Source organism: Cydia strobilella, chromosome 21, assembly GCF_947568885.1.
Source record: "Cydia strobilella chromosome 21, ilCydStro3.1, whole genome shotgun sequence".
NCBI lineage: Eukaryota > Metazoa > Arthropoda > Insecta > Lepidoptera > Tortricidae > Cydia > Cydia strobilella.
Window position 1 is genome coordinate 9,652,458 of NC_086061.1, and position 67,701 is coordinate 9,720,158.

Below are 67,701 nucleotides of genomic sequence, written 5' to 3' on the forward strand. Positions count from 1 at the left end.
GGGTCGTATGACAAATCGGATGACAAATTGGATAATTAAAGCCGAGGGCTCTTTCGCGAGTGTGGTGCAGACGTGTTGGTGGCCAGGCTGCGGGCATCCTAGGACATTTAGGTGACCTTAGTTGATACCTAGGTACATATTTTCCGATTGTTATTTGGCTGCACGAGATGACTACATGCATTTAATAATGCCTGGGTTCAAGAAAGAGTAGAAATTAAATTACCTAAATGAAACTATACCATCACGAACTTCGAATCATTGTGGCAGCATTGTGGCAGTCTTTATTTGTAGGGTTCCGTACCCAAAGGGTAAAAACGGGACCCTATAACTAAGACTCCTCTTTCCGTCTGTCTGTCACTAGGCTGTGTCTCATTGCCGCTATAACAGCAAATACTAAAAAGTACGAAACCCTCGGTGGGCGAGTTCGACTCGCACTTGTCCGTTTATTATTATTATTGTGGTATTGTGGGCCTTTTGAGTGTACCTAAGCTAAGAAAAAAAGGGAAACAAACAATTGTTTAACTGGTAGCCTGAAGGAAGTAGGTACCGTAAAACGAGGTGACTTTGAAATGCCGGGGCGACTTTGATATTTCAGCTTTTAAGTTATAATATATTCTTATGCGGGATTTTACAGTAGGTGAATATCAATATTAAATAATCTAACTAGTTCAGTTTCAGTAAATTTTTAAACTATCAAAGTAACCCCAAATTTTCCTAAAGCCACCCCGTTTTACCGTATCACAAATTACAGTAGCGTAAAGCTGTCCCATTGGTATGTTTCCAGCAGAAACAAATTTGAATCTGTCCTGCCATAATCCCATCGTGTGGTCACATTCGATTTTAAATTAACCCGTCACGTGACACACCACACACGACGTGACGTGACAACTGGACTTCAGTTTTAATTGGCCTGTTCGACAAGTTCGTCAAGCGATTTCGGGATAAATGCAGCATGTTTGCAGTCTGAGGGCCTAGCACGAACATCGTGACAAAGTGATGGTGGAATTGAATTCTAAGAGGAGGTTAACGCAAAATTGCACATTTCATATAAAAAAAATAAGCAAAAAGAAAATCATAGAAACATTTAATTTATTTTTAACCGACTTCAATTTTATAGAAGCAGGAGGTTCTGTATTCGGTTGTGGCTATTTTTTTAATGTATGTTCACCGATTACTACGACACCCGTGGTCCGATTTGAGTAATTCTTTTTTGTTTGAAAGGAGTTAACTCCAAGGTGGTCCCATATTAATTTGGTTCTGATCTGATGATGGGATCCCTGAGGAATTGAGGGAACTCCTCAATTTTTAAAGGCACATGTATGGTGATTTGGGTGTTTTCTCAAGCAACTCGAGCATTTTCTCTCGAAAACTACCAATTTGATGAAGTGGAGCTGATTATGACGATTGTTTTGATGATTTCAGCGATTACTCCGGCACCCATGATCCGATTTGAGTAATTATTTTCTGTTTGAAAGAAGTTCCCTCTAAGGTGTTTTCGTAATATTTTTGGTTTTGATTTGATGATGGAATCCAAGAGGAATTGAGGGAACTCCTCAATTTTTAAAGGCACGTGTATGGTGATTTGGGTGCTTTCTTAAGCAACTCGAGCATTTTCTCTCGAAAACTACCAATTTGATGAAGTTGAGCTGATTATGACGATTGTTTTGATGATTTCAGCGATTACTCCGGCACCCATGATCCGATTTGAGTAATTCTTTTTCTGTTTGAAAGAAGTTACCTCTAAGGTGTTTTCGTAATATTTTTGGTTATTTTATTTATTTTATTTTATTTAAATATGAAACAAACGGTCATACATAAAATATTGTTACAGTTTCTTCTCTTAGTCTAGACCTATAGTTTCCATTTTTATTAAACATATCTTTATATATAGCACGAAAAAGTACCTATCTTGGCTTAAGTTCAGCAGATTAGTAAAAGGTTACACAGAATTTGCGAATAGGTATCGACAAACATGACATAATAGGTATATTAACACTTTTAGATATTGACAGATCGCGGCTAGATTTACATACTAGTCCTGAATAAAAATTTTATTGAGCCTATGGTACAATTAAATATGTCTACATTTTTTACAATGTTATTATCATTATAAAGTGCACATGCTCGCTTAATAAACATATTTTTAGAATAGTTAGTTCTACTACATGGGATGGAGAATAAGTGCTTGTATCCGAGACGACATCGGCGTTCTTTATTACCTGGGACTCTTATACATATGTCTTTTAACAAGCTAGGGGCATCAATGTGACTATTTATTATTTTATATAATAGAACAGAATCAACGCAGTCTCTCCGACACTCAAGCGACTGCATTTTATGACGGTTTAAGGATTCGACATAGTCTTTGTATTCAATACCACATTTAAAATCAAGGGCTTTTAGGAACTTTTTTTGCAATCTCTCTATCCTGTCAATATGAATGTAATGGGGTTTCCAGACCGCACATGCAAACTCAAGTCGACTTCGTACATAACTGTTATAAAGAATTTTGAGTGTTAAGGTATTCCTGAAAGGTTTTCCAACTCGCAGGATCATTCCTAATTGTTTAAAAGACTTAGCTAAAATGGAATCGATATGAGGTATAAACGATAATTTGTCGTCCATGAGTACTCCAAGATCACGAATCTCCTTTACTCTTACCAGGTCCTGGTTACATAATTTGTAATTAAAGTAAGACAATGTTTTTTTCCTAGAAAAACTAATTGTATTACATTTGTCAATGTTTAAAAACAAGTTATTCTCTCTACAAAAGCTCTCGAAACTACAAAGATCATTTTGTAACAGTTCGGAATCAGAAGAATTACGAATAACTTTATAATTTTTTGCATCATCTGCATAAAGAAGAACGTAAGAGTGGGAGATACATTTTACAATATCGTTTATATATAACGTAAATAATAGAGGCCCCAAATGGGAGCCTTGGGGAACGCCTGAGCTGTTATGATTTGATGATGGAATCTACGAGGAATTGAGGGAACTCCTCAATTTTTAAAGGCACATGTATGGTGATTTGGGTGTTTTTATAAGCAACTCGAGCATTTACTCGATTCGATTAATTATTGTATAAATTATACAACGCATGAAAGAAGTTACCTGCAAGGTTACCTCCAAATTAACATTTCAAATAAGACACGCTAGCCCTATAAGTATAGTACCGAGCTACTAACAATGGCGATGTATGCAGCTCGGGTGCGCGCGGGCCCCTCTCCGCTCGCACCCCGCACGATTGCCCTGTCTAGACGGCTTCGTCGAATGACTGTATTGTTTTATATACTGTTATAGTGCTATTACTTATTGTGTGACGGGTGGTTTTACGGAACTATCTAAGTACATACGTGGTACTTTCTATAAAAAGGGACCTTATTGTCGATGGCGCTTACGCCATTATTAACGATGCTCCGATATAAATACAATGCCACGCGACGCTGTGGTCCTTTTCATAGATAATGCTCCAATTATCTACCTACATCTTATCCAGGTTAGTGTTGAACACTGCACCGTCCTCGATATGCCAGAAAGGGGATATGTCACGTTATAATATGTTATGCGTATGTCATAGTGTCGTACTAAGCAACTCTGCATGGCAGTTACATAGTAGCCAAATGTCACCATAAATCTTAAAATTGGGTAGTTAACAATTTTTTAATGGTATCAGTCGATCAGGTTTGTTATGAGGATCAAATGACTGTATTGTCTCTGTTGTTTTTAAGCAATACAAAAGTCACAAATGATGGTCAAAGTCTGGCACCCGCATACCGCACTTTACTGACGAAACGCTCTAATAAAATGGCAACACAATACATCGTGACGTCACTGTGTCACTTTGCTTAGAAGCCCTTTCGGTATGGATAACAAGGAAATTGCGATTTTGTCGGTGAAATGTTGCGTTTATGTATATTGTTGCTATACATTTTTTTTAAATAAAATGTAAGGAATTGAATGGTACCATTATTGTTTTTACTATTTGAAAGTTTAAAAAAGTTTTTTTTCGAAACTGAGGTCTTGAATTTTTTATTATTCCCATGTATTTTTTAAATTTTATTGTATTTTTATTGCTCATCTTTTTAACTAGATTTAGTTATAAAATTCAACGTGTCAACTACCCAATTCTAATATTACACCCCCCACATCGTTCTGTCAGAAACAGTGCAAAGTTAGCTTAGCCGGACTGTATCTTCATAGAAATCTGACGTTTATATAGTTTATAAGACGGTGACACTGACACACGTTGTCAATGCAAAGTGCAGTTAGCTTGTCCGCTACGCAGATTGTATTAGAAAATACACAAAAGAAAAGGCAAATAAAGATTTTCGAACATTCGTTTATTTCACATGTTAGGTGAACAGGTCAGAGATATTAATAGGTACAATGGTACTAGATTTACTTAGATCTACTTTTAGGCCCACACTATATGAGCTTACAGGCTGAGGTCACATAAAAGTGTTCAGCTATAGCTTTAAGAGTCCCTGGTAAGCTCGGCCGAATTGCACCTTCCCATACTAGCGTAGTTCCGCTCTCATTTGAAAACTACCTGTTGAATTGTAATATTTGTAATGAAACTTTGCACATACAATGACATAAGGTGTATCTAGGTCTGAAATTCGTTTATAATATAGCTCCAGTTTATAAAACAAACGAAATAGAGCAAAAATCGAGTTTTGTATGATAAACTTAATTCGCGCTGTATTTTTTTAACAATGGTATCTGAAGCTACAAAAACTAATTATAGACATAGATATACCTTATCCTATTGTAAGTACAGATTAGAAAGATAAGCATTAACTTTGGTTTACACATTCGCCGCTGCGCTACGGTCGTAGCGCTACTTCGTAGGCGACTAACATGGGTTTCCCGGTGTGTAGCGGAAATGCTTCGTAGAGGCAAAACGGCAGCGCGTGAGCGCTGACTGAGTTAAGAAACAAATTAGTGTAGGCCTACAAGTAGTTAATGATAAAGGTTATTTCCATTTGTTCTACAGGAACACACATTCTGTTCCATTGTGTCAATTGTCAAAGTTCCATAAAACACATGGAAATGATCGTTTAAAGCATCCACTGAAAACGGGCTGCCATTTCATGGAATATAACAAAGTACGATTAGAAGGCCCTAGCCAAGTCAATTTAATATTTAAAACTTACGCGTTTTCAACACATATTAACTCACATTTATAGACGGGTCTATAACACACATAGGTTAAAAGTTTGCTGGGACATCAGTTAGCCGCGACCACACCCAGTTAAACCTGTGTCGAAACGTCGGTAAATAAAGGTAATAAAATGAATTCGCGATAGACCCTAAGTCTATAGTCTCTAAATGTGAGTTAATAAGTCTATTACAGTTTATAATAAGAGTCAATTTTATAAAATACGCCAGTTGAAACTTAAATAATGTATGGAAATCACGTGACTATTCTTTCGCATCTGTTATTCCCATAGTTATTTTTTTGTTTTCATTTGTCAACTTGGCTACGCCCCCTGAGAACACAAATTCCATTTTGTTCCATCATTTCTACAATGCCTTCATATTCTCTAGAAAGTATGGAACAGTCAAAACGACAGTACCAAGCCTATTTTATTGTGAATAGCTTTAAAGTTCAAATTCATTACATTTATTAAATTCGAATTTTTACATCCATTCTTAACTATACATTAATATTAATATTGCACATATTTTAAGGAATTATTTACTTATCAATAGTCCAGTCAACAAGGTATGGAAACAGACAAAAAATCTGCCGTTTAATTTTTAAGTAGGTGGCAAGTTAGCTTTGTCTCAATTATATTTATTAAGTAACTTTAAAGTTCTGTACATAAACAATCGTGGTATTATGACATAAATTATTTTACACTTTCAATATTTTAAAGTGAGTGTGTATAATGACATTATAGTGAGATTTAGTGCAGGAATATCTACTTAAACTATTACATTGTGTAGTGATATATGTACATTGTACAACGGTAACAAAAACATACATTATGGCACTCAACCTAATTAAAATTAAATATTTAATCACAATTAACATTCTTTGGTTAAAAATATAAAATAAATATTATTTTTAATTATTTGCAGATAAATTCATACAAAACAATTCAACAACAAAAAACCAACTGAATATAGTAATACCTATACCTATACCTAATTCAAATATTCATTTTTCACTATAAAAAAAAACGTAAAGTAGGAAAATTAAAATAAGCTTTAGAAAAAATAACAGTAAATTTATCTTAACCCGTATTTACAAATACATTAGAGATACCTTCTTATGTACATTACACCATTTCAATTATACCTAATATATTTTGAAATTTTTAATTCGAAAAAATGTTTTAATTAAAATACCAAATTTGTATTATATTAAAAAGTTTACTATTCAAGGTTTGTGTCATGAAAAATGTCAAAAAAAAACTGCCCTAACTAAACAATACCGTCGGAATGATGCGATACATCAACAATTAATGATCAGCGTCTAGTATGTATATCAATGAAATCTCTTATGAAAATATAACTGTTAAAAGCAAAATGTTTCCTTAGATCAATAAAAGAACTCAAGAACCGTATACTTCAATTTATTTCCTACCTTTTCTCGGCATTTTGACCTCCTTATTAAGGCGTCATTTCTTTCCAATGCTCGATATAATTCCCTGTGCAGTAGACAACGTTGCAAGCGCGATCCTATCATTACTTGTGGAAGTTAGGCTCCTATCCTGATTCGTATGGAGTCGCTCGGCAGAGTTAAGGGTTGTTAGGGATAGTCGGTTGTCCGGGGTCGGGGCCCGTGTGGGCTTGGGCAGGCTGGGCAGAGTGGGCAAAGTGGGTAGAGTAGGCATGTTGGGGAGCGTGGGCTGCGTGGCTGGTGGTGAGGTGCGGAGTGCGGTGGGCTTTTGGTCGCGGCCGGCGCAAACCTGAAAAGAAACAAATTGATTTAATTATGTTTTAAAGATGCAATATCATTGAGTATTTTAGTGTATTTATTCGGTATTTGTGGCAGTTGTATAAATTACTCCCAACAAACTTTCTTGAGGCTTCGCAGGATACCACATCCGACTCAAGAGTGATTTCTCTAATTCCATCTTTCTCAGAAATAATTTGGTGTCACTTCAAAAATTTTTGTGATTACTACTGAAGCTCCTATGACTTTATACTTTGTGATGGATCTTCCAGTCGTTGACAATAACATTTTTGGATAGTACTTTGCGAGCCATATACGAGCGAACGGAGAGAGAGAGAGAATACTTCTCCTGCACAATTTTATCTAGTATTTATTGGGTATTGTGGGTATTTTATAGGTCTGGATAAATCGAGCCTGCCTGGGTAAATTGAGTCTGATGATGGCTCTCGCAATCCCTAAGGATAAGCCCCACAGTAACGAACTTAATTGCAACCCGAAGTCTCTTGCGCTTTGTAATAGTACCGAAGAAATTATCGATTTAAGCAAGTACTTGATGATTGTAGCCGCCGTGCAGGTCTCGACGACAAATAAAAAGACTTCGATTTGAAGTAAACGTGTAATCATATAGGTGCTGGTTGATTTACAAGGTACAGTTGACGTTAACGGTTAAAGGTGTAGAAGTGGTGGTAACAGTATGGTGGCTGATGCGAAAGTGCTTAAGCTAATTTTGAATGTTAAAATGGTAGTCTAAATTTAGGTGCCTCTAATTGGCCGCAATACAGGTTATGTGGAGCGCTCCTATTGTTGCATTTAAATAAGCCTCCGCATAGTAAGCGAGCCCGACGGCTGCGTTTTGCTACTGCATTATACACATAAAAGGTTGCGTTCGCAACAATGATGGCTCTCCCAGTCCTTATGCTGGCAAAAGGTCCAGCAGTATAATTAACAATGAACATGTCTTCTACGGGATTTTGACGTTGGCCAGTACATGTTGCGACATCCAAGTATAATTGACGACAGGACAGAAGAGAGATGAAAAAGAGAGACAGAGAAAGGAGATAAGGTAATATGAGCAAGTACCTGATGATGGCTCTCCCAGTCCTTATGCTGGCAGAAGGCGCCGCAGTACCGCGCTGAGTTGCACCCTGAGCAGGTCTCTTGCGCTTTGCGACCGCAGTTCCAGCAGCACTGGAACACATTGAGAGATATATTTAGGTGTATTTGTAGTTCTTTAACTTATCAGTTGAACTGCCCCACCAAGGATAACAAGACCAAGGCTCATTCAATTAAGTGGATTAAATTTTCGTCAAAATGTCCTTGCCTTCGCCCGTAGTCTGATACTGGTCGTTGGTAATAAAGTTTATTTAGAAATTTGGGACAAAAACGCTCAGATATTGACCCGTGCACATATGTGTCGTATTCAAGCAAAAGGTACCACATTGTCGCTTGCCATAAGGACGCGCTCACACGTTATTCGTATAAAGATACAAGCAAATTTCGTTCTTATGGTAAGCGACAATGCGCCTTTTACTTGAAAACGTCACATATACATATATAGACACAACACACAGGTCCTCACAACAAACCGGATTGATAGATATGGCGGCGGCCGATCGTAACTTCAGGCAGATCGTAATGTTCCTGTGTAATGTTTTGACGGTAGTCACATTAAACCAATAGATAGGTAGGAAAGGTTCGTTAGGTTGCTTCAGATGCCCGAAATAGGAGCCCCGCGTACTTAAAACTAGCATAGGTTATATCTTAGAAACTAAAACACACATTATGTCTGCTATGCATTTTGCAACCCCGCTGTGTCAAACCTTTAAGGACCACCCGACACTAGCGTCTCCCGAGCGTCGGCGTCTAGTCAACAGCTGCTCGACACAACTTTGGCCGTGTGCCGTCGCTCAAAAGACGTGTGGGGTGTCCTTTAAACACAATGGGAACTTACGTTCTGCTGTGGAGGGCTGGGCGCGGGCGCGGGGCTGCGGCGCTCCTTGCGCTCATTGGCCACCAGCTCCAGAGCGCGCGCCTCGGCCGCTCCCACCGCTCTTTGGAGCTCCACTAACGCTTGCCGCTTCACCTGACAACACAATCATTTATACATTTAATATACGCAGTTAAAATAGAGGTCCCACACTAGCGTTTTTTTGAGCGTCGGCGTCTAGGCAACTCTATGGCTGCTGCACGACGCAACGTTGGCGCAACTGCGCAGCGACGCCATTTTCCATAGCGCTGACTAGACGACGACGCTCAAAATAAGTATTACACCGCTTACTTGGTTCACAGCATCCTCTGCCCGTCGCCGTACCTCCGCCACCCTCTCCTCTGTCTGTCTGACTGCTTGTGCCATGATCTCGCTGGCAGCTCGTTTGATATCATTGCTTTCTGTGGGCTCTACTCCTGTCATAGAAAAATTACTGTTAGAGTAGTCCACTAAAAGCAAAAAATTCTTAAAGACGGCAATGTGTGTGTGACACCCCTAGCTGTCATTATTTTAGCAATGCACATGTGACACCCCTGTAATTATTAAGCAATGTGCTAGTGACACACCTCATTCTTAAAGTCAGCAATGCATAGGGGACAACCCTGTCATTCTTAAAGTTGGCAACGCATATGTGACACCCCTGGTATTTTTAAAGATCTAAACGCACTTATTTGTCCATTGTGGGCGCAAATATTCGATCTCTCATATACATGTAGTACTTTTCACATAGCTCGATGGGCACGGTGACAGCTGTCATCTATCAATACAAATTTGCGTTATAGAAAGTATGAATTTCGCGCATCTTTTTTCTATGGAACCAATTGGTTCTACACAACTAACCCCGTTGCTGCAGTATAGCCAGAGCCCGCTTCGTTTTCTCGACCATGCTGAGTATGCAGTTGAGCATCGTGTTTATGTTCTTCCACTCGTCATCAGACTTCAGCAGCGACGGGTTGAGTCGCTCGGGGAACGACGCGTTCATTGAGGACACGTCGCGGACGCTGATGCCGCCTGTGAACATTCACAGGGTTAGATTTTTATAGTTCGGGATCTTAGGGACACCCCACACTAGAGTCACAGGGCGGACACGCTATACATCAAAAATCACTTGCGTTTCTATGTGTGAACGGCACGTCTGTACACGCGTCATGGCATCATAGTGTGAGTAAGTTGCTTAAAAATAGTACTGAAAGTACGCCAGAAGTCCGCCAGATTTCTGTTGCGGGGCGAGGTAATTCGAATTGGAGCGGGGCGGTGCGTGGCCGTTCTGTATGATAATACTATTACTTATTCTGCGCTAGAGTTGCGCCAACGTTGCGTCGAGCAGCAGCCATAGAGTTGACTAGACGCCGATGCTCGGGAGACGCTAGTGTGGGATCTCTCTTAAGCCCAGTTCGAACTACGTTAGTAATTTAGTCAAGTGGCGAGTATTTGTGACTTTGCATGCCTAAAGGGTCCTTATGCTCCAAGTACAGCATAGACCCTTTAGGCATGCAAAGTCACAAATACTCGTTACTCGATTATATTACTATTAACGTAGTCCGAACTGAGCTTTAGTCGAATTCTATTGCATCTTTCTAGCCGTAGATTATATTTTACTTGAAAAAAAATAAAAGCGAAATTTCATCTCATATACAAAAAACTTCGTCACACATTTTGAGGACAAAAAACAACCCAAACAATATTCGGACACTTTCGCTAAATCCAACAATTAGCTCCATGCATGAATTTATTTGTATTTTTGGATTCATAATTTATATCGTTGGAACACCGGAAATGATAAAAATACTTTTATAAACCTTAACATTATTTTATTAAAAAATATTTAAAATGTTGAAATTTTTTGAGCGGTTGAAACGCTCATAATTTTTGGCGCGAATTCGACAGAGCGTGATGACGTCACACGTTGGGCGGCCCAACTGACGTTTGCTACTAATGACACTAATCTGTCGAACGCGTGACGTCACGTGGCGTTTCGAGCGTTTTGCTCACTAGCTTTTCGCGGGCAAATTTTTGTACTTTTTATTTATAATTTTAAGTAATTAAATGGTAATTTAAAAACGGAAATGCATTTGTAACATGATATAACGGTAACAAACATCCGAATAAAACATTTTTCGTTCAAATATAAACTTCATGCATGAGGCTAATTATTAAAGAGGGGACTTTACTCACCATCTCTCCTCTCAAAACCACCTTCTTGCCCTCCATGGTACCCATGGTAATGTCCGTAGTCGAACAGGCTGGCGTTGCTAGGGAGGGGATATAAGAAGGGGGAGGGATTGAGGAACAGGCTGGAGGGGGGAGGGCGCTTCGCGTGCGGGGGGAAGTCTTCGGAGCCGTTGGTTTGTTCGTAGAACCTGGAACAATCATCATCAGTCAATATTTACGTTTAACGCCGGGCATTTTCACCGGACTAGCGCAGCGTAATTACTACTAAGTAGGCGAACAACACGCGAACGCGATGCGGCGCGGGGTGAATCAGTCCTTTGATACCTATAGAAGTGTTCGCGAGTTGTTCGCCTACGTAAGACGCAGCGTATGGTATGTGGAAAGGTTAATGATTTTAGCAATTTGGAGGACAATTGTCCACACAACTTTTTAACCCTTAAAACGCGTGTGCGGCGCGTCATCGTGAATCTTGTCGCAATGCACAAAGGTTGATATTGCGCTGTGTCCGTGCGCGACAGTTGATGTTTTCGGCGGTCAAAGGTTTAGGATAATTTTGTTTCATTTCTACTCAGAAACTGAGACTCGGAACTCAATCTTTTCAAACTATTTTTTTTATTCCGTTACCATTTTTCGTAGACTGGGTGACGGTAAAAATTGTGATTTTAGTTTTTTACGAAAGGTTTTTTTTCTCCCAACGATGTCATCTTGACGCCGTCGACTATAGCATTTTTACATTGGTACGATGACAGCTGTGTGAAATATTAAACGATTTAGCATGCACAGGACAAAACCGTAAACAAAGTAATAATTAAAAAAAATGAAACACTAATGTTGTTCAACAAATCTATAAACTACATAATATAAATCAAAGTCGCTTCCTGCTGTCTGGATGGATGTCTGTCCCTATGTATGTTTAGATCTTTAAAACTACGCAACGGATTTTGATGCAGTTTACCTGCCATACGTAAATAACTATTACACTTCACAAAACATAACCCTTTCTTTCACAGTCGGCTAACAAAAGCATTCTCACAAAAGCCCTCAAAGTTTCTCCTACAATCGTTTGTTTTAATGCATTTGTTATGCTTTTTCCGAAACAACTGCCAAACGCCTATTAAAACTTCCAAAACCCTTTATCATGAAACTTTTTCCAAACAATAGGTAAAGCTAAGTTCTTATTCCATTGACTTAGAGTTCACAATCGGTTGATTTGTGGACGGTTTTGAATGAGAAAAGCAGAATAAATCGAACCGAAGACAATGCGGGAATAAGAGCGAATTACGCGCAAACAAAGATTTATGGACGTGTTACAAGCTAGATGAGACAGCGGAATGAAATGAGATTAAAATTAGTTTTTGGTAAAAATTTCACATTTGGTAGGTAGTGTAGGTACTAGCTTTTATCGCCGACTGTACTTTTCTTTCCACAGGCAACTAATACTTATCTAGACAATTCTAATTAGTATGCGTTGATTTATCGCAGAGTTTTCATGGCCACCTCCTGTCTCCATCATCAGATCAGATCCATGTCAACATAATATTGCATTGTCATCCGATTTACACATATATGCAAAATTTCAGCTCAATCGGGGAGCTCAAGTGGGTCAAATTTAGCTTCCAAGATTTGACCCACACTAACTAACAGGACAATTTAAATACTAGTAATAGCTTGTAATTCGGGCTTTTTACCTACCTACGAAAAGGATTATGATTTTAAATTTTATAGTTTGGCAAACGAATTTTTCAAATAAAAATAAAACTACTAATCCCTGTTTTTGGTTTAGATACATATAATACTAGCATAATATGATTTTCTCTGCACATGGTGCATATGCTGATAAGCGATTTACATTGAAAACTAAGTACTTACGTACCGTAAAACGAGGTGACTTTAGGAAAATTTGGTGTTACTTTGATAGTTTTAAATCGGCCATAAAATTACCATTATTCATTAGTTAGATTACTATATACTATTGATATTAACCTACTGTAAAAAATCTGGCATAAAAATATATTATGGCCTAAAGACTAACATTTCAAAGTCGCCCCTGCATTTGAAAGCCACCCCGTTTTACGGTAGGTACGTTATATAAAAACGCTTATCGCTTTCCTCTTAAAACTTGTTCACCTAATACATCCTGTATGTAATGGCAAATGATAAATCATCTAAACACGTCATAGGCGCCTGTCTGAGTCTACTGCAAATACTGAATGGTCGCTGGTCAAACAGCCAAGCCCAAAACGGTTGAGCTCATTATTTATAGTATTGTCTTCAGTTACCGCGATAGCTACTCATGAAATAAAACTATTAAAACGGATTATATGTATATATATATTTTTTTTATTTTCATTAATTGTATAAAACAAAATTAAGACTACTTATAAAATAAAACGATTAAAACTAAACCTACCTAAATATGTATATTATTTATAGTTGGTAGAAAAGCTGTACAACGCTGTTTAAAGGGGCCCACTGATTACCAGTCCGCCTGCAGTCTCTGGCCTGTCAGTTGTTCGACGCTGTCAACTTTTTGTTCTAACCGACAGGCCGATATCGTCCGGCGGATAGTAACACTCCTGAAGTTGCAGGTATCCATAGCCTACTAGCCGCTTACCATCAGACGGGCCAGCACCAGCTGATCGGTGCGTTTTCTTGAATTTATCGTATTTATTTTTCTTTTAATAAATATGCTCTACTAACTGTGTTTCGCTGTCATTAAGGTAAGTATAATGTATACAAATTATTGTAAGTATCACAATATTGTGAATATATTTAATTCCTGAACAGAATGACCTACAATTTTAAATTATAAACATTCCGTTAAGTTTTTCGTGCAGTGATGTCAAAAAATTGAACACTTGAATAATTGAATCTTGAGCTTACATTAATAATAAAAAATATTAATAAACTCTGATACACAAGATACAATAATCAAAATTTACTTTTTTAATAATTAACTTTCCAAATATTTTAAATTTCTTTCACAATCTGCGTCTAGTTTGAAGTAACCAACCAAGCGTCAAAATGCCACGATAAAAATGTCATATTTTCATAGAATTCTGATGTTTACAGTGATATTTACACACTTTGTCATTGCAAAGTCTGTAAAGTTAGCTTGGTCCTCTATTACCTACATCATTACTGTTATCGCTCCCGCTGCCGCTCATGACTCGAACCCCAACGTTCAGAGTTCGGAGCGCAATCGGTAAGCGATAAATCATGATCGGTCACACCTCCCGAGCGATTGTATGGTCAGCTCAAAACAGCGTTTAATTCACAGGCGATTTCCCTTATTGTTTTTGTTTATTTAACCGACTTCACAAGAAGTAGGTCATCCTCAGAATCCTTTTTTAGGGTTCCGTACCTAAAGGCTAAAAACGGGACCCTATTACTAAGACTCCGCTGTCCGTCTGTCTGTCACCAGGCTGTATCTCATGAACCGTGAAACAGTTGACAGACAGCTAGACAGTTGAAATTTTCACAGATGATGTATTTTTGTTGCCGCTGTAAAAACAAATACTAAAAACAGAATAAAATAAATATTTTAATGGGGCTCCTATACAACAAACGTTTTTTGCGTAATGGTACGGAACCCTTCGTGCGCGAGTCCGACTCGCACTTGGCCGGTTTTTTCGATAGAAAACGGGGTGCCTAGCCAAGATGCCAATATTTTGCATCTAGAGACGCTATCTGTCGCTCTATCGCAATATGTAAGAGTGATAGAGACAAAAAGCGTTTCATTGCCGTAGCTCAAACGATTGGCATCTTGGCTAGGCCCTCTGGAGTTTGTTTTATTCAGACCAGTAACTTAAATACGGTAAACTAAATCATACCTACTCATAATTTATCACCGTCGCGCTAACACCATATATTATATTATGTACTAGCCTAAATAAATAAAACAGACACAGCTGCACTATATAGAAGCTTAAACATACACAATAATAATATGTATATAAACATTTACATCCTATCCTTTAATCAAAGACCACCTCCTATAGACGGCACATTTTCAAGCGTAGTAAGAGTATGTCTAAGCTAAATCGCTTCACACCACTTAGTATCTGACGACAGGGACGCAGAAATACGTAGAAGTGAGATGTAGATATTTCTACGGTGTCTAACGTTGCGTCCCTGCCGGAAGTTACTAAATTCAGGAAGGTGTAACAGACTCTTAACTGGCGAGGCAAGCTAGCAGTAAGCCTATAAAAAGTGCTTTAAAAACGTTTAAAGTGGCCCTGCCAAAATTCGTCGCTCAGTCGCTCAGTTGCTCAGTCGGCGCAGAATCAGCTTAAGTGATTACTAATATTCACAATCAAACAAGAGCTTTTTGAGGGTTCCGTAGCCACAGAGCCAAAACCTGTCTGCCGCCCATTCGAAATTTATTAGTCATTTTACTTGGAAACTGTAATAAGATAAGATACATGTTTATTGATAAAATTGTACTAATTTTACACGTCAATTCAGCCATACTATAATATACAATGTCCACCATATAATTATAATAAATTTATAGTACATTACAATATATAATTTGTGTTCGTAGTTCTATTGATAAAGTTCATTATTACAATTATTATATCTTTATCTCAGTTTTTTATCTAATGTCAGGGCTTATTACACTTCCTTAAAATAAATTAATTCACACTGTAGCAACACAGGTCAAGCAACATTTTTTTAAATCTTATTGTAAAATATTTTATCGCTCGCCGTATAATATACATTAATATACATTAATGAAATTTATATCATATATATGTATAGTTTGTAAGCAGCTACTATGTTAAAACAAAATCTCAAGTAAGTAAGTAAGTAAGTATTATAATAGTGATTACAATAGTATGAACTGAATTTATATTTAATGTATTTTTAAACTTTACTTCGAGGTGGGAGTCACATTTGCCACTAAGATTTAAAAATTGCTTTATATCGATATTGATAGCACTTGAGTCGACATTTAATAATATATTATTTCCGTAATCCTTCCTGATTGTATGCGGCCCGTGTGTATGCTCATTCTAGTAGGAGCGATCTGTGCCTAATAAATCACTGGTTTTACAAATCGCCGGCACATGGTCCCGCGGCCAGCGCCTGCCCGTTTAGTCCGAGCAAACTTCTGATTGTTTGATAATTGCCACCAGATTTGCGGCAGGCGCTACTCGTAGCCTTAGATTTCTTGCTTACATTTTGTAAACGTTTAATTTTGGTTTAAATTATTTATTGAAATACGTAAAACAGAAATATTTGAAAAGCTTAGAATAAAAAAATTAATATATTATAATTTAAGCCTAACCAACAGCTGTTTTAGATTTTCAGAGAAAAACAATTACACCAGTTTTCGGTAAAATGGGTGAAACGAAATATTGTCGAGACATTTTTCGGCGAAATGAAAGGACGAAAAATTTCTAAGAAAGCTAGAAACTAAACGACAAAAATAAAGCGACTAATAATTCAGTTCTTACAAATTAAAATTAACATGAAAGAGCTTAAATATTATAACGTGACCTTTTTAAAGTATGTCTTTGTTTTTAAGGTCAATCAATTTTGTATTATTAGCCCATTGTCAGTCTGTACTGAATCATATCTTTAGGTATCTATTAATGCAGCTTATTTGAAATACGACCACGGCCGCTTGGCACATGCTTTTATGCAATTTCCTCCCCATCGAACGAACATGTGCGCGATAACGAGGGGGTAAATCGTGAAAACATCCCCGCCCGCGTGCCAAGCCGTGGTCAATAGTTCTTTATTGACTACTCTTTACAGACTATGGGCAGTATTCATTATTTGTAAGTGACATATGTCAAATAGTACATTAATTTGGGCCAATGAAAGTTCATTTACTATACATGCAATGCACTTATTCAAACAGCCAATATAGGTAGGTAGGCAATGTAGTTACTGGCTCTGTATTTCGCACAAACCTGATGATTAGTTAGCCTCGCAAGCGAATATATTATATGTATTGACGTTGAATTCTGTATCAATATTCAGTTAGCCAGACTTTACCAAACGCGCCGGTGATCGACATAAAAAATGTGTTAAACTTAAATATCTGATATTCAAGGCCTAGTTTTATTTTATTCCTACATTAAACCACTCAATCTAGTAATACAGGTTTCCCCTTTAAAACATTATTTAAATGACTCAAATTACGACCATTACAACAATTTTAAAGGCGTTTAGCGTAACGATTCGAAGCGCCTGCTAGTTTAGTATAAGCAATTAGCGAGATCGGAACTTTGCTATGATGTTCGCAGCAGGCGCTCGGTTTATAGGTCTGACAGATGGCGCCGATCGGTTAAGTTGGAACTATTTTTGATGTGAATCATTTGTAAATACGGCTAAGTTTGGAGTTAATATACAGTACAATTGTGATATTTTGTATTCCAGATTGGTGCTCATCGAGTCATCGCTTCGTCGCTCAGTCAATTACTTACGCATGTACACAACTACACATAGCTGCAAAAGTCCAAACCCACTTTATGAACGGAATTCATTAATCATGTGGGAATGCACTTTTGCAGCTCGCTGTACAATTCCTTCAGCTGTAGAATTTGTGACTACAATAATTGGTAGTAGTTTGTGACTACAATAATTTGTAGTAGTTTGTGACTACAATAATTTGTAGTAGTTTGTGACTACAATAATTGGTAGTAGTTTGTGACTACAATAATTTGTAGTAGTTTGTGACTACAATAATTGGTAGTAGTTTGTGACTACAATAATTTGTAGTAGTTTGTGACTACAATAATTGGTAGTAGTTTGTGACTACAATAATTGGTAGTAGTTTGTGACTACAATAATTGGTAGTAGTTTGTGACTACAATAATTGGTAGTAGTTTGTGACTACAATAATTGGTAGTAGTTTGTGACTACAATAATTGGTAGTAGTTTGTGACTACAATAATTTGTAGTAGTTTGTGACTACAATAATTTGTAGCTTTAAAGTGGCACCGATTCCATAATAAATGCAGGAAAGCCAATTGCGTTGGTATGGACATGTCATGCGCCGGGACAACGACCACCCTGTTAAAATCGCATTAAATATTGACATAAGTAAACAACCTAAAGGAAGCCCAAAAGCAACCTGGTGGAGAAACCTTCAAAGACTGTCAGAGAAAATCCCAGCTGACCCGTGTGACAGAGACGAATGGCGGAAAAATATTCAGAGGGTCGACCTCAAATGAAATTGTAAAAAGCACGGAGAAAGAGGAATAATTTGTAGTAGCAGTTTAGTAGAAGTAATCACTTTATTGTACACAACACACACAGGTTCACATAAACCGAATTTAAACTGTTGTGAGACATACTATCATTAAATAAAAAACACAAAACAACAACAAAACAAAAACAAAATAAACAAAACAACACAAAACAAGTGAGTCTGAATCTAAACGGTGAAATTATTTAATGTTAACGTTCACATAAAATAGAGGTACAAAGGCGAACTTATCCCTATACGGGATATAGAATAGTGGTAGTAATAGTATTTAGACCTTAGCATTCGAATTTCTTTGCCTTTGAAGTTTGTTTGAGTTTAGTCAGCCTAAGGGTGCTGACAGACAGGTTGCCTGCCGCCGACAGTCACCTGCACGGATTATTAATGGCGAGGAGTCGCTGACCCTCTATACTAATACGATGATACGAAGTTAAGCCTACTATTCTCACTAAAAGAAAAGAAAAAGTGGAAAGAGTGCAGCGCATTAGGTACCAGAACCCTTTTGTTTTGCAACACACAGCAAACTTAATACCTACCTTTTATTGATTCTTTTTGTTTTTTATTAGGGTTCCGTACCCAAAGGGTAAAAACGGGACCCTATTACTAAGACAGCGCAGTCCGTCTGTCTGTCTGTCACCAGGCTGTATCTCATTAACCGTGATAGTTAGACAGTTGAAATTTTCAAAGATGATGAATACAAAGATATTTCTGATGCCGTTATAACAACAAATACTAAAAAGTAAGCCCACCCTCGGTGGGCGAGTCCGACTCGCACTTGTCCGGTTTTTTATTTGATTTTTATTTTGGTGTTGCTCTTGTTTCTATTTTTGTTTGTTTATAAATGTGTATAATGTGGCAAACGAATAAATAGTTTATCTATCTATCTTTAAAGGGGATAATCTTAGAAACAAAGCTAGAAAAAAATGGGTGACCAAATGGTACAAATTTCAGATGTGACGAGCACGTCGTCTGTTGTGTCTACGCAGAAACCCGTCACTTAGGCATCTGAACCCCTAGTCACAGAATATATAATAGTACTAGGTACAGAAGATTCACTCCCTAACAAAACGCGACTACTACGCGCAAGGCGGCGCAAGCGCGTGCAGGCGTCCGTTCCATAGCGGTGTGCGGCAATTACTATGGCAAATCCTCAAAATTATGTTCTAAATAAAGTAAAAAAAAAAAAAAATGAGGCGGCCGCAGGTACTTGTAGCGACGCGACGAAATCGCGGAGTGAGACACGCCTGCCCTAGTGTACTTACATTTCATTCGATAACGTGTCGTGACGTACGAGTTTGCGTTAATTATGTCTCATTTTGTATAGGATTTAGAACAGCGTGCCAAGCGGGACGTTTCGGAAACATAAAATCCCATACAAAATGACACTTAACGCAAACGATAACGAAACGATATACAATTGTATACAATACTTTTTGTACGAGTCATCTAAAATAATACTTTTTCTACTATAAAACCTTAAACGATTAATGAAAATTAGGTAAGTATAAGTATCTCAGTAGTACAAAAGACATCAACGCGTGCATAATATATAAACAGGTATTACTCATGAAATAGTCGCGCGTTGGTGTCTTTTCCAATGGACCGCGGCGCGACGTGATTGGTCAAATCCATTTTAGTTGACTAAACCGTTTTAAAATGAATATTATAGTTGAGTTGGGAGCCCATACATGAAAAGTACCCAATTACAGTTTGTTATACGAAATTTTAATGCAACCATTACAGTCGACGAGTAAAAAAAAATTAATTTCCGTAGCATTTCGTACCTTGTCACAGTGAGTAGCAAGTCGCTAGAGAGTAGAGAACTCATACTATTGTCACTGTGACAAGGTACGAATTTGAATTGAAAATAAATTCCTTAACCGTACATGTGTATCCCTAGTATATTATTATTATTATAGATTTACTCACGGATCGCTGGCGCGTCTTTTCAGCGAGTCGCCGGGCTGAGCAAAGATGTCGCCACCGTCGCCGCCCGACTCTAGGATTAGGTGTTCGTGTGCGCGCACGTATTGCAGTGGAGTCTGGTAGAGAATAAACAGAATCATTAGTAAATGGACATCAACATAATATAAAACAAGTACTTAAGAAATACCACTAGGGTGACTCTTATAGTTATTGGCCACTCTTAACAATAAGACTTCTATTGCCTTGTTTCTTTCTGATTTGTTAAGTGGCCAATTACTATGGAGGGGCCAATAACTATAGCAGTCACCCTAGGTATATTATTGCAGGCGTCCGTAGGCTACGATGACTGCTTACCATCAGGCGGTTAAGCTCAGAACTAGCTTGAAGGGTACTCAGTTCGCGCATTTTTTAGAAGAATGTATGTGTACAAGTCTCTGTAAGCAGGGCAGGACATACGGCCCGAAAATAAGAACCCAAGAAGAACAGTCAACATGGAGTAATAGGCCGATAAAATCAGGCCGATCGTAATGTAATGTTTTGACGGTAGCCACGTTAAACCAATAGATAGGTAGGATAGGTTCGTTAGGTTGCTTTAAATGCCCGAAGGGCAAACTGTCCAGAAATAGGAGCCTATTATCGGGGCTCCGTCGACTCAGGGAACGAGACAATTAATTTCACGATTCACGATATGCCTAAGAATTTCATGGTCTGGCTAAGTTTACGATCGGCCGCCGACATATATGTACCTGTTTAGCCCTCCTGGCCCTGGCGTGCAGGTCTCTCTGAGCTGCTGGTAATAGGGCTCGCAGGAAACCTGGAACGGAAGCCCGGAGGGGGTAGTTGGTGCACTCTTGCACGCCTGTTTGAAACTCCTCGATCGTGATCGTTCCTGACTGCAAAAATAAACGAAGATAGGTTATGCTTATTATGATCACAGTAGGTACCTAACTAAAGACATATTAGACTTAGAAAAATAACAGGTAAACTGTCTTGTGGAGATTTTACATGTATTCATCAAGAAATAAGCTTTATCAAACACGGAGTAACGCCGGCGCTTGCGCTTCCGTAGAGGGATAATACTAGCTGAAGCTTTGAAGGTTAAAAGAGATCTCTTATCGGGATAAGTTCGCCTTTGTACTTCCCTTACTGTTATTTATTTTTTTAAACCTGTGTTGTTGTGTACAATAAAGTGATTACTATAGGTACTAATACTACTAGTAATAACCGCGAGGTTGTATATGAGGTGTTTGACACGCTCGGCGGTGTCAGCGGTCTCGGCGCCGACGTCGCTGGCGAACTGCAGCAACGCCGATAGGAAGCGCCGTAGACGGAGTAAAGCCGGCGCTCGCGCTTCGCCCAGCGGTGGGGAGAGGGATAATACTGACCGCGAGGTTGTATATGAGGTGTTTGACGCGCTCGGCGGTGTCGGCGCCGACATCGCTGGCGAACTGCAGCAACGCCGATAGGAAGCGCCGTAGACGGAGTAAAGTCGGCGCTCGCGCTTCGCCCAGCGGTGGGGAGAGGGATAATACTGACCGCGAGGTTGTATATGAGGTGTTTGACACGCTCGGCGGTGTCAGCGCCGACGTCGCTGGCGAACTGCAGCAACGCCGATAGGAAGCGCCGTAGACGGAGTAAAGCCGGCGCTCGCGCTTCGCCCAGCGGTGGGGAGAGGGATTCCGTGGAGGATAGAGCTAGGAACAAACAAAGCTATTAAAAGTTTTGACAAATACTCCCTATTAATGGACGCCTCCTTATCGTTAAGCCATTCACCGCTCAGCCTCGCATGTTAAGGAGTTTTTATCGAGTTGTTTTATAAGCATCTTATAAAAATTCTAGAACCTAAAACAGATGACGGGGTAAGTGCAACTTTATACAGTATGTAAATCCAAATGACAATAAATTAAACCATATATAGAATTTATCCGTGTCATAAATAATTAATTAAGAAGGTTTTTTAAGTTACACTGAATTATGACCCCGCAAATAATTTTTGAAAAGTTACCGAGCAGCAATGTATGCACTGCAAACATTACGAGACATACATGACATGATACGAGATTGTTATAGTAACTGTCAACAACTCAAGCTCAAGCGTTGACAGTTACCTTAAAAAGCTCGTAACTTGTGTGTTGCTTTACATTGCGGGCTGAATTTTCAATGTACTTCTAAGCAAAAATTATTTCAATATACCTCTTAGGTCCTATGCTAACCACCGTTTAAATACATACATACATACATACATATTATCACGCCTATTTCCCGGAGGGGTAGGCAGAGACCACGGATTTCCACTTGCTACGATCGTGACATACCTCTTTCGCTTCATTCACTTTCATAACATTCCTCATACACGCTCGCCGGTTTAGGGTGCTCCTGACCTGACCTTTCTTCAGGATTTCCCCGATCTGATCAGAGAAAGTCCGCCGAGGTCTGCCCCTTCCAACTCCCGTTTCTACCTCTCCCTTATACACTCTCTTTGTTAGCCTTCTTTCACTCATTCTGTCCACGTGTCCAAACCATCTCAACATACCTTTCTCAATTTTTGTCACTACATCTTCGCTCAGTCCACACTTTTCCCTTTTCACCGTTTAAATATTCGCCCATATTAGATTTCATCATCGTCCATTGCAGAAGATTTATGGTTTAACACCGGAGAGACACCGTTTTTGATGGCTTTACACACTATATAAAAAGAAAATACTCACAGATAACGTTGTAATGTTAATGGTTCGTAAAGCCTGACCAGTAATATATGATCATCAATGATCGTAAACTGCGAGCGAAATCCATTGAAGTACTAGGGTTGTAGTCAAGTCAAAGTACGTAATTTCAATGGATTTCGCTCGCAGTTTACGATGCCTGATGATCATTGTCAAAAGGGCGCTGTTATTCTCATGTACAGATAGGGTGACAGTTCAGTGTAGTATGAAAAAATTAGTTCCAGTGAAATTCCGCAACATGGCGCGTGATCATATATTCCTGGTCAGCCTTTAAAATGCTAAGTACCTGCTGTGCCGTTGTTTTGAGGACTGGGGGGCCCCGGGGTGGGGGATGAACGACTTTCCTCCTGTTCTGGTGAGCGGTGCTCCTTGCCTGCCGGCGCTGAAACAAGTAACAAAACATGATTTTTCTGCCCTCCGGCCGGAAAGCGTCAACTTTCGGCCCGCTGCACTAAACGAAGTTGCCGCTTTCCGGCTTCGTCGTAAATAAGAAAGCCTCAGTACCCCTAGTGTTAATTTTAAAAATACAAAATCCTTTATTTTTGTAAGTTACACAATAAATATAAGCTAAGGGATGGAGCCTCCCTGTAAGCAAAAATAGCTTGTGTTGGAAGCCTCCGCTCTTCTTTAGGTAACACGGGGTAAGTATAGGTAAAGCTATATAATTCTAGTTATTAATATTATTAACATAATATGAGTCTACATTTTACGGTTTCCAGGTATGATTTAGGTAAAAAATACAACTAACAAATTAAGGGGATCCCATGCCCCAATGACCTTCGATTTGAATCCCTTTCTAATGTTTTTTGTAGCTTATCATATTAACAGCAACGGATTTTAGCAATATAGTATCCCATATTTACTTTAAAGTTCATTGTTTTCGAAATATTTGGCATCAAAGTTGAACAATTTTAGGCCAAAAAACTGGTTTTCTGACCATAACTTTTGTGTTAATTAGTTTAAAATTAAAACCTTAGACAAATTTTTAGAGACGTCTAAGACGAACCCAAATATGTAGATTTCGTATAAGTAAGATCTTTCACAGCAATCGAGATACGAAAAAAGTGTTTTTTTTTTAGACAATGTTTAAAACAATCATAAATAAATAAGTATTCATTTTTTTCACAATCCGGTAGACAAAAATGGAGATAAAAGATTGAAGAACCGATAGCCGCTTGTCTTATAATTCTATATGTAGTGCAAAAGTAGGAGATACGATTCAAAACTTGTCAAAAATCGATGAAAACCTCAGGTAGCCCCTTAAACAACAGCAGTACAATTAACCTATGCCACATTACTTGTGATATGTGATCCTGAGACATTACTTGCTTTACCGCCCTAGGTTTGTAACTATTCTTGCACACCTCACACACTTGATACCTATTACAAATTCCTATAAAATAAATATTTACAGAAAAAACGTGTACCAGTTACTTTTTTCGAAAAACCATCAACTTTTGGGTTATTCCTATTTAAAGAAAGATAAAAGACATTTATTCGTGACGATCACAACACAAGTACGAACATGTACAGACAACAACAGCAAGAAAAGAAGAGATCATCGAGTGTGCATCACGAAATGGACCCAACTTAGCATAATGCTAGCTATAAAGCCGGCGCTGGTCTTCCGTAGGGCCCATTCGGTGATGCCACGACAGATTTAGAATCACGAGGGCTAATTGATTTAAAAAGGACACATTGTCCGCAAAAAAATCATTTTTGTGACGCATTTTCACATCCACTACATTTTGTATGGACAGTCATAAAACTGACAACCAAAATTTGTATAAATAACTGGAGACACTTTTTTTCTTTATTTCAATTAATAGTCCTCGTGATTCTGAGCCGAAATAATCCAAGTTATTAGATTGTCGAAAAAAAATTAATATCGTCGTGACATCTATTGTCAACTAGCAGTACTGATAAATTCCGCTACTTGACGCTAGATGTCGACTACGAAATAACTCGCGTTTTGGTAAGAAAACTGATGTACAGTACGTTAACTCTCAGAATGACATTCGTTTTTCCATAGAGCAACTTATACTAGAGCGGTACTGTCATAGTAAATTTTGTAACCCCAGTAAATTCACTGCCATCTGTCGACACACTTTAAAACTAAAAATAAATATTTATAAAAATACGATAAAATGTATTTAAATATGGATAAATGATTTTTTTATTTGCATTAATTATTTTTATATGATTTTGACCCATGTTCTTTCACTGGTATGCGTTAAAATTATAAATAACAAACTCAACAGTCAACGCCCTCTATACGAGTGTAGGCTAAAACTAGTGGCGCCATCTGATCGAGAATCAAATTTTCGTGATTTTCGAGGCACGTTTTTTCCTTAGACTGTATCCATCTATTACGGAGTTATATCTATCTTTGGTTTTTCGGGTAAAATCGGACGTAATCGCGTAATAGAAAATGACAGTCTCTTACTGATTTAGTTGCAATCCAACACCCAAAGAGTGCAGTCGTCTTTTCAGCCTTAAACTATATAAGAGTAGTTAATACCACCATAACAATAATATCACAATTTTCCAATTGTATAATTTTACCATATGAATTGAAATATGTGACTGGTATTACAACTCCATATAATTTCAAATTTGTTTTCGAATTTTAAATTCTGATTCTATTTTATTTAGATTATGACAAAAAGTCAAATCGCAAATTTTACATTGAGACAATAGGTATCCTTAACTTTTTGCGGTAAGTTTAAAACTTTTTGTGAGTTAATAAGAAAGCAGAACAGCTGTATCACCTTCGCGTGTTACCGCCGATACCCGATGTATCTTTCTAAAATCCGAAGGTCATTCTCAGAGTTAACGGACTGTATGAAGTTACCACTCTTTCCTTACTTATATTTCTCTATGGTGATATATATATACTAAATAGTTGGTGTGTGTGTGTATGACACCTCCGCCATTAGCCTGCGTCTGAATGGCCGTGTTTTTGTCGGGTGTCCGCGGCACGGCGCGCTAGGGAGGGACACTTAGTGGCAAAAATCGACAGTAATCTATCGAGCAACTTGATTCCTGACACATCGTGAAACCTGCCCGCGCAGCATGGTTTCCCCTATCACTAAGTCCGTCACTTTCGCACTCACATACTTGTTAGAACGTGACAGGCATGGTGATAAGCGTACCGTGCTACGACTCCTGTACACATTTACTATGTCTACTAAAATTATTATGACACACAAGGCTAGTTCGGACTACGTTAGTAATTTAGTTAAGTGGCGAGTATTTGTGGCTTTGCATGCCTATAACCTTTTCCTCCAAGTGCAGCATAGACCCTTTGGGCATGCAGTCACAAATACTCGCCACTCAACTAAGTTACTAACGTAGTCCGAACTAGCCTTTATATTACGGTAAAAAACACACAAATTTATATTACGGTGAAAAACACACAAATAACAAATCAGTTTGTTTGATTACTTCGATTGTAGAAGTTGTGGAAAGTTTCCAAAACAATGTTAAAGTTGTAAAGTAATTAAAGGAATCTTTATTTTTAAAGATCCAGAAAGTGGCCATTCCTGATACCAATCCTGGCTAAAATATTTGAAAAGGTTTTATATAATAGGTAGAACAATTAGTTTTTTCAATAAATATGACATTTTATAGTTCGGGGGCCCTTACGGATACACTTCGACCCATAGGGATCTTTTGTGCAGCAATATGACATTTATTTTTGAAGTAAACTTCTTGGCACGACTAGAGGGTAACTCAGATACAATAGGACAAACGTCAAAGTGCCAACATAGCAATAAACGTCATCGTCAAAAAAGTTTTACTTCAATCGCATCGCACGCACACACTTTTAATTTTATCGATAACTGCATTCGTGTCTCATCCCTACACAGCACTTACCGCGACTGCCCGTGACGTTTCATTCCCGCGGTACAGTCAGCTCCAAAAGAACTGATCGGGCGCCAGCGTAAAGGAAAATAATACCCCTGTTGGGTAAAACATCCAATAAAGGTGCTCACAATCATGGTTTAAAACTCAGTTAAGTGGAAAAGGGACGACCACTTCTCCATTCTCCACACAAACGTAGTCCCCATCTTTCTCTATTTATATTGACATTATGGAAAATATTTTCCATAATTTGTATATAATTATAAACAAAAAGGAAATAATAGGATAGAGCGGTACTGTCATAGTAAATTTTGTAGCCACAGTAAATTCACTGCCATCTATCGATACACGATTAAAACTAAAAAAAATCGGCCAAGTGCGAGTCGGACTCGCGCACCGAGGGTTCCGTACTTTTTTAGTATTTGTTGTTATAGCGGCAACAGAAATACATCATCTGTGAAAATTTCAACTGTCTAGCTATCACGGTTCATGAGATACAGCCTGGTGACAGACAGACAGACGGACAGCGGAGTCTTAGTAATAGGGTCCCGTTTTTACCCTTTGGGTACGGAACCCTAGAAATGAAGATATATAAAAATACCATAGAATGTATTTATATATGGATAAATGTTTTTTTTTTAATTTGCATTAATTATTTTTATATGATTTCGACCCAAGTTATTTCTCTGATATGCGTTAAAATTGTTAAATAACAAACGAAACCGTCAACGCCATCTATCCGAGAGTAGGCCGAAGGTAGTGGCGCCATCTGTTTGAGAATCAAATTTTCTTGATTTTCGTGGGACGTTTTTTCCTTAGACTGTATCCATCTTTTACGAAGGTTAGGTTAGGTTTGTTTTATGGCAATCCTGAAAAGTTACGCGTTTCTGAGAAAAACCAAATTATGACTAACGAAATTGTGGACAAACAATACATTATGACTTAAAACTTTATGGGAAACAATAGACCCGATTGGCGCACATCACACGTACTTTTAAGGTCGTATCAAAATAATATCAAAACCGTAACGAGTTGTTCAATCGGAATCGTCTCGAGTAAGATATATGTGTGTTCGGCTGCTGATAGGTGCTCCGCTCGAGTGTCCTCTCAAGGGTGACATGGGGCTCTGGAGAGCTGTATTATTGCTTTATAATAGCTGCATAACCGCTTTATAAATACTTTTTCATAACGTTGCATCGTCGCGTTCGCGAGTTGTTCGCTTACGTAGTACGCTGCTTGAGATTAATGAGATAAATGAAGCCCAAATCCTATTTTTTCCAATTTAGCTTTGTTTTATTTTATATACATTTTTTTTTTATTCATTAAATATATACAACAAACTTTTCACTATTTCTAATTATACATTTTAATTTAAGCCAGCATTTAAAGACATAGTGTGCAGTAACAGCCCAAAAAGACCGGGGCCTGTGCTAGGGCTAGTTACAATATATGTGACACAATTTTTAGAGAGCGATCGGATTTTGGATAAACAATTACATTTACATTATACATTGACCTTTTGCATCATACACGGTGTTTTTAGGGTTCCGTACCCAAAGGGTAAAAACGGGACCCTATTACTAATTAAGACCGCTGTCCGTCTGTCTGTCACCAGGCTGTATCTCATGAACCGGGATAGCTAGACAGTTGAAATTTCCAGATGTATTTCTGTTGCCGCTATAAACAACAAATACTAAAAAGTACGTAACCCTCGGTCGGCGAGTCCTTTTTAAATTCCGTTAATTTCGGGGTATGGCTAAGTACATTCAAAGATAGATATAACTCCGTAATAGATGGATACAGTCTAAGGAAAAAACTTGCCTCGAAAATCAAGAAAATTTGATTCTCGTTCAGAGGGCGCTACTAGTTTTGGCCTACAGTCGTATAGATGGCGTTGACGGTTTCGTTTGTTATTTAACAATTTTAACGCATATCAGTGAAAGAACATGGGTCAAAATCATAAAAATAATTAATGCAAATAAAAAAAATCATTTATCTATATATTACATTCTATCGTATTTTTATAGATCTTCATTTTTAGTTTCAAAGTGTGTCGACAGATGGCAGTGAATTTACTGGGGTTACAAAATTTACCGCTCTAGTATAAGTTACTCTATGGTACATTTAAGGAAACTGAATGGCATAATTAGTTTTTTTTCTTCATAGAACGTAATTAATAGCATAATTGTAACACGGACATTATAATTATTTAAATCCAATAAACAATTGAAAACTATGACATTTCGAATATCGATCGTCCAAGATAGTAATTGCGTAAATAAACATACTAAACACTAATATGTAAACACGCTCGTAGAGGCCTTATTAGCAATAAATAAAAAAATAATTATCTCCAAAACGGAGTTAATTAGAATACCCTAAGCATAAATTTTAGGTCTGTGAGAATACCGGTTTCTTTGAGAAAGTTACTTAATTTAAGAATAGGAATGCATTCTTGAAATTGAAGGACTAAAAAAACCGTGTATAATATACATAGCGTTTTGAGTGTACGCGCACTTATGTGAAATCACCATTTATTACTAACTCTTTCTGATTTTGTTAATACCCATAGGCATAGTATATACATATACAAGTAGTTTTTTTTTTCTCTTTATTTAAGAGCTTGTCACCGAGGTGAACATGTCGCTCCATAGAAAACAGCAATACAATGTTCTTACAATTAACTTAATCTATTAACAATAGCTTTTCGTACAAGCTGCAGTAGCGCCATGGCGGAGTCTGACAGAGGAGCAGCCAGAACGCTATTGCAGCCCCCGACATCAAACATAGTATTATGGCTTGAAAAAGCCAGTTGTATCCGAGCAGCTTCATTCCGGACACATTCCATTATAACATGGTACACGATATACAAGTAGTTATAGACATGAAACCAAGCGACCAGGGGTAAGAGAAAGACATATTCATGTATTGACAGTTTCATGTATGGCAGCATAATCCTTTTTCTCTTCCACTCTTATAAATTTCGGTATTTCGCCATCGCCTCCTTGCTATGATGCCATAACCCGACCATGAAAAAATGCCCGGTCGGTGATAAAGACAAAGCACGGCACTATTTTCTCTTTCCTCTTATAGGAATCGCAATAAGACTATCTTTCTCTATCAAAGAGTGTCAGGCCCTTGTTAATACCAAAGATAGATATAACTCCGTAATAGATGGATACAGTCTAAGGAAAAAACGTGCCTCGAAAATCACTAAAATTTGATTCTCGATCAGATGGCGCCACTAGTTTTGGCCTACACTCGTATAGAGGGCGTTGACTGTTGAGTTTGTTATTTATAATTTTAACGCATACCAGTGAAAGAACATGGGTCAAAATCATATAAAAATTATTAATGCAAATAAAAAAAATCATTTATCCATATTTAAATACATTTTATCGTATTTTTATAAATATTTATTTTTAGATTTAAAGTGTGTCGACAGATGGTAGTGAATTTACTGGGGTTACAAAATTTACTATGACAGTAACGCTCTAGTATAAGTTACTCTATGTTAATACCCGTATAATGGACTGCGGAGTCATATGCACCGAACCGTCGTCCAGTACAATATATGTGTTCGGTTGCTGATAGGTACTCCACTCGAGGGCTGTCCTCTCGAAACGACGCGAGGGGATATATAGCTCTATAATAGCTGAGTAATTATTGTAGAACAGCTTTATAAGTTATCGTAGGTATCGTATTGTGTCAAAAATAAGTTACATATATAGTGAATAATTAGTTTCCATCGTATTTTCACGGAAACGTATGAACGTGTCTTGCTATTTCAGTCAGTCTCGGTACAAAAAGTACTGACGTTGACTGAAGTAGCATTACATATACGAACGTTTACGGAAAACAATTATGCACTACATTTGTAAGAACAAGGGAATCATAATTAATAATCAAATAGATCATTTTTAGGGTTCCGTACCCAAAGGGTAAAAACGGGACCCTATTACTAAGACTCCGCTGTCCGTCTGTCTGTCACCAGGCTGTATCTCATGAACCGTGATAGCTAGACAGTTGAAATTTTCACAGATGGTGTATTTCTGTTGCCGCTATAACAACAAATACTAAAAACAGAATAAAATTAATATTTAATGGGGGCTCCCATACAACAAACGTGATTTTTTTTTGCGTTTTTTGCGTAATGGTACGGAACCCTTCGTGCGCGAGTCCGACTCGCACTTGGCCGGTTTTTTATAAAATCAAAAGAAAATATGTTCCAACTTTTTGATACATATTTTTGAGTCCATTTTTTGAGATTCTATACGAGTATGTATTTGTACAAACATAACAAAACAGAAAAAATTAACTTAGCTACTTTTTATTTTTAAATCAAAAATACTTGAAAGAAAGTAAGAAAGAAACCATCATTATTAGCATGATAACAAAAACTTAATACTAAATAAAATGCTAAATTGTCCTCACTCACCTTGGTGTCACGATATGAATCACATGGCACACTCCGCGACACTGATTTTCAGTAAGGCCCAGTAAATGGACTAGGTGGCAATCAGTATTTTTTTCCAAAATACCCTGTGTTTTGAAAATTTCAAAACTGTCAAACCGGTCAATTCGAACAACGTGTTAATTACTAGCTACGAGAACTATACGAGATCTAATAGATACGTTATAGTTTAGTTCTCAACTAGTTATCTTTTGCAGTTCGATTCGAGAAACCAATTGTCATTTCACGCTACAATTATTGTAACGTTTAGGGATATCCATTAGATATCCATTGGATGTCTAAGTAATATCTTAAGCAAATCTTAAAGAGATCGTTCAAGAGGACATTCGGAATCGCGGAAATGTTAGATTTGACATGACTTTCTTAAATATCTCGTTATAGTTTCTGTTTCATATCTAGTGGATCTAGTTGATATCTAGATCATTGTTAGAATTGGCCCGTTATTATCCGAAAACAACTAACGGTCTAATTCGAATAATTCTTATAACATATCACCATTTTATAAGCATTGTTCGATTTGGGCCGTAATATTTACATTCAGAAATGCACTTGTAAGTCGCTGTTTCTGTGGCCCGCCGGACCACCGCTATCGTATCGGCCAGGCGTACCGCGTGTGTACTGACAGCGTCCTGATACTTTGATACCGCCCGTCCCCCATCATTTTAACGAAATACCAATTGACATAGGGAACAAATCAAATTACAGATACAGTGCATAATTGTTCTCCATCGTATTTTCTCGATGTATTTGTCATGCTATACTAAAAGCCGGAATCGAACCGGCGCGGCGTCTCGCACGCGGCTAACGTCCTGATCACTAGACCACCCGGCCACCAGCGATTTTGGCTTTAATTATATGACATCTATTTCTTTTTTGAAATACCAATTTTATAAATTAATTTCATTATTGGCCTAACGTGCCCTATTTAACATGTTAAATCAAGAGAAATGTAAAAAATATTTTTACAAAATTAAGTACCTTTCCGATACAGCGAGGAAACGCCGCCAGCATCCTTGGTACAATGCCTCAAGGGCCTATTTTAGATTAAAGCTAGTTATTAATTTCTTTTACGTAGTACCACTGTATATATCTTGTATGTCAGTTGAGAGGAGGGCCAAGAGAATCATCAATGACAGCAATCTGACGAATGCTCGACTCCAAAGTCTGGAGCATCAGTTTACTGTAGATTTATAAAAATTTTACTGTAACTTATTATTTTATGTTGTACTTAATTAGTTGCATAATAAAATCTAAACTCAAGCTTGCGTTGGTATTCTATCTTACAATTAAAGCACATAGCGACGTAGGTATTTTTTGCTCAACTAGAGAGCTAAATCTGCGACCGACAGGATAAATAAAAGTTCCCAAAGCTAGTGAGAGGCGTGCGAACGACACGCGCCCTCCAACTAGTGACGCGACAGAAAGTTATCGAAATTTTGACTAAACTTGAGATAAGTTGTGATAGAAAATATAAAGGTTCCGAAAGCTAGTGAGAGGCGTGTGAACGACACGCGCCCTCCAACTAGTGATGCGACAGAAAATCATCGATAAAAATATTCCTTGGTGAACTTTGAAGCAGATTTCGCTAAAAGTTCCGAAAACTAATGCGAGAGGCGTGCGGACGACACGCGCCCTCCAACTAGGGACGCGACCAAAATAATTATTCTTTATTAAACTCCGCATGTAACAGAAACGTGTAAATGAACGTGATTGACCAAATATAAATACATAGGAATATTGCAAACTTTTTTCAAATAAGCTAAAATTCACAAAAAGTTACAATTTACTGTGGTGTTTTTTATTTTATTTTTGTTTGTTAGTTAGTAGTAATTTATTGTACATGCTAGGATTTAGTCCTATTAAGATTTGAAATCGGTTAAAGTACGGATAACTAAAACAATAATCAATATTCTAAAATGGTTAACAATTTCATGGTCTCCAATACCTCTATTAAATACTGCAGTTATATGTTTGTACGAGTAGCAAGGCGAACGACGAAGCAGATAGCGAACGTAAGTGTGATTATTACACACTTCTGTTCCCTGTCTGCATCGTAATAAAACAGTCCGTTCGCAATACGTCTCGTCATTTTCCTCACCACTCGCACGATGCACGAATTTTAACTGTGGGGTTGTCCTATCAAGATCGATGACACCGTATAGAGTACCTTCCTAGTGCTAGCGCCCCGGGCCTGCCCTCGCAATCACGTGAAATATTGTGCTAGCGGCTGCAAACACATCCTTCTGTCGTCACTGTTTCAACATCACTACATAGTATAAAACAAAGTCGCTTCCTGCTGTCTGGATAGATGTCTGTCCCTATGTATACTAAGATGTTTAAAATTACGCAACGGATTATAATGCGGTTTTTTTAATAGATAGAGTGTTTCAAGAGGAAGGTTTATGTGTATAATACATCAGCATTGCACCCGTGCGAAGCTGGGGCGGGTCGCTAATATTTTTTTTTGTTTCTATTTATTTAGACAACAAACGGTCATATACAAAACTGATGTAATAATAAGCAATGTGTTAATAGACCTTGAGTGCCCTACCTTAATAAAATAATTTCTAATCTAAAGTAGCTAGTGTAGGAGCAGTAAGCGGAAAACAAAGTTATCATTAATTAACAAACTTATCAGTAACTTTTATCGATATATATCTATTATCGATATAATAACGGTACATTCCTAGTCTTAGCGCCCCGGGCCTGCCCTCGCAATTACGTGAAATATTGTGCCAGCGGCACTGACCTGCTGCAAACATATCTTCCTTTTGTACTTGTACCATCGCCCACTGTTACTGAGAGTACGTAAACCTTATTACTAGAGGCATAAGGTCCACGATGGACATTGCTGTTTGTACTGCGTTTGACTAATTATGGACCATTTCGTTCTTTAATGCAATGTTATTTTGGTTAGTCGGCATGCTCGGCAATTTTACCTTCTCCTAACGGAGTTTCGTTCTCATTTTAAAACTACGTATTGGATTGTAATGAAACTTTGTACATACAATGACATGAGGTATATCTAGTCTTGTAAGTAGTTTATATAGATCCAGCTTATAAAACAAATGAAATAAAACAAAAACAAAATAATAATGTATGTTTTATGAACCTCCAGGTCTTTTTTGTTGTATTTTTCTATTGTTGCGGTACATCTTTTGTATCGCATTTTTGATATGTTTATATGACTGTTTGCTTTCTGAACAAACGAAAAAAAAAGTTTTGTATGAAAAACTTAAATTCGCTGTATTTTTTAACTAAGGTATCTGAAGTTACATAAACTAATTACAGGACTAGATATACCTTATCCTACTGTATTTAAGTACGAAGGTTCAGAGCAATCTAGCTAGTTGTTTTAAAATGAGAGCGTAACTACATTTGTATGGGAAACCGAGCTTGCTGGGGACTTAAATAATAATATAAAAAATAAATTCGACTTGATAATCAACGAAGTCACTGCAGCGAACCTTTATGGCGGGGTCTCTGTTCGTAGGCGCTTTTCGCTACATACGGTTTTTCCCGTGTTATCGGCTATGCTCGTAACGTAAGCACACGCTGGCAGTGAATGTGTAACTTAAACTACCTACAGAACTCTTTTTCTTCAACTTTTTTATCTTAGGCCTATTATAGTAGGTATACCATGTATACTATAATAACACAAATTAAATATTTTGGCTTGATCAGGAGCGACAACACAAATACCCAATGATGAGTCCACCCGTGGCTAGGACACCTTCACCCCAGCGGGGTCAGCATGGTCGCTTTTTTATCGCCTGTCGCATCGTGCGTCACTTTCGCACTTACATACTCGTTAGAACGTGACAGGGTATGGTGACAGACGATAAAAATGCGACCATGCTTCCGCTGCAGGAGTGTATACGGGCAGGGGCAAGGGGGTCAGGTGATTCTCACAGCCATGCTTGTGAGGTGAATATACATATAACTGCCCGATTTGAACAATGCTTCATGGAGACTATATAAAGGAGTCAAATCTCTATGTATGAAAAGTGTCCATCAAAAAACAGTAATTAGGCGGCGCCACCATACACCGAAATACTACCAAAAACAACCTACGTAATTTGGTCAGGTTATTTGTTGCCTTATATGGTTCATGTTATACTCATGTCCCAGAGCCTAACTAGCGCCACCGGAGAGATTAGGAACTATTATTTAAAGCTGAAAGCGGTCACTTTTGCAACAATTCTGCCATAAGAGATTGGCATCCTTTCTATACCATCCATAATAGCATGATTCGACCCTGAACCGCTGTCAAACTTCGGTTTTGTAGGAAGTTTCCTTTACGGTAGTATATTATTATTTATTCTGTGCTATAACTTATTTTAAGAATGTCATTCAAAACGGTTCTAAAACGCTTCGCCAATGGCCCCACACGAACCATAGCATAGCCCATATAGCCTGTGCAAACTGTGTGATGAGCTACGTGCTAATGCATAGACAAACGCTTATTTTTTTTTATTTTTTTTTTTTTATACCACGTCGGTGGCAATCAAGCATACGGCCCGCCTGATGGTAAGCAGTTACCGTAGCCTATGAACGCCTGCAACACCAGAGATATTACACGCGCGTTGCCGACCCTTTAAAAACCTGTACACTCCTTTTTTGAAGAACCCCATACTGTAGCCCCTCGGGAAAACCTCGGCAGGGAGCTCATTCCACAGCCGAAGCGTACGCGGGGGGGTTATTTCACGATATTGGCAAAAGTTGCCAGTGTTTGACAAGTTTAGGTATCGTAAAATGTGCCTACTTTGCTCTAAAATTGCCATACAAACATTTGATCCTCAAAACAAACCTGAACTACTGATACCATTAAAATTTGTCAAATACCCTATTGTCATTTTAACTAGGCCCCATGAGGATTATTATTTTTCTATTAGTTTTGTCAGTATCGTATTTTGCAAACCTGAATATGCCAGGGGTATTATCAGGGGTATTTCCATTGTTGTCTCAGGCGTCGCAGCCTAATACGTGCGTGCCGACGCATACGCCCATCGATTGGGTGCTAACTGCTAACTAAACTAACAACTAAGCATTTAGGTATCTAAGTATTACTTTTACTATTTAATGAATTTCAATTTGGTTTGATAAGATTTGAGAAAATTTTAATCTAATACAAATTACCTAAATTGTATTTGTGTTTGTGTGTGTATTTATGTGTGTGTATGTCTAGTGTCTAAATATGTATAAATATGTACAATTGTACATACATAAACGTTTAACAAATATCTTCAAGATATATTAATGCCAGGCAAGTCTCCAACTTGACCGAATTTAAAGTGACCTCATTACGCCCTTTATGTTACCAGTGGACGCCGATGGGCGTCAATCGAAGATCGAAGGCGACAATAATACGCGGCGGCGCGTTCTGAATAATGTAGTGATTTTATGATTTACAGAGAACTAGCGTGAATAGAAATGCTGTTTACACGAGGATGAAAATATTTCTCATGATCTAAAAGTGGCTCATTGTTTATCTATGAAGCGGGCTGAAAGTGATACGTTTCTGCCCTAGTGTTTTCCCTTCCAAGCACTATTTTTTTCTTTTTTTACGATAAGCAATGAAAACTCGGTTCTGAATCTATTTGTCATATAATTACCAATCTAATATTTAACTCGTGATCCCATATCTTGATGAAAGTATCCTCAAAAAATACAATATTCAAGTTTTCACTTCTGCCGGCACTCCCGGAGTGCACCCCGTTGTTTTTTTTTAAGGGTTCCGTACCCCAAAGGGTAAAAACGGGACCCTATTACTAAGAATCCGCTGTCCGTCTGTCTGTCACCAGGCTGTATCTCATGAACCGTGATACCTAGAGAGTTGAAATTTTCACAGATGATGTATTTCTGTTGCCGCTAACAACAAATACTTACTAAAAACAGAATAAAACTAATATTTAAGTGGGGCTCCATACAATAAACGTGATTTTTTTTGTCGTTTTTGTGTGAAATGGTACGGAACCCTTCGTGCGCGAGTCCGACTCGCACTTGGCCGGTTTTATTTTGTGTCTAATCCAGCAACATATGTCCTCCGCTAACCGATGTCCGTGCTCGTCAAAGCAAACATTGAAATAGCATCGTGGGAGCTGCGGCAGCCGTGTGCCATGATCATCGTTATTCTGTGGATTTTTTATAGCCTTTACGAAGGCTATTATTACTTTTTAGTATATCTAGTATCAGTCGAAATGACGTTTTCTCCGAAATGATAGGTCATAAGTTGCGGTTATAAAGGAGTCAAAACACACAATGGACAACTTTTAATACTTACTATATATGTGTAGATAAAGCAGTGTATGTAACTGGACATAATTAGGTATTAAAACACTCGTGTGATGTTTTTATTATATGAAACTCGCTTTCAGGTCGTTTCATAAATCCACACTCGTATTTAAATGCCGTTCATTATGTAGCAGTCACAGAAACTACTATTACGTAGGCTATTGTTACTTTTCATACTCTGGCAAGCCAGCTTTGTAGAAAAAGGCGGTAAATTTGAAAAATGTAGGTGCCAAGGATCGATCATCACCCCATACAAATTTTGAATTTCGCGCCTTTTTCTACTAACAAGGCTTGCCAGAGTATAACATTTTTATCGACGGAGATAGTTTAAGGCCCATAATCAGATGAAATAACGGGCAAAAGCTAACACTTATTAATAGGTAATATAAATATTCATATGTTTACACAATTTATTTATAGAATAACTATCTGCCTATAATAATTAGTTAAATGCTACCAATGCCTGAAAGAAAACACGCTGAATATAACATGGTGGGAGCCGCCACATGACCGCATGATGACTATAATTATAGCTGTCTATCCTGTGTAGGCTTTGAATCAATTCACAAGGTTACCGATACGGAAAAACTGTAATTATGTAGTTACTTTTACAACATAGGAAAAGTTAAAAATAGTACATTAAGATACATATTAAATCACATTTAAAATTTGGTTGTTCCATACATTTTAGTTGGTTCATTTTCTATGGGAGGGTTTTTTTCTCGCGATTTCGTGGTTGGTCCCATAGTAAAAGTACATACATACATACATACATACATATATTCACGCCTATTTCCCGGAGGGGTAGGCAGAGACCACGGATTTCCACTTGCTACGATCCTGACATACCTCTTTCGCTTCCTTCACTTTCATAACATTCCTCATACACGCTCGCCGGTTTAGGGTGCTCTTGACCTGGCCTTTCTTCAGGATTTCCCCGATCTGATCAGAGAAAGTCCGCCGAGGTCTGCCCCTTCCAACTCCCGTTTCTACCTCTCCCTTATACACTCTCTTTGTTAGCCTTCTTTCACTCATTCTTTCCACGTGTCCAAACCATCTCAACATACCTTTCTCAATTTTTGTCACTACATCTTCGCTCAGTCCACACTTTTCCCTTATCACACTGTTCCTAATTCTATCTTGTAATCTCACACCACACACACTTCTCAACGCTCTCATTTCTACTGCATTCACTTGGCTCTGATGCCTCTTCTGCCATACCCAACTTTCGCTACCATACATAAGTGTAGGCACCAGCACCCCTCTATGCACAGCCAACCGTGCCTTTTGCGACACCTTCTGGCTGCTCATAAAAGCGTTAAGTGCCCCATTCACGCGATTTCCAGCACTCACTCTCCTTTCAATATCTTTATCATGCTTACCGTTCCTAGTGAATAATGTTCCCAGATACACAAACTCTTTCACTTGTTCTACTCTTTCTTGACCAATCAAAATTTCACAGTTTGTCATATATTCCTCCTTTTCAAATACCATAACTTTCGTCTTACTTACATTTATTTTCATTCCTTTCCTTTCAAAAGATCCATGCATTCTAGTTACCATCTCCTGCAACTCTTCACCCGATGACGCTAGCAATACCAGGTCATCAGCGTAAAGAAGACATTTGACGGGTAACCCACTCATTCTCAGCCCACATTCATCATTTCTCAAATCATGCAAACTACTGTCCATGAACAGATTAAACAGCCACGGTGACGCTACACACCCCTGCCTAACACCCTTTTCGATGCTAAACCACTCAGTGTACGACCCGTTTACCCTCACACAAGCACTGGAATCCTCATAGAGCGATTTCAGTGCCTGAATGAGACGGCCGCTCAATCCATACACCGACAGTACCGACCAAAGTTCATTCCTTACCACTCTGTCATAAGCCTTTTCCAAATCCACGAAAGCGCAATAGACCTTCTGACCTTTGGCCAAATACTTTTCGGCTATGCATCGCAAGGAAAAGACTTGATCCGTACATCCCATACCCTTTCGGAATCCCGCTTGTGCATCCCATACTTTCTCATCGGTTTCTTTCACTACTCTTTCAATCAATATCTTTGCATACAATTTGCCGACGACGCTGAGTAAGCTAATGCCTTTAGGCACCTTGTATATGTAGGTATGGCCAAAAGTGCTATGGCGAACCTCGACAAGATCTGGAGGAACAGAAGCATTCGTCGTTCAACCAAGGTGCGCCTGACTCGATCTCTGGTATTCTCGATTTTCGTATACGGTGCCGAGACATGGAGTTTGAAAAGTCGCGACAGGGCAAAAATCGACGCTTTTGAGATGTGGTGTTGGCGAAGACTCTTACGCATACCCTGGACGGCTATGAGAACCAATAAGTCCATTCTAGAGGAGCTGAAAATCACCACACGGCTCTCTACAATATGTCAAGAACGCGCACTCAGCTTTTTTGGACATATCATGCGGTCTAAGAAGCATGACCTAGAAAGGCAGATTATCTTGGGTCAAATGGATGGCAAGCGCGGGCGAGGAAAAGCACCCACGAGATGGTCTGATGGTGTGAAGAGGGTGGTTGGCGGCAACATGCAGTGCGTGACTCATGTGGCTTATGACCGCACACTATGGAGACGGAGCATACATGGTCGCGATCCTCAGCAATGAGGGACCGAGGAAGAAGAAGATATGTAGGTACCAGTATTTCTACTTTAAAGATATCAATGATATCATAACACGTAGTTATAGAAAGTATTGTTATTGTAAGCTTAGTCCCCCTCGCGAACTAAACAGGCTGCCATATTATACTTTGTGATGCATTGTATGTACTGTGACACTAGATGTGGCCTAGAAATTTTTATATTAAAGGAAAAAATTAAAAATTCACTACCTCTACTGTACATTTTAAATATATTAATAACGGGTCACTCACGTATTTTAAGTCGAAAAACGCTCTTGTTTCACTCCGTATCGAGTAGTTTCATCAGGAGCTTGCGTTGACGGTAACGGACCGGCGCAGAATGCGGGCCGCAGTCCTCCGCGCCCGATGACTCGGCGCGGGCGCCGGTGGCTCTACTTTATCGTCCGTCGTATATCGTCTTATATACCTATATATTGTCCTGTAAGTTGCTCGGCACTGTCAAATTTTTGTTTTAACTGACAGGCCGATATCGTACTATCAAGTCAGTGGGCCCCTTTAGCGGGGACCGATGTAATAATAATATGGTGTAATCACATTAAACTGGTTCTGCTGTGTATATCTATAGTGGTTACCCCATCCAGTGCACACAGTTCGTGCTTCGCACCGCCTCTACCAGATTATGATCGCGGGCACCTGCGGGCTCCCACGGTACACGTCCGTACTTTAGATACCCTACTGTAGGTATACTATGTTGACACAAAAAGGATACAGATGCTTTATCTCATGGAAAGATATTGATAAATACTTTTGTATCAATCGACTACAACATGACATGTAAAAATTGAAAATCTCGTAATGTAGGTTTTCTATCGTAATCAAATTAGATTTTAAAATCTAAATTAAAATTAAAAGTCGGTTTATTTATGTGTTTTATAACTTTGTCTTAGATTGACAAAGTAAAAAAAATATGCACGGCATAAGTGTGACTTTAAAGTTAAGTTCATTCAGGTCCGCGGTCTGAACTCATAACGTGTTTTTGATCCTTCTCTTCCCGACCCACCGGGAATGTTTATGAAAAGAAACGGAAACGTCTCATACCTAAATATTCGGCAGTTCGAACCGAACTATTCGGCCGAATACGAACATTGCAATATATGCCGAAAATGCCGAATACTGAATATTCGGCTCATCTCTATTTTGATCCCTTAGTTGCCTGATAATATTTAGTTCTGGAACCAATAGTTACTAAATAGAATAAGTTGCTCACGTTTCCTGCTCTCGGTGGTTGAGGGCTGATAGTCCTTGTCAGGGACCTCCTCCTTCACCTTCGCTTCCATCTGTTAACAATAAAAAATAACATTGATAACATCTGTTCATAAGTTTTTTTTTGTCAGTTATTTAAAATTTAAATTTAAAAAATTTAAAATTTAAAATTATTTATTTGGTAGCATACAATGTTTCGGTAATTGGGCTAGTATCTCTTTTTAAGTATTGTAAATACTTGTATTAAGAGGATACCGCTCTTCCACTATACGTAAGTTACAGGTTTTTACATTAGTTGTAGTTACGCTAAAAATTTACAATTACAATTTAACATTAAAATTAAAATTAAAATAACAATATCATGCTAAAATATATGTGTGTGTGTGTTAATAAAATTTAAATATAATATAAAATCTTTGTTGGTACAAGCTTTAATCGCTGGCTGTACTTTTTTACAACAGGCAAATTTATACTCTTCGAGACAATTCTGGAAACCCCAAACACAATTAGGTTGCGTTGTTTCATCTCCATCATCGTCAATATTGCATTGTCACCAGACTCACATCTTACATTATGTATAAAAAAAATCAGCTCAATCGGAAATCGGGAAGTGGGTCTTTAGCTTCCAAGATTTGACCCACACTAACTAACAAACGAACTAACATAAATAACTATATATAACTATATATTAAGTTAAATAAAAGCTTGTAATGCTAATGAGTTAATAAATATTATAATTTTCCAGTTTACTAGTGACATCGCTTTTAAGGGTTCCGTACCCAAAGGGTAAATACGGGACCCTATTGCTAAGACTCCGCTATCCGTCGGTCTGTCTGTCTGCCTGTCCAACTGTCTGTCACCAGGCTGTATCTCATGAACCGTGATAGCTAGACAGATCAAATTTTCACAGATGACAACAAATGTTAAAAAGTACGGAACCCTCGGTGGGCGAGTCGTACTCGCAGTTCTCCGGTTTTTTTATAAAAGTAGCATTTGCCGCATTGTCACAAGCTGTAAATGAAACATATCTAATACTATTATTGTCCAGTCCGAAACTTCAGCGTTAAATAAATAAGAGTTAAATATAATGGGGCGTGCGCGAGCGAGTGTTTCGTCTCAAGTTGATGTAACACAGATGCGCACCTGCTGCTCTAATATATATATATATATATATATATATATATGTAACTCCATACTCTCTATATATACTACATAAACTACGTCATATAGGGAGTCCGATTCTTAAAAGCGAACGAATATATGAGTATATGGACGAAGTTTTTCGTAAACTGACTATAAAAAACCGGCCAAGTGCGAGTCGGCTCGCGCACGAAGGGTTCCGTACCATTACGCAAAAAACGGCAATAAAATCACGTTTGTTGTATGGGAGCCCCACTTAAATATTTTTTTATTTTTAGTATTTGTTGTTATAGCGGGAACAGAATTACATCATTTGTGAAATTTTCAACTGTCTAGCTATCACGGTTCATGAGATACAGCCTCGTGACAGACAGACGGACAGACAGCGGAGTCTCAGTAACAGTGTCCCGTTTTTACCCTTTGGGTACGGAACCCTAAATAACACGATTCCCACGACATGGGAATACGGGGTACTGCACATAAATGGTTTAAATCGTACCTGCAAAATAGGAAACAGGTTGTGCAAATCGATAACTACAATGACGAGACTCGGGAGGTTACGGCGACCACCTCACGGTTGCGGTCAACCACCTGCTCAATTCCACAGGGAAGTGTTCTCGGATGTACCCTATTCTTGTGTTACATAAACGACTTGCCTAAAATATTGGATACAAATATCAAGTGTGTTATGTTCGCGGACGACGTTTCCCTGCTACTTAATGGTACTGATAGTATTGAGTGCAACAAACAGCTTTGCCACACGCTCCTTACCGTTCAGAAGTGGCTCGAGGACCACAATTTAGAAATAAACCTTAAAAAAACCAAAATTATGCAGTTTAAACCCATCCAAAAGAAGCCCTTAGAGTTACAATTAAAAGTAAATAATAATGAAATTGAAGAGGTTAACGAATTTAAATTGCTAGGAATCACAATAGACTCCAGTTTAAACTGGAAAACCCACATTCAAAATACCAAAACAAAAATAGCGACATATACATACGCGCTAAGCGTACTTAAATCGAACACGAACCTTGAATCTGCGTTGTCTGTGTATTACGCGTATATCTACTCGAGTCTCCGTTATGGTGTAGTCCTATGGGGAGCTAGCGTAGACTCTTGCCAACTTTTCATCATGCAGAAGAAGTGTATCCGCATATTAGCAAATATTCACATTCCTAATAGCTGCCGCCCCCATTTTATTAAACTTAATTTATTAACGCTGCCTTCAATATTTATAAAGGAAGCGGCCCTCTTTGTTCGAAAACACCCAGATCTATTCCCGATAAAACCGGAAACATCAAAAACTAGAAGCCAATATAAAAACAAATTACTCCTACCAAAATCTAACTTGGCTATCTTCAAAAATGGGCCACAATATAATTGTATTTCAATTTTCAATAAAATTCCGGACACTATTAAACTTGAACCAAGTGACAAATTATTTAAAACGAAATTAAAAGACATGTTAATTCACAAATGTTATTACTCAATTGAGGAATTTTTAAATGATGAAAAGCTGACGAAGTAAAATAGCGCAAATACTTATAATAAGAATTTAAAATACTTTAATTTATTTATTGTGACATTGAATTCAAATTATGATTAGGTAATTTTTTTTATTTATTTTACTTTTACTTTTACAATTGCCAAAATCTGAATGTATGGAATGTTATTTAATTTTTTATCTTTTATCACTTTTACAATGTTATTATTCGATGATTTTATTATCTTATTTTATTTCTTTACATAAATTACGGTAGATATATTATAATGAAATGTTTTAATAGGTATTAGATAGTAAGTTAAACATTGTTGTTGTGCCCTAACAGATGTCATGAATTTACTAACTTTATTTGTAACACCTTATTTTATGTATCATGACTGTGCAATAAATGAAATGAAATGAAATGAAATAACGTACTTGACCTATGTAATTGTCGGAAAATAGTTTCTTAAATCTCGAAAAGTGGTAAAGTTGGCATTTAACGAATAAGATTGCAACAGTTGCATTAAGAAGAACATTAATCACACTGCAGCACTGTTTGGTTAGTTTTGTTTCAAAAGAATTAAAAAGTTAGTACAAATTGCAAATAGAAACTAGAAACTGCGATTTTATAAATAAAGCAACAAACGATTTAGCCCCTCCGGCCGTTTCGGCAACCAAGTTTCGCAACCAGTCGTTGAAAAAGAAGCCAAAAAGAAAATCTAAAGAAAAACTAGCGTAGATGACAGTGGAGTTTCGCAGCCAGTACTGTTTCTTTAAAAAAAAACATTTCCTTCGCAAACTAACTAGACGGAGCCCCGCTTGGCCTAACGAACCTAACCTACCTACCTATTGATTTAGTGTGACATCCGTGAAAACATTACTGACAATATATATTTTATATATTTTTTTTTATATACAAACTTGTCACATTACGTTCTGAGTGTTTGGGACCTATTCTTCATTGGCAACCGGATGTCAAAGGAATAAATTTTCTTTTTTGGCAACTAGTTGCGTAACAAGATGATTAATTCCTTTTTGACAACTGGTTGCGAAACTTGGTTGACAAAACGGCGCTACCGTATTAGCTGGGAGGCGATTTTTTAATTTCGATCACTCGATTTCGTGTATTTCGTTCAATAATATCTCCACTACTAGGTATTTAAATTCTACTAATAGACCCCGTCACCACGACCACGAACCACCAACGCCACCACGCGACCACGAACGCTGTAAAGGGTTCGAAACGTCGGGATGTATTATAAATTCAATATACGCGATATAATCCGTTTTCATAGTTTTATTTCATGAGTAACTATCGCGGTAACCGAAGACAATATTTTCTACTAATATAATTGAAAACGAGTGGTCAATACTACTAGATTACCAATTTCTATAGCTCGTATTTCAAAAATTAGCATTTCATTGTTTTCTACCGATATTCGAGTGATCGCCGCCCTGAACATAAAAATAATACGCGAAAAACCTAAAGATTTACCTACTCTGCAAATCTGAAAGTTTCAATTACGTGTGAAAGTAAAAATTGTACCGAACACCTGCGCCGCACCTGCGCTAACGAGAACCCGCGACCCCTACGACGAGAATTGGACGAGAATCTGGTGAGAATTGTGTGAGGTAAACATTGTAGCTGTGTTTATCTAGTTTAGAGTCGAATTATTTCGCTTAAAATTTTGTTTTTTCTTGGCAAGTGTTATGAAAAAATTGTGTGTAACTACGGGAAAATAGTAGATTGTGTTACAAGGGAGCAAAATGTCATATTTACGGCGAGGGCGTACATTGAATCCTAAACGAAGCGAAGGATTCTATAATTGAATCCAGATAGTAACGAGGGATTCTAAAGTAGAATCCTGAGCGTAGTGAGGGATTCAAGTGTGTTACGCCCAAGATGGAAATAATTTTGCTACCATGTGACACATACTGCTTTTCACATCACATGAGATAATTATGATGTTTGAAAAGGAGGGACATACACTGTCAAAATCGTAACATAACCCGTCCCGTAGACGGGTAATAAATACATCGTTATCGCGGGAGCAACAACGATTTGACAGTAGTGAAAAATTATGACAAATAAATAATAACAGAAGTGACATACTATCAAGTAACGGTTATATGTACCTATGGGTTCAAAATGTAGCAGGATCAAAGATAAAACTCGAACACACCTGTAGTATGGGCTCGCTCCAAGTGTTACTTTTAACCAAAGATAGATATAACTCCGTAATAGATGGATACAGTCTAAGGAAAAAACGTGCCTCGAAAATCAAGAAAATTTGATTCTCGTTCAGTGGGCGCTACTAGCTTTGGCCTATTGTCGTACAGATGGCGTTGACGGTTTCGTTTGTTATTTAACAATTTTAACGCATATCAGTGAAAGAACATGGGTCAAAATCATAAAAATAATTAATGCAAATAAAAAAAATCATTTATCCATACTTAAATACATTTTATCGTATTTTTATAAACCTTCATTTTTAGTTTTAAAGTGTGTCGATAGATGGCAGTGAATTTACTGGGGTTACAAAATTTACTATGACAGTACCGCTCTAGTATAAGTTACTCTATGCTTTTAACTAAAGCTGCTGAATATATTTTTTTACAATAAAGATTAGGTAAATAAAAATAAATAAATTCTTGCAGCATTGTCTATCTCACTTAAAAGTATCTGAACTCGAACGCACCAACGGTAGGGGCTCGCCTCAGGCCCAGGTGTTACTTTCAACTAGAGCTGGAGAATAATATATTTAGAATAAAAATAAATTCAACCGACTAGTTGTCAAGCGGACCCCAGGCTTCCATGAGCCATGGCAAAAAGCCGGGATAACGCAAAGAAGAAGAAGAAAAATAAATACATTCTTCCTTACCGAAAAGCGTCTGATGGCTCCTCTACACGATGGGCCATCATACTGGCCCACTAAGACGGACTAGCGTGTAGAGAGGGTAGTGGCGACGGATGGCTTATGGCGCGGCGGGATGGCGATGGGATGGTCACGGTGTCGGTTTTTCGTCCGCTCATTAAAGGTAGTGGGCCAGCGATGGTGCGTAGGCATTCACGTGGCCCATTCCATAGTGCGTGCTCTCAACCATCGCATGGATATCACGCTGGTCCAGCGCTGGGCCATTGTGTAGAGGAGACATTACCATCGCATGGCCATCTCGCTGGTCCAGCGCTGGGCCATCGTCACAGGGCGGACACGCTATACATAAAAAATCACTTGCATTTCTATGTGTGAACGGCACGGCAGCGGCATGCGTCATTGTGTAAGTTGCTTAAAAACAGTACTAAGTGGTCGGCAAAAGGTCGTCAATCTGATGTCGCGGGGCGAGGTAATTTAAGTCGGGGCGGGGCGGTGCGTGGCCGTTCTGTATGGCAATACTATTACTTATTCTGTGCTATCGTGTAGAGAAGCCATGATCTGAACTCGAACGCACCCATAGTAGGGGCTTACCCCAGGTGTTACTTTCAACTAATGCTCCAGAATATAACTTTTTTCAACTTTCATTAAACATCGTTCACTCGGCGCGTTCACTGGTCTCGCATTATAAGGAGAGGCGAATGGAAAGGATGATGAATGAAACACAGATAAGAAAAAAACACACACAGAAAACTTTAGGGATAAAAATTCTTAAAAAACCGGCCAAGTGCGAGTAGGACTCGCGCACCAAGGGTTCCGTACATTACATAATTTTAACAATGAAATGAAATGAAAATGAAATGAAAAATGATTTATTTGTGTATCAAAAATGCAGCTTATTACAAAGTAGAATTACATTTTTAGGAGTATTCTATTCTATTGTTAGACAGCCTAGGAATAGTGTCCTGAGCCCTAAACTAGGTAAACCTGTCTTATAGGGATCAGGGAATAAACCACCGCCAGTTCTAGCAATGCAGCAAAGGTTGGTTGTGAACACAAGTTAAAAACAGATACAGATGGTCAGATCGCTGTTACTTATACAATTTTAAAGTTTAGCAAGGATGATATGATATGACATTATCAGCTATAGTATATTCATCTGTATTATATATGTTTACTATTTGTCTATTACAATTAATTATTTATTTTTATATACTGCTAAGATAATTACTTAAAAGTGTGTGTGTGTGTGTGTGTGTGTGTGTGTGTGTGTGTGTGTGTGTGTGTGTGTGTGTGTGTGTGTGTGTGTGTGTGTGTGTGTGTGTGTGTGTGTGTGTGTGAGTGTGTGTATACGTGCGTGCTTTGTACGATGAACTATACCATGATATATTATTAAATGCAATTATTCTAGCCAATCACCTAACAATTTCAAGGAGTTTTTCAGTTTCAGCGTAGTTTAGGGTCAGTAACCAATTGCGGATATTTTTTATCAAGTAGTGTTTATTACTATTTTGGATGTCTAAGCGTTCGTTGGCTTTGTTATACAGAAAGGGTGCAAGGAAGGTAAATTGACGACGATGAAAAGCCGTGTTGTGTGCAACAGAGTCGAACACCTTATGTTTTCTACGTCCACCTAGGCGACGTGCGCTTTGATTAGAGACATACCTGTGCTGTCTTAGACATACTCGTTCAATATAAAGTTGACGGACTGATAGGACGCGAGCTATGGAGTAAAGTGTTCTAGTGCAAAATCTAATTGGTTTAAAGAACATAACTTTTAGGATCGCTCTTTGTACACGTTCTAATGGAAGCAAGTGGGATTTAGCAGCACCGCCCCACACCGGTATGCAATAAGTAAGCAACGATTGTGTTAATGCTATGTACACATACTGTAACAATGTATTTTTTATGCGAAACGTGAGTGAAAGGTAAATTGCGGTTTACGATTTATGACGTATTAAAACAAAACTACTTACCAGATCTCGTTCAAACTAATTTTCGGTGGAAGTTTGCATGGTAATGTACATCATATATTTTTTTCAATTTTATCATTCTCTTATTTTAGAAGTTACAGGGGGGGGACGGGGACGGACACATTTTACCACTTTGGAAGTGTCTCTCGCGCAAACTATTCAGTTTAGAAAAAAATTATATTAGAAACCTCAATATCATTTTTGAAGACCTATCCATAGATACCCCACACGTATGGGTTTGATGAAAAAAAAATTTTTGATAAGACAAACATATGTATGATTCCTATAGGTACTCATATCTACTTATTTAAGTCCAACGGTTAGTGTTGTGATGCAGTTCCGCGGTGGTTTTATACATAGTGGAGCGTATGTCTTATTTTAGGAGTAAATCTTGTAAAGTACTTCATTTTTCATTAGACTTATATTGATTGATTAAAATTCTAGATATAAATTAAATTTAAATTGCTATTCTAAATTATTTTGCACGTAATAGTACATTACGATACAAGTGCGATAAATAGGAAATTCGAAACGAGTGGCGAATTACCTATTCGCACATGTATCGTACAACGTTTTACAGTACATATGGCCCTTTAAATTTTCGACATAGTTGCGTAATGTGCTAATTATCGCACTAGTGCTGTAAAGTAGTATATGTACTGTAAAATTATTTACGAATTGTTATGTATATTTTTAACATTATACTGTATTGTACTGTGTTAGTGCGAGCGAGACGCCCGTTGAATTGGCCTGTTAGTTACATATTCAAAAGTAGTGAATCAACCTGTACCTAAGTTCGTTTCTAAAAAAGACCTTCGTAGGAAATTGTACAAAGTTCTACAACAAAATTCCTTTACAAATTTGTGAGCTCACGGATGCAAAATTTAAAACCGTTGTAAAACGAGCACTGATTGCAAGGGCATATTATAGAGTTAAGGACTATATCACAGATCGGGATGTATGGAAAATTAACTTAAGTGACAAACCAAGTAGTCTAAGGGCAAATAATTGAAATTGATTTTATTTATAATTCTGTTATATATTTTTTGTATTGATTGAAATGTTTAATTTGTTAAATAGGTAATTGAAATTGATTTTATTAATAATTCTGTATTTTCTAAGTATGTAAATTGTAATGTATGTTGTGATTTGTGATTATTTGGATGAATGTTTAATTTTAATTTTGTACAACTGTACTTTTTTGACTTTCATAGGTTATATATATGTTAATGCCTAAATTGAGATAAAGAAAATTGAATTGAAAAAATTGAATTGAATTGAATTGAATTGAATTGAATTGAATGAAGCCAGGATTCGAACCCCTGACCTCCATCACGACTGCTGCATCAGTCTTTATAAATAACAGCACCATATGGCCCCCACGTGCGGCTGACGTAAGACAACAATCCGCAGTTTGAAGGTACATAGAAGTATAACACGAGCTTTCTGCAATTTCAAGCTGTGAAAGCGGTTTGTAAACTGCCCATAATGTACGGGTTCATCCACATATTACGTCACAGCAACAGGTGTGACAGTACGTATTAAAGACCTATCTTTTTCCTATGAAAAAGTGTGACAGCAGGGGTGGAGAGGGGTCTAAAAATTCGAAATGTGTGATGTAATTAATGGACGACCCCTACCTATGTGAAAAGATGACTTCCAACCCGAAGATCTTTGGTGATCGTGGGAAAATTTAAAGGTCGAGGAATCGCAGCCATCTTGGAAAATGTGTACCATCCTGGAGAAATTTGTGTTTTACCCTAAATCTAGGTTCTCTGTAAAAATATGGTGTAAGGCAACATTAATTATAATAAATAAAACACGTTGCTGGCTCGCGGTCTACCGAATTAAGGTAATAATTGAGAATAGTTTTATGTAATCTGTTTGTTGTTATGTGTTTTGTGTAACCTACATCAAAAAAAAAAAAAAACAATACAAAAATGCAGTATAAGTATTACCTATGTAAGTATAAGACATTATACTTATACATCATACATTATACTATTAGTCGTTTTGCTTTATCATCTTATTTGAAGTCATCATCATCATCATCATCATCATCATCATATCAGCCTTCTATCGCCCACTGCTGAGCATAGGCCTCTCCTCGCGTACGCCACTTATCCCGGTCCTGAGCCAATCTCATCCAGAAGTGACCCGCAGTCTTCCGAATGTCGTCCACCCAACGAGCCCACGGACGCCAAGCACTCCTTTCGTCTGAAAGCGGCCACCATTCCGTTAACATTTTGGCCCACCTGCCATCACTCTGTCTGACAACATGTCCCGCCCAGCTCCATTTAAGTTTGGTAATGACGTATCCGACGTAATCTCAAATATATTTGAAGTAAGTATATGTTAGTTTATATTTTAACTACATACATACCCTAAATCGAATAATATTAAAATGGCAACTAAGAACAATGTAGTGTCGAGCACTGGGTCATTCACATGAAGACCAGGCAGGTAACCTGTACAGCCGAAACGTCGAGTCAAACGCATTAGTACGGTTATAAATAGCGCCGCACGCCCCCGCGCCATATGGCCCGCACGTGCGTTGCGGCCGCGGTGAAAGGCCATAACTCAACAATTAGCGATTTTCGGATTAATATGTTTCGAATGTTTTGATATTCATAAGCGCGTTGTGATATATGACTAAATTAAACAATAAAGAACTGACCCATTAACAAACCATAAATTAAGGTTAATTGATTGTTTAAATTTTATAAAAAGTACTGTATAAGTTATTTGCAATATGGACCTTGTTGCCTGAATATAATTATACGATTTTTCAATATACTTACATCAACATTTTTAACCAAGTAAATCTTAACGCTATAGTAAAAAAAACTGAGTTTACTTACACTGCAATCGACGACGACGTTGACAGATTGTTAAAAAAAAAGATAATAATTCAGCCTATATACGTATCCGACTTCAAGTACCTCGGTTCGCTCGTACAGTGCGATGGCGATATTGACCGTGACGTGAAAAACCGGATTAGCACAGGATGGATGAAATGGCGACAGGTTACGGGAACCATTTGTGACGCCCGTATGCCCCTTCGGTTAAAGGGTAAAATTTATAAAACGATCATAAAACCTGTCGTCATGTATGGATCAGAGTGTTGGGCCCTAAAGATGACGGATGAAAAGAGATTGCATGTAGCGGAGATGAGAATGTTAAGGTGGATGTGTGGCGTGACGAGAATGGATAGGATAAGGAATGAGTATATAAGAGGAAGCCTGAAAGTTGCACCCATAACAGAAAAAGTAAGGGCAAATCGCCTAGCATGGTACGGGCATGTGATGCGGAGGGATGAAAGTCATGTGACGAGAAAGGTATTAAGAATTAATGTGGAGGGAAGTACGAGGAGAGGAAAACCGAGGAAAAGGTGGATGGACTGTGTGAAAGATGATATGAAACTAACGCAAGTGAATGATGAGATGACGGGTGACAGAGATGTATGGAAGAAAAAGACATGCTGCGCCGACCCCAAGTGAATGGGACAAGGGCAAGCGAATGATGATGACGTCCCACTGCTGGGCACAGGCCTCCTCTCATGCACGAGAGGGCTTGGGCTATATAATAGTCCCCACGCTAGCCCAATGCGGATTTCTTCACATACACCTTTTGAACTTTTTCGTAGATGTATGCAGGTTTCCTTTAGCGAGAATGTAGTGGTAAATATCAAATGATATTCCGTACATAAGTTCCGAAAAACACATTGGTACGAGCCAGGATTTGAACCCGCGACCTCCGAATTGAAAGTCGGACCGTCCGACTCGGACTCCATATCCACTCGGTCACCACCAACACCATAAAAAAATAGAACTAAAAAACTTTAAAAATTGGGTTACGCGTCTACTGCGTGCGAGCGTATGACGTCACCGGTTCCGGTAGGAAGTGGCTACCAACTTAATCAACATTAGCTATAAATTTACTATAAACTAATTTACGCTATAAAACAATAATTTACACTATAAATATAGTAATGGACCACAGTTTAGTTTTCAGTTTGGGTAAATGTTAGGTAAAGTTATGATTGGAAGTGGCCCGCCCGCCCAGATAGTTTACGGGTATATTTTTAGGGTTCCGTTCCTCAAAAGGAAAAAACGGAACCATTATAGGATCACTAGTGCGTCTGTGTGTCTGTCCGTCTGTCACAGCCCATTTTCTCCAAAACTACTGGCCCAATTGGGTTGAAATTTGGTACACACTTGTAAGTTTGTGACCCAAAGACGGACATGTAAACAAATGAATTTTAAACATGGGGGCCGCTTTTGGGGGGTAAATGAGAAAATTAAAAAATAAAGTTTTTAAAACAATATCGTGTTACATATGAAATGAAAGACCTTATTTTAAGAATCTTAAATATATTTTTTGTAATTTTAAAATAAATAGTTTAGAAGTTATTAAAGAAAATAAACAAAAAATGACCACCCCCCCCCCTCCCTTTATTTCCGGAACTACTGGGACTAAAGTTTTGAAAAAAATACACAAAATAGTTCTTTACCTGTAGATGACAGGAAAGCCTATTCAAAATGTGCAGTCAACTTAATTACTTAGTTTTTGATCCGACTCCTACGGGTTTTTTAAAAACATTTCACTCACCTTCACATAAAAAAATACGTTGTTAAAAATTGTGTAATGTACGGAACCCTTGGCCGGTTTTTTTTAATATATTAGATACATTGTCGGAGATATTGTCTGTGTGTGGGATAGTGGCGCCCGCCTGCTGGCCAGGGGTCAAGTTCAAGTATTCAAGTAGTTTATTTGCTTTCATGTTGTACATACGAGTAAGTTCTTATGAGATAAAAGTATCAAACATGAGCCCCGTTAGGTCATGGCAATTCTTAAAAGTAACTTAAGCTAATGTTTTTTTTACACGGTAACAACTGTAACTAATTTTATATTGTTTTCGGTTACCGCGATAATTACTCATGAACCTGATATTTTTTTAGATAAATTAATAATTTGCTACATACAATACAATAAAAAATATAATAATAAAATGTTATGAGTAAGCTATTGATATGCTGTGCCCTTACAGGGTCCATGTGAGACATTGTATATTATAATTTACATCTATACTGTACCATGGTTGCAATAAAGAATTCTGAATTATGAATTATGAAATAAAACTATGAAAACGGATTATATCGCGTATATTGAATATATAATACATCCCGACGTTTCGAACCCTTTACAGCGTTGTAACTAATTTATTAAACAAAAAAATACATTTTATAGTTTGTCATTTAAATATTAATTTACAGAATAGTAGGTTTTTGTTACAAGAATTTATTTTAATTTCTTAGCAAAAATAGTTTTTTTTCTTTTTGACGAGACGAATGTAGTTTTAATCGGGAGGATGGTGGCATTAATCTAGACACAATTCAAGATTGGTAGGTCTAGATGGGTAGGACGAGGGTATGTCTCCTCGTTTTGTGTAAAATTCCGTTTAAGTATTTATGAACAAATTTGCAAGTTTCCAGAATGTAGAGGCAGGGTAGAGTAAGTATTTTGTGTTTTACAAAGTATGGCTTGCAACTTTCCGGTTCTTCGATGTTGACGATTATCCATATCAGGTGTTATTGCTTAATAAAAAGGGACGGATCATCACTACTATTTCCCCATAAGATTATTCCATAGCAGAGCCAGGAGTATCCATAAGCATAGTATGTTAGTTGACAGATCTGCTATAAAATGAAAATCTGGCCCACAAAAGTTCTGATTTTTAGCCACGCCAACAAGGATGATTAATGCTTTTAGTTCCGGATGTAATATAAACTTGGAATATACCTCTGCAGGCTCTGCGTAAGTACACTGAAAGAAAAGTTTTCATAACAGTAACAAAATATTTAGTCAGTTTGTAACAACAAAATTGGCTTTAGTTTTAGGATATTGATCAAAATGTACTTCTCATTTTTTAGGGTTCCATACCCTAAGGGTAAAAACGGGACCCTATTACTAAGACTCCTCTGTTCGCCTGTCTGTCTGTCCGTCTGTCACCAGGCTGTATCTCATGAACCGTGATAGACAGGTGAAATTTTCACAGATGATGACTCGATTTCAACAAATACTAAAAACAGAATAAAATAAATATTTAAGTGGGGGCAACAAACGTGATTTTTTGCCGTTTTTTGCGTAATAGTGCGGAACCCTTCGTGCGCGAGTCCGACTCGCACTTAGCCGGTTTTTTTCAGTTCAGGTCAGTTAATTCGGTCAACAGTGTGATATATGTGTAACATACCTTGCTTGCTGAAATAAGCTACGAAACAAATGTTTAGCACCCAGTAATAAATAGGAGAACAAAGCCTAATCTTTGTTTGTAAAGATAATAAACGCTGTTATAAGCTTAGCTAAGTACTAGCTTTTGCCCGCGACTTCGTCTGCGTGGAATTAGTAATTTGGGTACCTTAATTCTTAAACAAATCTGCTTTTTAATCCATCCTTTTTCACCCCCAAATTGGTCCACACTATACATTTCCACCCCATTTTTTACACCCTTAAGGGATGATTTCGGAGATAAAAAATATTCTATATCATTTCCCACAGCTCAAACTATCCCCATACCAAGTTTCATCTAAATCGGTTCAGCGGTTATTGATTCCCCATACAAATTTCCACCCCCTTTTCACCCCCCTGAGGGGTGAGTTCTGGGATAAAAAGTATCCTATGTCCTTCCGCGGGACTTAAACTATCTGTATACCAAATTTCAACTTAATCGGTACAGAGGTTTAAGCGTGAAGAGTTAACACACAGACAGACAGACAGACTTTCGCATTTATAATATTAGTATGGATAATTACACTAGGTAGTTAGCTAGTTGGGTAAAAATAATAGTACAATAACAAGTGTTATTTATACGTCATTATTTCATAGAAGTTTGACGTTTAAAATAACACTTGCACTGCGTGTGCTATCAAAATCGCTGCAGGCGTATCTTTGTCTAACTATCAGCCGCACGATATGCGTGGCATTCAAAGCGTTACGCAGTGTACTACGTAGGCGAACAACACGCGAAGCGAAACGATGCGGCGCGGAGTGAATCAATCCTTTAATATTGATACCTATAGAAGTGTCCTACGTGGGCGATCTCGTTGCGAACGCGAACGCCGTGGGCCCGCCGCGCCGCACCGCGCCGCTTCGCGTTCGCGAGTTGTTCGCTTACGTAAGACGCAGCATAACTGTGTAGGCGGTCTGCAGGTTAATGAAACGTACGCTACGCGAGAAATTATGATCAATAACTTCGTGTTTAATCAACAGCGGGCGTTCCTATTTAGAAACGTAAATGTATATTTCTCTCATTGCTAGTTTTTGCCAAGATTTTCTTACATTATCCAGTAAACTACAGACATAGTAAACATAGTAGCCATAGTGGCATAATCATAATCATATATAATTATATGTTTTAAAAACAGACTTGACAAACACTTAAAACAACTAACAAAATGAACACTAATAGACCTAATAGTAAAAAAACCAAGTGCAGTGATATACACGCATCAGCTTCAGCTGCTAGTGTATTAAACAATTACTTTTCGTGCAAATATGAGTCTAGAAATACATAAGACTTTCCCTTTATTAGTTACCTAGTAAACTATACCTATACCCACCTACTTATACTTACGAAGCTGTATAAAAGAAATTGAAATGAGCACCGGCTGGCACTTTATTAATGCCGCAGCTGACGCGAGTTGAATTGATTTCCGAAAGGGGTGCCTACACGGAAGACGCACCTACCCTTACAATTACAATATACTAATAAGTATTTATACTTTATTAAAGAATTAGAATATTAATGGGAGATATATTGCCTTCAATCAAGCCAATAATACTAACTTAAAACAACTTTTTTGTGTTTTCATAAGCGACTGCGATACATCCAAAAGGTATAGTAAGTTTTAATAAGTTTTGACAAAAATTTCATTTTTGATATAAGCTTTTATAGCTGACTATACTTTTCTTTCCACAGGCAACAAATCGAGACAATTCTAATAAACGCCAAACACAATTAGTTTGCGTTGTTTTATCACAGTTCCCATGGCCACCTCCTGTCTCCATCGTCATCATAATATTGCACTTTCATCCGATTTACATATGTATGCAAAATTTCAGCTCAATCGGAAATCGGGAAGTGGGTCAAATTTAGCTTCCAAGATTTGACCCACACTAAGTACCTAACAAACATGCAGACCGGGCACGTTAAAAATAAAAGCTTGTAAAAAGCACACGATTAGTGACACAAAATATCAATTGTTAGTGGATACTTTTAAGAAGTTACCCGGAGGCCATTCAAAGTTAAGAAATTTTACTTGTACACTTGTACAGTAACAAATACTGATATGAAAAATATGACACTATACTTAAGATTACCAATTTAGGATTTATAATTTCGAATATGACAAATCAAAATGAAAACATTGTGGCCCGATAATTTGTTGTTAAAAATTCCTAATAAATTCTGGGACAAGAATCACATGATCATTTCAACGTTCTTACGATGCATTAATTTTGTACGTATAAATAACTATCTAATACCAAATAAAAATTATTAAAAAACCTGATTAACAATTATTAGAAATTAAATTGTCTTTCGATTAAAAAATCCTTTGTTTAGAAAATAAACTGAAACTACGAGAATGCTAACTAAGAAGGTATCCACTTCAAAAAAGACAATGTAATTTTACCCATTCACTACTCTGAGTTGGGTTCATTTGATTTGGTGCCCCATTTTATTAAATAAGTAGAAATCTTGTTTTCTGGATATCATTTAGGCACCTTTATCGTCAGCTGCAAATACATATACCTATATGTAAGCTAACGCAATCCAATACGTATTTATATATTTCACAAAATTTAGATTTGGTATTAAAATGGGACATACACATTTAATTTTTAAGGAAGATTCTGGGGCTGACAAAAGCGGAAGACAGGAGGCGGAGAGTCAGGAACAAAGAGATAGAAAATCTGTTGTCCGAACCCAACATTATTGGAGAGACCAAAGGCTAGCCATCAGTGCACAGTGGCACGAACACTTAAAGAGAATGGGAGAGGATCGTGTCGTGTAGAGAGCATACTTGGGACAACCAAAGGGAGACGCCCGGTTGGACGCCCTAGATACCGCTGATGGAACGACGTAGTTGCTCAAGACCTGCTCAACCTCGACCATAGCGACTGGCGAGAGCTATTGCAAGGCCGAGAGGCATGGCGTGATCTGGTGTCGGAGGCCGAGACTCACTTTGAGTCGTTGTGTCACCGTGTTTAGTATACTTACACATTTTATACATAAAATTTATAATACATCCCGACGTTTCGAACCCTTTACAGCGTTCGGGGTGTATTATAAATTCAATCTATGCGATATAATCCGTTTTCATAGTTTTATTTCATAAAATAAAATAGTTAAAAACAAAATCATCGCTTCTTCAAAACTTTCAAAGTAAGGGCTATGTGACCAAGCTGTGTATTTCACGCTTTTGTCATAGTCACCCCAATCTTCCATTTTATTGGTTGTATAAGCCGGTATCATCTGGCGGTGCGTCGACACTTCTCATACGTTATGCCGCATGTAACCCGTTCGTAGTGTTTGGACTAGGATTATACCTATGTGTCCAGCCTTTGGGGACAACGGGCAATATCTTTATAGGTATATTTTTGATTATAATTTTGCCAGGGTTCTTATTATATTTTCTGTGTTATACAGGCGTCCCAAGACTATGCGACATGAAGAGAAAGTATCTTAAATATCGTAGATTGAATATTTGAATGAAATAAGACTTATTTTGTGACAGACGGACAGATAGACAGACAAACAGACGCACGAGTGATCGTATAAGGGTTCCTTTTTTTCCTTTTGAGGTACGGAACCCTAAAAATCTATTTTTCGAACGTCGTCGTCGGCAATAAATTATTATTCTTGAAATTTGAATCAAACATTTTACGTTATGCCTTTCTTTTAAGATACTAAAGAATAAAGAAGAATAAAGAATAAATTTATTGAGAATAATTAGAAAGTGGCATGCACAAAAGGGTGTCCGGTAAGCCCCAAACTAGGCTGAGCCTGTATCTTGGGACTCACCAAAACAAAAAGAGTATGTAACGGAACATTGGACAAATTAAATCTAGATAGCTTTTTTTTTTTTTTTTTTTTTTTTTTTTTTTTTTTTTTTTTTTTTTTTTTTTTTTTTTTTTTTTTTTTTTTTTTTTTTTTTTTTTTTGAAACGTAAACGTCACTGTATTGTCGCTCCGTAAAGAAATCAACAAAATAAATAGTTAAACACTAAAGTTCTCACAAAAACATTATCCCAATTGTTAATCCAAGTGCAATAAAGTGGTGGAAGTAATAGTTGAAGTGCAAACATTGAAATCTGCAAAGTTATAAGAAGAAAAAAAAAGTGGTGTAATTTAGAGGTTAGGAGTTGGCATAGACAAGCGGAAATCATACTGTCAGTGTCAGTACCAAATAACCTTCAAGTGTCATCGCGAGTGTTGCCAGTGACACAAGTCAATTTACCCGAACATTACTACCATTGCGTTCCGTTTTACATAAAAAACATGGAGGCACAATTCGAAATGTATTTCGCAAAAATGCAAAAAGAGATGCAGATTCAAACCGACTTAATAACTAACAGGATAACGGATAAAATAGATGAAAAACTGAAACCTTTAATGGAACAAAATGAAACATTAAAAAAGAAGGTGGATCAATTGGAAAAGAAAATAGAATATATGGAAAAAGAGAAGAAAAGCAACAACTTAATAATACACGGGCTACAAGAACGGGAAAAAACCACAACAGAACTAATAAAATATGTGCAAGAAAAATTCCTGACAGAATTAAACATATCAATAGAAGCTGCCGACATAAACAAAATTTATCGTATCGGAAAAAACAAAAAAGGAGAGAAGCCAAGACCAACACTCCTATCCTTTGTGAGTGGATGGAAGAAAATGGAAGTACTTAAAAACAAGAGCAAGTCAAAGGAACTACAGCTCACGGAGGATTACTCCAAGGAAATTTTAGAAAAGAGGAAGGCATTAATACCACAACTAATTGAAGAAAGGAAAAAAGGAAAGGTCGCCTACATAAAATACGATAAACTGATAGTTCAAGAAAACGAAAACTCAAAAGACAGTAGAAAAAGAGAACTGTCTATTTCCCCATCAACTAACCCACAGTCAAAAAAACTACAAACCTCTACCTCATCAGGGAATAACAGAACGAACGCATTTGATCTAATGAGAGCTAGATCTAACTCAAACTCCTCTGATTATGTGAGGCAGCGGCCAGTAAACGGACCGGAAGAATCGACATAGCAACTAAAACCACAAACAACTAAAACATTAGGTCCCAACCCGGCTGGTCTCCGTGGGACGTCAGACCATCACCCTCCATCAAAGAAAAATAAATCCCGAATAAACAGAGAACCCAAACTCAACTGCCACAAGCTAAACAAAACTATAAATATATGCACTTATAATGTGAGATCCCTGGCAACAACAACAAGGTTGCTAGAGTTAAACAATGCCATTAAAAAACTAAACTGGGATATCATAGGCCTAGCCGAAGTGAGAAAAATGGGAAGTGCCATAGAAGAACATAGCGACTACATTCTTTGCCACATTGGAGAAACCAAAGGACATCATGGTGTGGGTTTTCTCGTGAAGAAAGTATATAAGACCCAAATAACAAGCTTTATAGGCATATCTGAAAGAGTGGCTTTACTAAAAATGAACTTAAATCATGGCCCACTGTCATTAATTCAAGTATATGCTCCAACCGAAAGTGCGGATGAAGAAAAGATTGAGAAATTTTATCAGGACCTGAAAAAAGCACTAGATATGGCAGACAAGACCTTTCTAATCATGGGCGACTTCAACGCGAAAATTGGCCAACCAAGACAACACGAGAACCCAATAATGGGCAACTATGGATATGGACAACGAAATGCAAGGGGTGAACGCTTGATAGCATTTGCTCATGAGAATAAACTCTCCATACTGAATACCTTTTTCAAGAAGAAGGAATCTAGAAAATGGACCTGGAGATCTCCAAATAACAAATCAACAAATGAAATTGATTTCATACTTAGCCCAAACCCCAAAGTAGTAACAAACATAGAGGTCCTCAACAAAATAAATTTCCCATCAGACCATAGGATGCTGCGATGCTCACTGAAAACAGAACAACCTAAAATCAGTAGACGAAAATTTACATCCACAACAAATAAGCTGCAGACTGCGCAAGACAAAGAAAAATATATACAAAATTTAAAAAGAAACATAAAAACTCTGAGTGAAACAACTGAAAACAGGGAAAATGTTCAAATCATCAGCAACACATTAGAAGAAATAATAATAAAAAGCATGAACATAGCCAAAATGCCTGATAAAAGTAATAATTATAAAATTATCAGCGAACAAACATTCAAGTTAATTGAGAGGCGGACAGAGCTGCTAGCTACAAAAAATAAGTCAAGAGAAATGAAGAATGAACTTGGAGAACTATTCAAAAAAACAAGTAGAGCACTCAGAGACGATTACGAGGTCTACAGAAAAACAGTAGTCGAAAAAAATATGACAAAATTCCGTAGCACCAAGAGAGCATATAAAGACCTCTCAACACATAAGAACTGGATACAGGGTTTAAATGATAAAAAAGGTGAATCAAGAGATAGAAATTATATAATAAAACATGCAACAGCTTTCTACTCCGACCTATATAAACAGCCTACAGATACAATACAATATGAACAAAATAACCCTGCTCTACAAGTAATGGCACGAACATCAACAGTAAACCCAATAGACTCAAAGGAAGTAATGGTGCATATCAAAAGATTAAAACCTGAAAAGTGCCCAGGCCCGGACCAAATCACAAATGATGCCTTAAAAATCGGTGCGCCTATATTAGCCGAACACCTTGTCAACATTTTCAACAGAGTATTGGTAGAGGAATTAGTTCCGACACAATGGTGCCAATCCAACATCATATTGCTTTACAAAAAAGGAGACCCGCTGGACATCAGCAATTACAGGCCAATCAGCCTACTTTCCTCAATCTACAAGCTCTTCTCATCAATATTACTAAGCAGAATAGCACCAGAAATTGACAAAAACCAGCCGATCGAACAAGCCGGCTTCCGGCCACAATACTCAACAATCGACCACATACATGCCATCGAACAAGTTGTAGAAAAATTCAAAGAATTCCGAAGACCACTGTATGTGGCATTTGTGGACTACTCAAAAGCATTTGACAGCTTAATACACGCATCAATATGGAACACATTAAATAAGAACAAAATTAATGAAAAATACATCAACATCATAAAGAACATCTACTCCAACAGCGTCAGCAGGGTGAGACTGGAAAGGCTAGGAGAGAAATTCAAAGTCGGAAAAGGTGTGAGACAAGGAGACCCCCTCTCTCCAAAACTTTTTATAGCGGTGTTGGAAGAAATCTTTCAAAAACTTCAATGGGAAAAGGAAGGCATATGGATATCAAATAAAAAACTAACACATTTGAGGTTTGCGGATGATATAGTTTTATTCAGTGACACTGCCAAAGGTCTGGAGACAATGTTAAAGAGGCTAAATTCAGAGAGCCAAAAAGTGGGCCTACACATGAACGCGTCTAAAACCAAAGTTATGACGAACAGTCACAAAAAAAGTATAACTGTAGAAGGAAAACAAATAGAATACGTGGATAACTATGTATACCTAGGTAAAATGATTTCCTTTGACCCCAATAGCAACATAAACGAGGTGGAAAGAAGGATAAACATAGCTTGGAGAAAATACTGGTCACATAAAGAAATCCTAAAAGGAAACTATAGTTTAAAAATAAAGAAAATAGTTATGGATTCCTGCATTCTCCCCAGTTTAACCTACGGATGCCAGACATGGGTCTTCACCGAGAAAGTTAAAGAAAAAATTTTATCATGCCAACATGCAATGGAAAGAAGCCTATTGAAACTAAGAAGAATAAACAAAGTAAAAAACATAGATATCCGGATGAGAACAAAACTGACAGACGCACTACAGTTTAGTTTAAGACAAAAATGGAGATGGGCTGGACATTTGGCTAGATACAAGGACAAGAGATGGACCATACAAACAACCAAATGGAAAGGCCCACTGGGCAAACGTAACTCAGGAAAACAAAGAAAAAGATGGGTCGATGACATCATAGCAATCGCAGGAAATACTTGGGAGAACAATGCTACAGACAAAGAGAAATGGAAAAAGATGGAGGAGGCTTTTACCCTCAAGGGATCACACATCATAAAAACATAACAAAAAAAAGTCAATTTTATAATAGATGTGCGAGAAACAAAGCTTAAATAATAATAATAATAACTTAAAAATTATGTGTGAGAATGGGTGATAAGGTGATGAAGTTGTGCTTGTGAGGGTGTGTATGTGAATGTTAGTGTGTGTGTGAGTGTGTAAGGTGTAGTGTAGGAGAGCGAAGCGAGCGAGGCAGGACAACTAGAAGACAGACCTAGAAATAATAATTACTATGTTACTTAAGAAGAGTTATTACTTTTTGTTACTTTCCCTTCATATCGCATAGTCTTGGGAAGCCCTGTATACCATTGACTAACATTAAGTGCTATGACCTAACGGTAAGAGCGTGCGCCTTTAAATCCGGAGGTCGCAGGTTCAAACCCCAGCTTCGGCAATGAGTTTTTCGGAACTTATTTACGAAATATAATTTGATATTTACCAGTTGCTTTTCGGTGAAGGAAACATCGTGAGGAAACCTGACTAATCCCAATAAGGCCTAGTTTTCCCTCCGGGTTGGAAGGTCAGATGACAGTCGCTTTCGTAAAAACTAGTGCCTAACTCAATTCTTGGGATTAGTTGTGATTGTGACTAACACCCGCTCTCGACCTCGCTTGCATAGTTAAAAATTTCTAGTCCTATTTTCACCCCCTTAGGTGTTGAATTTCAAAAAGTCCTTTTTTATTGCAGCTTTACGACGTTTAAGCCCTTAGCTTCCAATGGTTTAGACTGTCTGTACGTTGTCTCAATGTTTGTCAAGTCATAGAAAGTATAGTCACATATGCCAATATACCAATCTGGAAATGTCACAAAACTAGCAATGTCGCCAGCTACGCAAAAACAATCTCGAACACGAACAGCTCCCGTTCTTAGAGCATCTGTTTAGTTCCCGCACCTGCTCATCCTTACATACACAAGTACCTTCAACAGATCTGAGTGCGGGTTCGAATCCCGCCTTTAAACGCGCGGGAGCGAACATGTGTTCCTTAAACTACACGCAGTGGATATGGGGAACACAGTGCGGATGATAGGTACAAGAAATACAAAATAGTTTGATTGGTTTAACACATAACCTACGGTGCTCTGACTTGGTCTTTGACGGAAGCTCAAAAGTCCAAACTCGGGGTTTGTCAGAGAGGTATGGAGCGCAGCATATTAGGTGTGAAACTCGGGGATCGCATCCGGAACACCACGCTGCGCTCTAAAACTCAAATAATAGATGTAGCTCGGAAAGCGGCCAAGTTAAAGTGGGACTGGGCTGGTCATGTCTGCCGCATGCCGAATGATATGTGGGCCAAAATAACCACAGAGTGGGTGCCCCATGAGTCAAACCGGGGATCCGGCAGACCTCGTCGGCGATGGCGGGATAACTTGGACTCCTTTTTGAGCGACTGGCCAGATGTAGCTCAAAACCGAGAGGAGTGGAAGAAGAGGGGGGAGGCCTTTGCCCAGCAGTGGGACACAATAGGCTCGTAATAATAATAACACATAACACACAAAACATAAAAGACTGGAATCAGCCATTAAGTATAAGGTACTTGTGTCGGGAGACCCCGCTCTTCCATTAGAAAATAGAGCACAAACAAACAAACAGTTAATTTCATTTTCATACTATTTACAACTACAATTTACATGTAGGTACAAATGTCATTATACAATTTACATGTATTTAGCAGAGATTCATTCACAGGGGTCGGCAAACAGCGGTTCTTTGGAGCCTGGAGGTACAGTTGCGGCTCTTCACACACACAATCACAAATACCTTCAAGAGATCTGAGTGCGGGTTCGCGAACACGTGTTCCTTAAAATGGGGCATTTTCTATGTAAAGGGACCTTATCGTCGATGGCGCTTACGCCGCACAGCGTCGCGCTGCATTGTATTTATATCGGAGCATCGTTTATAATGGCGTAAGCGCCATCGACAATAAGGTCCCTTATTATAGAAAATACCACAAATATGCTAGGAATATACACTGAGGATGTGTCATATACGTCTTATTGTTTCTTATATTTTTTTACACACCGTTTAGCAAGATATTTTTGCGGGGATGTATTGATTGTTGATAAGAATTAATTTTGAACCATGTCTACAAAGTATTATAGGTATAGCCATCTGGCATATCCTAAGTATATACTTAGGATAGGCAAAATCAGTCAATGGGAAGAATTAAGGATGACTCACGCTAAAACGGTCCGGGCCCGGGCCGATGCGCCCTACACTTCATTCTCTATAGAAAGCATCACATGTAACCTTTCCACGGCTGCCTTAGTAGTGTCAAACTGACATTCGCTAACGTCTGCTTAACTTACTACACGATAGCGAATATGACAGTGTCAAACTCGTGGTAGCCGTAATGATCACATATCACCCGTCATCAACATCATCATCATCTCCTAGCCGTTTTCCGCCACAGCGACTGCGTTTTACCCGTCATAAAACGCGAATAAAGGGCCTTCTATCGCGTCTCATCCTTTAGGTGTCTACCGGAGACATATCTGAGTCTACTGTCCGCGCGCCAATTCCGTGCATTCGGAGGTCGAGTGGGAGAGTGTGCGCCGCACCCGTACGTACAAAATGACACCACTCGGTCATGACGCCCAACATTCCTAACATTCCTCATCCGTGCACGGAGTTGGCGCGCGCACAGTACATAATTAAATCATTTTACGGTTTAGACTCACTTGTTTTAGTCACTCGCGCGACATGTTTCGGAGAGCCTAGGTCTCCTTTCTCAAGCACTAATAGTGCGAGCAGCGTTCACGACGACCGTGTGTTGCGTACTGCCGCTGCCGCGCGCCGAGAAAACCGGTTGGGGGAGGTCTTGCGCTATCGTTGTAGGCGGGCACAGTGGTGTGTTTGGGTTTGGGTCACCTAACACAACACAAGTGAGTCTAAACCGTAAAATGATTTAATATTAGTATGTCTCACAACAGTTTAAATTCGATCAGTACATAATTGCTACATTGCTAGCATGCATTGACAGATGAGCCTGCTGTATGTCTGCGTGTTTGTGGCAGAAGATATTAGCATGGCTGTGAGAAACGACACCTGTGGCCAGGGTATTAGTGAATGGTGAATACCGGGCAGGAATGCGCGGTCGGGATAAAAACCCGCTCTTACTTAAACAAAATGATTAATTTATATTATCATTTATCAATTATAACCCGACTACGATTTTTCTTTAAAAAAAAACTTTTCCTCTAGGTATCTTAGTCGATTAACAAACAATTTAGTTGAGGTTTTTTGGTTCAGTTGGGTTGGTTCATGGAGACTGTATAATGGAGCCAAATCTCTATGTATGAAAAGTGTCCATCAAATAACAGTAATTAGGCGGCGCCACCATACACCAAAATACTACCAAAAACAACCTACGTAATTTGGTCGGGTTATTTGTTGGTTCATGTTATACTCATGTCCCAGAGCCTAACTAGCGCCGGAGAGATTAGGAACTATTATTTAAAGCTGAAAGCGGTCACTTTTGCAACAATTCTGCAATAAGAGATTGGCATCCTTTCTATACCATCCATAGGTTGGTTGACATAGCCCGCGTCATAAAAATGAATTGATATAGGTATCTATCTATAGTATTTACTATTATAGTACCTTATTTTCCTTCCCTCTAGTTAAGAGCAAAAAACTGATCACTACATAGTATAAAACAAAGTCGCTTCCTGCTGTCTGGATGGATGTCTGTCCCTATGTATGCTTAGATCTTTAAAACTACGCAACGGATTTTGATGCGGTTTTAATAGATAGTGATTCAAGAGGAAGGTTTATATGTATAATACATCAGCATTGCACCCGTGCGAAGCCGGGGCGGGTCGCTAGTATTATTATACACTTAGAATATTTCACATTCACAGTGGCCTATTTCGATTGTTCTCTAGTGTACTAAGTAAACTGCACCAAACGCGCCTACCGAACTTAGTCAATAACGGCTGCGCCATACTTTACACTGCAGCAGTGCAGTTGTACAAAACACATTTTATATTACAGTTACAGAAAGCTTGCTCATAATTGCCGACGAGTACACAATTAAGAGTAAATTGATTGGGTACTGTATTGATTATGTATTTTAGTTCAATTATGGCTATGATGCCCCAAACAGATACACATTTTGAACTTATAAGTAACATACGCGTCAAGACTTAAAACAAAATTTAGGTACTTATCACAATTTTCCACCTTTGACCAGAAATCTGAATTTTCTCTATACAATCATTGTAAAAAAATTAATATCAACAAGTAACAATAGCTCCCATTCCAATACATCAGCCGTTTACCACGACATTTACACTCTTGTAACTTGTCAGTTCTATTGCTGCGTTGCATTTCCATTGCTTGTTTATCATTGCATGTTGATGAGTGTAAGTGATTGAAGCGGCAGTGGATAGCGCTGTAAATAACAATAGTTCATTCCAATACATCAGCCATCTACCACAACAATCATTTTTCAACTTGTCCGTTAGATCGCTGCGTGT

The 67,701-nt window shown here is 38.0% G+C and overlaps 3 protein-coding genes across 3 annotated transcripts; 1 reads left to right on the forward strand and 2 right to left on the reverse strand.

Annotated features, from left to right (window-relative positions):
* Positions 1–6,579: 6,579 nt before the first annotated feature.
* Positions 6,580–41,526, reverse strand: LOC134750992 (protein CBFA2T3). Its single transcript, XM_063686296.1, has 11 exons — positions 41,457–41,526; positions 23,227–23,322; positions 21,754–21,911; positions 20,964–21,110; positions 20,221–20,333; positions 11,073–11,257; positions 9,738–9,908; positions 9,189–9,313; positions 8,862–8,993; positions 7,991–8,098; positions 6,580–6,923 (listed from the first exon to the last, which is right to left on the reverse strand). Exons 1-11 carry the CDS (start codon positions 41,524–41,526, stop codon positions 6,633–6,635), a joined length of 1,596 nt encoding a protein of 531 aa, XP_063542366.1. The 3' UTR covers positions 6,580–6,632.
* Positions 38,346–39,678, reverse strand: LOC134750982 (uncharacterized). Its single transcript, XM_063686285.1, has 2 exons — positions 39,302–39,678; positions 38,346–39,147 (listed from the first exon to the last, which is right to left on the reverse strand). Exon 2 carries the CDS (start codon positions 39,136–39,138, stop codon positions 38,365–38,367), a length of 774 nt encoding a protein of 257 aa, XP_063542355.1. The 5' UTR covers positions 39,139–39,147; positions 39,302–39,678; the 3' UTR covers positions 38,346–38,364.
* Positions 41,527–59,484: 17,958 nt separating the features above from the next.
* Positions 59,485–60,279, forward strand: LOC134750905 (uncharacterized). Its single transcript, XM_063686143.1, has one exon. It carries the CDS (start codon positions 59,485–59,487, stop codon positions 60,244–60,246), a length of 762 nt encoding a protein of 253 aa, XP_063542213.1. The 3' UTR covers positions 60,247–60,279.
* Positions 60,280–67,701: the final 7,422 nt, after the last annotated feature.

Bases quoted from the DNA above. Each gene is read 5' to 3' on its own strand.
- LOC134750905 (XM_063686143.1), top strand. From the start codon at position 59,485: ATGGAGGCACAATTCGAAATGTATTTCGCAAAAATGCAAAAAGAGATG.
- LOC134750992 (XM_063686296.1), bottom strand. From the start codon at position 41,526: ATGGAAGCGAAGGTGAAGGAGGAGGTCCCTGACAAGGACTATCAGCCC. The intron at 21,912-23,226 runs GTACTTAGCATT...GTTTGTTCCTAG, and splicing joins TCAAAACAACGGCACAGCAG to CTCTATCCTCCACGGAATCC. The intron at 11,258-20,220 runs GTGAGTAAATCT...TGATTGTTCCAG, and splicing joins AAAAGACGCGCCAGCGATCC to GTTCTACGAACAAACCAACG.
- LOC134750982 (XM_063686285.1), bottom strand. From the start codon at position 39,138: ATGGTAACTAGAATGCATGGATCTTTTGAAAGGAAAGGAATGAAAATA.